The 72,089-nt window shown below is 37.2% G+C and overlaps 3 protein-coding genes, 2 long non-coding RNA genes and 1 pseudogene across 6 annotated transcripts; 4 read left to right on the plus strand and 2 right to left on the minus strand.

Annotated features, from left to right (window-relative positions):
• Window positions 1–1,910: 1,910 nt before the first annotated feature.
• Window positions 1,911–2,659, plus strand: LOC125469812. Its single transcript, XR_007252082.1, has 3 exons — window positions 1,911–2,129; window positions 2,225–2,521; window positions 2,622–2,659. It is a non-coding gene; the product is annotated as an uncharacterized LOC125469812 (long non-coding RNA).
• Window positions 2,660–8,176: 5,517 nt separating this feature from the next.
• LOC125469864 lies at window positions 8,177–9,438 on the plus strand. Its single transcript, XR_007252167.1, has 3 exons — window positions 8,177–8,908; window positions 9,004–9,300; window positions 9,401–9,438. It is a non-coding gene; the product is annotated as an uncharacterized LOC125469864 (long non-coding RNA).
• Window positions 9,439–21,897: 12,459 nt separating this feature from the next.
• On the plus strand, window positions 21,898–26,227 carry LOC103937040 (mitochondrial outer membrane import complex protein METAXIN). Its single transcript, XM_009346948.3, has 6 exons — window positions 21,898–22,187; window positions 23,008–23,342; window positions 23,457–23,533; window positions 23,705–23,765; window positions 24,996–25,158; window positions 25,784–26,227. Exons 1-6 carry the CDS (start codon window positions 22,046–22,048, stop codon window positions 25,957–25,959), a joined length of 954 nt encoding a protein of 317 aa, XP_009345223.2. The 5' UTR covers window positions 21,898–22,045; the 3' UTR covers window positions 25,960–26,227.
• A 67-nt stretch (window positions 26,228–26,294) lies between these two features.
• Window positions 26,295–39,661, minus strand: LOC103937050 (annotated as a pseudogene).
• A 2,736-nt stretch (window positions 39,662–42,397) lies between these two features.
• On the minus strand, window positions 42,398–42,817 carry LOC125469841. The gene has a single exon (XM_048567792.1). The coding sequence runs from the start codon at window positions 42,815–42,817 to the stop codon at window positions 42,398–42,400; it is 420 nt and encodes a 139-aa protein (XP_048423749.1).
• A 16,712-nt stretch (window positions 42,818–59,529) lies between these two features.
• On the plus strand, window positions 59,530–69,411 carry LOC103937048 (villin-4). 2 transcript variants are annotated; one of them, XR_007252106.1, is made up of 24 exons: window positions 59,530–59,782; window positions 60,111–60,248; window positions 60,454–60,553; window positions 60,866–60,934; window positions 61,022–61,258; window positions 61,389–61,566; window positions 61,647–61,779; window positions 62,125–62,287; window positions 62,386–62,533; window positions 62,660–62,760; window positions 63,314–63,469; window positions 64,188–64,256; window positions 64,348–64,416; window positions 64,556–64,693; window positions 64,841–64,969; window positions 65,323–65,470; window positions 65,591–65,601; window positions 66,263–66,403; window positions 66,822–66,947; window positions 67,031–67,096; window positions 67,957–68,284; window positions 68,377–68,579; window positions 68,676–68,866; window positions 68,964–69,411. XR_007252106.1 is itself a non-coding variant. In XM_048567800.1 (23 exons), exons 2-23 carry the CDS (start codon window positions 60,193–60,195, stop codon window positions 68,787–68,789), a joined length of 2,883 nt encoding a protein of 960 aa, XP_048423757.1. In that variant the 5' UTR covers window positions 59,530–59,782; window positions 60,111–60,192; the 3' UTR covers window positions 68,790–69,411. The 2 variants fall into 2 exon arrangements, 1 of the variants encoding a protein (XP_048423757.1); XM_048567800.1 differs by having other exon boundaries at window positions 68,676–69,411.
• The last annotated feature ends 2,678 nt before the right edge of the window (window positions 69,412–72,089 follow it).

Genomic DNA, 72,089 nt, shown 5'->3' on the forward strand with positions numbered 1-72,089 from the left:
CTGTCAATAACAGTTTTTAAACGCCATAGAACGTTGCATGTACCCGTGACTGCATCAATCACTAATTTGGAGTATCCACCCTTACAAACCCTCTTAAATACTCAATTGAAGAAATATTTAAGGGTTTTTTTTATTGGCATGAAAAATTTATCAAACAAGAGTGGTGGGGCTTTAGATTTTTAATGAAAAATTTAGTATTAAGATGCATATATCATAGGAACACAACTTGTTTACGAGCTTTAAGTTCATAACTCAACTATTACCATGAGATTTTCCTTTCAACATAATTGAATCTTCCTCTAAATTACACAGACTTTGTGTTATATGAACTGAACAAAACAGAAATTAGGTTTTATATGGTAAAACAGAAGACTAATTATAAGGTTGGGTGAACTGCCAATTTAGTCCCTAAATTATCAACTAAGTGAAAATTAGGTCCTTAAACTATTTTTCAGAAAAATCAGTCACTGAATTATAAAAATCTACCAATTACATCCCTGATACTATATTCAAAGCTACTATATTCAAATTTCCGTCAATTTAAGTCACGTTAGTTGCATGTGATACACATTAGAGGGTATATTGATAATTTTACATAAAGAATAGTGTATGGAGTTAGCTTTGGAGGGTAAATGAAACGTTAGATTCGCAACCTATATGAACTGTTAAGGGTTGTAGGCGAGAAAAGAACCGTATTACACTTTAAAGTATGTCAAGTCACTCAAGTTGACGAAAAAGTGGATAAAATAGCATTGAACATAATAATAAGGATGAAATTAGCATTTTTTTAATGAATTTAGGGACTTATTTTACCAAAAAAATAATTCAAAGACCTAATTTTCGCTGAAGTGATAGTTTAGGGACTAAATAGCACTTCACCCTATAAGGTTTATAGACCTTGTTTGATATAAACAGAACAAAAAAAGAATTAATTTTTGTATGGTAAAATAGAAGGCTTAGTAAAATTTCAGGATAGGCCTAGGCCTAACCTGGCCTCCATGTGGCTCCGCCACTGCTTTTAGCCATCCAAAATGTAACTCTCAAAGCTACTCCTTTAGCCATAAAAATTGTATTCCCCCCAAGCACCGAGCACCAACAACAATTGTATTCCCCCCAAGCACCGAACCTTCTTCATCCTTGTCGATAAAGACAACAGTCGTCTTGGAGTTCACAAAAAAGCCATCAAAGTTAATCTTGAGGATCCCCATTTCTGGAGGGTTCCATTTAATGTTTCTTTGTAATTTCCCAGATTTCTTGCTAGTATTATTTGCTTTAAGATAATCTTCACCCATGCTTGGAGCTAACATAAACACCTTATTGGGCATTGCTTTTCCATTTGTAAAACTATTTGATTCATTTCTCTCAAAACTTGCCAGCAAACTAGAAGAGCCAAACTCAAATTGGACAAATTATCATTATCAATGCTACCAAGGGTATTAAACCGGTCTAATAGACCAAGGGGATTATTAGCTTCAGTTGGATTTAATCTAGGAATAGTGCTCTAAACCTATTTAGCAAAATTACAATTAATGAAAAGATGATTCTGATTCTCAACATCAACATTACACATGGGGCAATTAGCACAAATAGTATTGATATGTTTATGTAATCTTTCTCCAATTTGTAATTTATTAAGAATAAAAAACCAGCTAAAAACTTTAACCTTGTGCAGAATATTCAATTTCCACATTTTGTTTAATAGCGAAGTCCTTGGGTTACTATTTGTCATACTATTTTGTATCCAAGTTGTTGGCTTAACTATGAAAACCCCATTAACATTAAGACCCTAGCAAATAGAGTTGTTGTCACAACCCGTCCCGGAATTTTAATTCCGAGGACGTGAAGTTATGAAAATGCCCTTAAACGGGACTAAGGGGCGTAAAATATGTTGTAACTTGATGATTTGGGGATTGGGTAGGATCCCACCTCCCTCAAATCTCTCCCCCATTTCTGCATTTTGTCTCTCTCTCTCTCCTCCCTCACAAACCTCTCATTCTCTGAGAGTTCTCTCTCTCTCCTTCGAACTCACACAGACCACCCACAAACCACCCCAAAACTATACCAACGAAGGATCTAAGACCACCATCGTACTCCTGAAGACCACACGAACACGATGGTACCAATTTCAGGTGAGTTTCACTTCGGAAAACTTGGATTTCAATTTCACTGTGCGTGTGCACTGTTCATGCACACGTAAAACTTGATGTTTTCTGGGGTTTTGAAGCTTGTAGGAAGCTTGGTGAGGTCCTAAGGAAGCTCGGAGTGCTTCGTTTGAAGGATTTGGACATCGGGATCACAAACTGTAAGTTCGGCCGAATTTTCGTATTTTTGGAAAAGTTTGATTCCGTTGTTTTTAGGCCCTAAAACTAGTCCAACGTGGTAGATTATGATTAGGGCTTCATTTTGGTATAAATTACGTGAAAAATGGACGTAGGAACACGGAGAACGATAAGTTCAAAGTTTGGCCGGAGCTGTCGGGGCTTTTTCCGGCGAAACCACGGCGAGTTAGGGGTCGAGACAGGTATGGATGTGTTCGTCTCGTCAATACCTTCATTTTGATATATAGTACGTTGAAAATGGTTAAGAAATGAAGAAGTTATGACACTTTGAAATTTACCCAGAAATTCCGGCAAAACACCATCTCCGGCGAAACCAGTCCGGCGACGCGAGGAAGAAGACGCGCGCGTGGGCAGCGCGTGAACAGGGCGCGTGGGGGCGCGTGCAAGCTCCAAATTGAGTTCTGAAAATTGTCACGCGTTCGTGACGTCGTGTAGATCACCGTGGTATATTCATACACCCAAATTGAGTAACGTATGAAAAAGTTATGGACGAATGTTTGGTGTATGCGCGTTAAATAACGTCAATTTGGTTACTTTTTGTATAGGTGAAAATATTACAGAGGAAGAATGTAACCAAGCTAGGGGAGGTTCAGGGACCTATGAGACGTCGATGTGATCAGTGAGTGGGCAGTTATTTTTCAGTATATATATATATATATATATACGTATGCTTGACGTATTTCCCAGAAACGTATTTTAAAAGAAATACGAATTAATTATCCTGTCATATATGCATCATATTTGAATATGTGCATTACTATAATTATGCATACTGTTGCATGGTGCTGAGGAGGCCCAGGTAAGCTACGATTGAAATACTATCATCACATGCATTAGTAGTGGCATACATTTATATATGTGTATTGGTGCTGTGGACGCACAGGTAAGTGCCAGGTAAGTGGTATTCATGTTGTTATGCAGTAGTAGTTTGAGAGGATTAGAGAACTCATAATCTGCACCCCCGGTGTTAGTGCTCCCGTCCAGGGCCAGGGCACAGCCTTCACGTGTATGTTCACCAGCACCGCATGCTCGTCTTGGATCCAAGTTAGGTGCAAGCCTGTCGTGGAGACCACATTAGGTGGTTCCGACTTGTAGGTGACCCGCGATTTATCGCACAGCTTCACGTGATCGTAGCACTAGAGCATACATATATATTACACCCAGCTTGTCGTGCAGACCACGTTAGGTGGTTCCGACTCGTGTGCAGATTCAGTGATTGAGTTGAGCGTGGAGCTCTAGGTGCAGCGGTACATGTCACGTTAGGTGACTCCCGGCTGCCAGATTATATATTGTGATGTGATTACGCTTGAGCATTTACATTTATTATGAGATTCTATTGTGGCATATTCTCAAGCATGAATGGCATATTGTGAGCATGAATGGCATATCATGGAACATGATTGACATATCTATACATACGTATATATGTTTATTTTCTGGGAAATTATACTTGTTTTACGGCGAGGGGTTACAAAGTTTTGAGAAGTGTTTGGAATCGGAAAAGAATTGTTTTACTGACCCACTCAACTTTGTTTTGCGCCCCTCCAGGTTCAAGAATTGCAAAGGTGTGGTGACTACGAGGAAATTCAACGGTGTTCTGACAGAATGGACCAAATAAGGACTCACCTTCGGGTGTTGCATTTTAGAAGTAGTATATTTTTAAAGCTTCCGAACTGTGCAAATGGTTACGTCACTCTCACGTGACGGCCAGCATACCCTCCTTCGGGACGGGGTGTGTCAGTTGGTATCAGAGCCTAGTTTCAATCTTGGACATCTTGAGAAGTTCTAGTGAATTCTGTCAGAACTACACCGCCTCGTAGCAAACCACGTAGTTAGAGGAACTTAGTCTCCCTGATTTAGCTGTTAGGGGGAAACTATTATTTTGGTGATTCAGTATATTATCAAAAAGGGACATTTTAAGATGGGTTATGAGTGGAATTTGAATCACCTTATGGAAAAATGATGGACCTAAGGGAGCAAAGCGATGGCTTAATCATTTGGAAAAAATGTTTTAGATTATGCAAGTCAAAGGAATCTTCCTTTTGACAGAAGGGTTGAGACGATTACCTGGTTTGAGTTATGAACTTGTATCCTGGTGGAAACAAGAGTATAATTCGTTGTCACCGGAGGAAACAGCCGATTGAGAATTGTTTAAGGATTTGTTTAAAGAAAAGAATTATTTCCTTTGGCATCTTATGATGGTAGAAAGCAAGAGTTTGCAAATGTGAGACAAGGAAAGCTGACGATCAATGAGTATTATAGAAAGTTCTCAGACTTGCCTCGTCCCATTTGAATATTGCTGCTATTTTGATTGAAGTGTTATATTGTTTTAGGCTGGGTGGCATAAGGCAGTGGTATTTTGGGTGACCACTATCCATTGTAATTCTTACCAGGAATATACAAGATGTTGTTGAGCCTTGAAGACTCTGAGAACATGTTCAGCGAGAGTAAAGAAAAATGATAAAAGAATGGGAATCAAAAGAGGACGATAAAGTTAATGATTCGTCATATCAAGAATATAGAAAGATTCGGAACTTCAAAAGAAGTGAAGCTAATTCTAGTTCTTTTGGCAAAGGTTTTAATGCCATTGATCAGAGGTGAAGTGATAGATGTATTGGTAATCTCAGATCTCAGAGACAAGGTGATTTTGGTAAGGGAAATGTACATTTGTGCTGTAGGTACAATAATGGACACCTTTGAGAATGTAGGCAAGAAAGCATTGGACGCTTTACAAGTGGATAGATGGGACATAGAACTGCAAATTATGTCCAAAGCCAACAGAGGCCCTAGCAGTCTTCTTTGCCACAACTGGCGCCGATCCAGCAAGTTCCTGGATCTATTAATTGTGGTCAGTTAGGCCGTGGTGTACATGAAAGAAGTATTTACACTAATAGAGGTTGTGGGAGACAACAACAAGCCCAGGGATGTGTTAACTACACATCACTGCAAGATACTCCGAATTATTTGGATTTGATTAGGGGTACGATAATTATTCTTAATGACTTAGCTAGAGTCTATTTGTTAATAATGTAGAAATTTTACGTTATTATTGTTATTGCCTTGAAAGTAGTATTTAAATGCGGTTGAGACATGTGTATGTATTTCCTAATGAGTGGCAAAATAGTAATATTACACCCTCGAGAGTTGTTGCTTACTTATCGAGACAACGATGATTTATCAGTATTGCGGGCTGCAGACCGTAATATTAATAACTTATTCGTGGATTCGTTAAGCAAGTAAACCGATAGGTTATTCTATGTTAGTATCGTACTATTCAGAGTGCTCAGTATTAGTAGAGTATGTATTGTTGCTAGCTACTTTTGTTCCATTAGATTGTGGATTTCGATGTTATTCTAGAGCATATTATGTTATATACAGTGATGAGTTGCAGACCACGCGAGGTGGTACTGAATGTGTGCAAGATATACATGATACGATGAGTTAATTATGAGTTATATATGCAGCCGAGGGCTGAGTTGATTAGAATGAAAGAGTATGAGCTATGTTTATAGCTGAATGTTGACTTGATTATATGTTATTTTCCATCGGTCTGGATGACTAGAGATTACTTTTGTAAGTATGCAAAGTGGAGTGAGGCAGGCCGTTATTTATGCTGTGAGAGCAAAGAGATTATTATCAAAAGGCTGCCAAGGATATTTATATCATGTGGTGCTAAGTGATGTCACTTCTAGTAGTGTGGAAGAAGTGGGAGTAGCCAAACATTTACATGACGTTTTCCTTGAGAATTTACCTGGATTGCCGCCAGTTGAAGATGTAGAGTTCACTATTGATTTATCTCCAGGTACAAACCTTATATTATAGAATGTTGCCTTTTGAACTAAGAGAATTGGAAATTGGTTGATAAAAGTTTTTATTCAACCTAGTACATTACGTTGGGGGAACCCCAGTGTATTGGTGAGAAAGAAAATGGACGTAAAGGCTGTGCTTTGATTATAAGCAGTTGAATCGAGTAACAAGTGAAAACCGTTATCCGTTACCTCACATTGATGGTTGTTTGATCAGCTTTGAGGTGGTTGTATATTTTCTAAGTTTGACTTGAGGTCTGGATATTATTAGTTGAAGATTATCGATGAGGATGCCCTTATGATAACTTTCAGGACTCATTAAGGTCATTTCAAGTTTTGGTGATGCCATTCGGAGTGACGAATGCATCTACTACTTTATGAATTTGATGAATGAAGTATTCCAATGATATCTAGACCGATTTGTTGTTGTTGCTATTGAAAAGATTGATAAGACTAGAGAAAAGTATGCTAAACATCTTAAATTGGTATTGCAAAGATCGAGGGAACATCGATTGTATGCTAAGTTTAGCAAATGCCAATGTTGGATAAATCAAGTAGCATTTTTGAGATATGTTATGTCTGCTTCAGGTATTCAAGTGAATTCATAAAAGGTAGCAGAAATTGAGAATTTAGAACAACCACGAATCGTGATTGGGATTCGGAGTTATCCTAGCTTAACAAGCTATCAGGGACGGTTCGTGAAAGATTTTTCAGTCATTGCTTTGCAATTGACGAGAAAAGAGGTTAAGTTTGAGTGGGATGATATTTATGAGTAAAGAATTCAACAACTGAAGTATTTCCTCACTCATGCACGTATTTTAGTATTCCCAGAGAATAGTGGTAATCATAAATTTTAATGATGTTACTTGAATGGTATTGGATGCATGTTGATGCAAATATTAGGGTGATTACATACGTTTCACGACAAAAGGAACCTCATGAAATGAATTACCCTACTGGTGATTTGGAAGTCATGATTATCATCCTTGCTGTGAAGTTATGAAGACATTATATTTGGTAAGAATGCAAGATTTTTACGAATCCAAAAAGTCTCCAATATCCATTACTTGGAAGGATTTTGATATAAGGCAGGGAAGGTGGATTGAATTGTTTAATGAACATGATTGTACGACCAGGGTGATCGTAAAATTGTTCTAGCTGATGCACTTGGTGAAAAGACTGTGGTAAGAATTAATGTCTGGCACGCTTGCCAAGATTGTCTTCTTGTGGATTGGAAATCAATTGAAGTAAAGTTGAGAATGGAAGTTTGAGAAGAAGTTGTAATTGCTAATTTTCAAGTTAAGTCTTTTTAGTAAGGTCGTACTCAAGACTCAAATGGTTAACGAAGAAAATTAAGAATTAACCAAGGCAAAGAAAGAAGGGAAAAAGAAAGATTGCTGAGTTCAAGAATAGGATGGTTATGATTGAACTTGAGGTGATAGTTGATCAATGTACCAAGTTAGTACATTTACTCCAGTGTTGAGTAACAACCACAGTACAACAGTACTTATAAGTTTTATGGAGAAGAGATTTGGGTTACGGAACTGCTGAGTTTCTTAAGTATGTTGGTTGCACAGTTTCCAAAGTAACGCCATAAGGACCATGAAATGTGTCGATTTTTGTTGATTTGTGGAAGAAATACTTTTGGATAGAGAAGATTCGATCACGAAAGAGTTTTGGTAGGCCCTGAAACTATGGATGAGTCTTCTCAAAGTATTCAGGTGATTAAGTATAACCTGAGAGTAGCCAGGAATGGCAAAAGAGATTAATAGTTGAACATGTCACTAATCGAGTGTTTAACGTAGACGATCTTATAATTTTGAAGTTTTTACTTTAGAAAAGTAAGATTCGGCTGGGAAAGGAAAGCAAATTAAGTCCTAAGTACATCGGACTTTATGTGATCATCGAAGAGTAAGTGAAGTTGCTTGATTTACTTCCAGAGTTATTGTAAGAGCATGATGTGTTTCATGATTTAACATTTTTAGAATTTTCATCACGAAAAGAAATAGTAAGATTTGGAAAGGAGACAAAATAAGTCTTAAACACATCAGACCGTTTTTGACCACTAAAGGAATCGATGAAGTTGCATACAAGTGGTGATGTCTTCAGAATTTGCTAAGGTGCATAATGTATTATATTTCGATGCGTTGTCACTAGGTGGCAGATTCGTCACATGGAGTTCCGGTGCAACTATTGAGAATTAATCCGGATTAAACTGGTTGAGGAACCAAGGACGACTTTGGATTGGAAAAAGAATGTATTGAGAATTAAGACAGTGTAATTGGTAAAGAATTTGTGAAGAAAGCAGTCAGTGGAAGAAATTACGTGGGAGAAGGAGAATCGGATGAGAGAGATTTATCCGAAGCTATTGTATGAGTTTAGATGATTAAGTTGGTTGTTGGAATTTCGGGGACGAAATTCTATAAGGAGGGAAGGTTGTCACAACCCGTCCCGGAATTTTAATTCCGAGGACGTGAAGTTATGAAAATGCCCTTAAACGGGACTAAGGGGCGTAAAATATGTTGTAACTTGATGATTTGGGGATTGGGTAGGATCCCACCTCCCTCAAATCTCTCCCCCATTTCTGCATTTTGTCTCTCTCTCTCTCCTCCCTCACAAACCTCTCATTCTCTGAGAGTTCTCTCTCTCTCCTTCGAACTCACACAGACCACCCACAAACCACCCCAAAACTATACCAACGAAGGATCTAAGACCACCATCGTACTCCTGAAGACCACACGAACACGATGGTACCAATTTCAGGTGAGTTTCACTTCGGAAAACTTGGATTTCAATTTCACTGTGCGTGTGCACTGTTCATGCACACGTAAAACTTGATGTTTTCTGGGGTTTTGAAGCTTGTAGGAAGCTTGGTGAGGTCCTAAGGAAGCTCGGAGTGCTTCGTTTGAAGGATTTGGACATCGGGATCACAAACTGTAAGTTCGGCCGAATTTTCGTATTTTTGGAAAAGTTTGATTCCGTTGTTTTTAGGCCCTAAAACTAGTCCAACGTGGTAGATTATGATTAGGGCTTCATTTTGGTATAAATTACGTGAAAAATGGACGTAGGAACACGGAGAACGATAAGTTCAAAGTTTGGCCGGAGCTGTCGGGGCTTTTTCCGGCGAAACCACGGCGAGTTAGGGGTCGAGACAGGTATGGATGTGTTCGTCTCGTCAATACCTTCATTTTGATATATAGTACGTTGAAAATGGTTAAGAAATGAAGAAGTTATGACACTTTGAAATTTACCCAGAAATTCCGGCAAAACACCATCTCCGGCGAAACCAGTCCGGCGACGCGAGGAAGAAGACGCGCGCGTGGGCAGCGCGTGAACAGGGCGCGTGGGGGCGCGTGCAAGCTCCAAATTGAGTTCTGAAAATTGTCACGCGTTCGTGACGTCGTGTAGATCACCGTGGTATATTCATACACCCAAATTGAGTAACGTATGAAAAAGTTATGGACGAATGTTTGGTGTATGCGCGTTAAATAACGTCAATTTGGTTACTTTTTGTATAGGTGAAAATATTACAGAGGAAGAATGTAACCAAGCTAGGGGAGGTTCAGGGACCTATGAGACGTCGATGTGATCAGTGAGTGGGCAGTTATTTTTCAGTATATATATATATATATATACGTATGCTTGACGTATTTCCCAGAAACGTATTTTAAAAGAAATACGAATTAATTATCCTGTCATATATGCATCATATTTGAATATGTGCATTACTATAATTATGCATACTGTTGCATGGTGCTGAGGAGGCCCAGGTAAGCTACGATTGAAATACTATCATCACATGCATTAGTAGTGGCATACATTTATATATGTGTATTGGTGCTGTGGACGCACAGGTAAGTGCCAGGTAAGTGGTATTCATGTTGTTATGCAGTAGTAGTTTGAGAGGATTAGAGAACTCATAATCTGCACCCCCGGTGTTAGTGCTCCCGTCCAGGGCCAGGGCACAGCCTTCACGTGTATGTTCACCAGCACCGCATGCTCGTCTTGGATCCAAGTTAGGTGCAAGCCTGTCGTGGAGACCACATTAGGTGGTTCCGACTTGTAGGTGACCCGCGATTTATCGCACAGCTTCACGTGATCGTAGCACTAGAGCATACATATATATTACACCCAGCTTGTCGTGCAGACCACGTTAGGTGGTTCCGACTCGTGTGCAGATTCAGTGATTGAGTTGAGCGTGGAGCTCTAGGTGCAGCGGTACATGTCACGTTAGGTGACTCCCGGCTGCCAGATTATATATTGTGATGTGATTACGCTTGAGCATTTACATTTATTATGAGATTCTATTGTGGCATATTCTCAAGCATGAATGGCATATTGTGAGCATGAATGGCATATCATGGAACATGATTGACATATCTATACATACGTATATATGTTTATTTTCTGGGAAATTATACTTGTTTTACGGCGAGGGGTTACAAAGTTTTGAGAAGTGTTTGGAATCGGAAAAGAATTGTTTTACTGACCCACTCAACTTTGTTTTGCGCCCCTCCAGGTTCAAGAATTGCAAAGGTGTGGTGACTACGAGGAAATTCAACGGTGTTCTGACAGAATGGACCAAATAAGGACTCACCTTCGGGTGTTGCATTTTAGAAGTAGTATATTTTTAAAGCTTCCGAACTGTGCAAATGGTTACGTCACTCTCACGTGACGGCCAGCATACCCTCCTTCGGGACGGGGTGTGTCAGTTATCCTTATCAATCATAAGCAGAGGGATACTACAAATTTTGTTAACAATATCCACACTCATAAAATGTAAAAATAAAGTCATGTTCCAACAGTTATTAGAAATAAAATGACTCACTTTCAAATTTCAATCTAAACTATTCAATTGGTCTTCCTATACAAGATGGAAAAGGAAAAAGCCAGTTATGGTCTAGAAAGATATACTTTGACCATTTCCCACCGTCCATCACATACCCTGAATAACCTTTCTCGCATTGTTGAGGACTCATTTCCATGCAGTAGAATGGTTTTGTTTAACTTTTGTTTCCATTGTCTTCAGTATTTTTTTTTCCTTACAATTTGCACCAACCAGCTATGATCATCAGTACGAGCTTTCCAACCAAGTTTGGGCAGACAAGTGTTTTGTTTAATCTTTGTTTCGAAAAAGGTTTCTTGTCTTGAGTATTTTTGCCTTGCAATTTGCACCCACTTGTTATGATCATCAATAAGTTTCCAACCAAGCTTCGTGGGAAAAGCATTATTAAAGTGTTCACTTTTCCTAATACCCAGAACCCAACACTCTTTGGTTGACAAACTTTGTCCCAATCTATTGGACTCAATTTGTTTGTTTTATTTTTATTTTTTTTTTCGAGAGAGGAATAATCTATTTTCTTTATTAATAGTCTTGATAAGGGCGTCGGGGCATTTAAGGTGAGCCATAATGTGATTTAGCATGCCCATGAGGTTGGATTTAATCAAAGTCAATCTATCTGCCTTGGACATAGTATTTGCTTTCCAACTTACTGGCTTCTTTTTCATTTTGAGCATAAGCTCTTTTTCATTTCGAGCATAATCTTTTTTTATTTGCAGGGTCTTTTACATAAAATGATGTTATGAATCCCCATGTATTTTTCAATAGTGGTTTTATGTTGGCTTGTAAGAGATTGACCACATCATTTCTAACTTGATTACTTGTATTATTTGGAAAGTTGAGAAAAGACTTACTGAAATTTACCTTTTGCCTGAAACTAATGCAAAATCATTCTTGTATCTGATTACTCACTAAAAGCACAACAGTTTCCTAATGACATCTCATCAAGCGCGTGCCCACTAGCTGGAAGCAAATGTTAAGTGCTTCATGAAGCCCAATTAGCCGATATTCACATGGGGGTGGAGGCATGGGTGAGAAATCCAAGCCCATAAATAGTGGTAGAATCAAGCCCGTAAAGCGTGATCCCTTGGCGCTTAAGACCCAAAACTTCGAAAATAAAAGACATTCTCAAACCCCAACCCTGCAAAATCTACTTCCATTTGAGAGAAGAGATTATTGGTCGTGTACCTATTTGTGTCCCTACCAATGTTGTTGAGGAGTACCATTCCCGAAATCAACTTGTGAGACTAAATTTGCTCTATCTAACACATTTGGTAGAGAAAAATTTTGACATGGAATGGCCATGATGGCTGAATCTCCCTAGCAAAATTTGGTTAACTCTGTGAATGATTCCTTAAGTTCCCAGATATAAGTATGGTGAATTGTTTTAGTTTTGGATAATGTTATGGATATTGTCCTCAAATATGAGTTGATTGAATCATGTTTTTATATACTTGTGACCGAATTCAATTATCATGTCATTAGGTATAAATATGAGAAAGTTGGTTGTCTAGATGAATGTACTACTACGCACACTAACTTTATACCTAATCACCCTTCTAACAACGAATTCAAGTCTATTCAGCCCAATTAAGGGTATTGACACCGTTCTTTGTTGTATATATGGTACTAAATTACCATTAAAGAGGCCTTATATTCTCCCTATTACGGAAGAACGTCGTTGAGTTTTAAGAATATCTGATAGCACAATGGTCAAGACTGAAGCTACTAGAGTGGAACATCTTTGCATCCCCTCCTAATAAATATGGATCAATACTTATTTTGGAGCCAATGGGCCACACCCTGAATGGATGTGCGCCTTTAAAGGATGGTTTGTCGTCCCTAATAACGCATGACGCACCTGTATGGACAATATGGTACAAAAGACGGCTAGCCAATCATCTGTCTTCGGCTAAAATTGACTAATCAAACAGTTCGTAGGATTCACTTCCCTAATAGAAAAAAAATATGTCACAAATGAATCATTACTCGATCATTGTCTCAACCATTTCATCTTATGAGATTAATCTAGATTATCTTGAGACTTAAAGTTCTTGGTTCAGTAAACTAGTTTGGGTGAGATAAAATTGGAATGAGATTATCATCGATGATATTTCACTTATATGGTTGCTACCAACATAAATGAAAAACAACATTATGGAATTGTGTTCAATTAATAGTGACAAAGTAGTAATGATTGGTCAAAGGACAACTAATGTTGAATTAGATTCCTTATCAAAGTATGTTTGGGACCTATCTTACCTACATCTGCCAAGGAAACCTTCTCGTGTTTGAAGTGAGAAAGGAAGCGTAATGGAATGAATGAAATAGTGCGATGCAATGCACATTTTATGGCGTAAGACTTCTCTCAAACGCTTCATGATTCATTGCAGCTTATGAATGTGGTTATAGCATATCTCTATGGAGATCATGATACAAAGGTTTACATGTAATTTCTCAAAGAATTACATGGACTGATCCAAATAGTTCTAGACCAAAACACCTTCTCAACTTATATGAGTCACTTTACGAATTGAAACAATCTGAGTACATGTTGTATACCCTTCTAAGTGATTACTTGACCAATCAAGGATATGTGAGTAAATTATGCCCTTTGCGTGTTAACTAAGAAGTATTCTGAAATTGCTAGAGTTGCAATGCATGTTGATGACATGAATCTCGGTAAGATTCTCAAAAAAATTGAGAAAATTGCCTAGCACCTGAAGACGAAATATTAGATGATGGATCTTGGGAAAACTCATCCATTTCGTGACCTATCGAGTATTGTTCTGACGGTATTTTGGTCCATTAGTCAAAATACAGCCAAAAAGTGTTGTTTCTGAGTACACCTATAATCATCGATATACTAGATGCAAATGAAACCTTTGTAGAAATTTTGGAACCTGAAGTTCTACTTCTGCATTAGGCAAGATATCTCTATCGATTGATATGTTGGTATTTACTAGCCTTTGCACACCATATGGAGGAAATGGCATTATCGGTGGAAGGATGATTTGGTGATAGTTTATGAAACTTACAGAGGACAAACATCTGTGATGTTGATAGAATTGTGCTCGGTGAGTAATGGTGAGGCTTATGGAAGAAGGAAATCCATGATGACAACACGAGTTCGGTAAGCGTTGATGAGGGTCACAGAGGAAGACATCCACGACGCTTATAGAAACTTTGTAAACATTGACGAAGCTAACACCAAAGTATATCTATGGCATCAAATATGTGTTTGGAAGGTGGTGATGAGACTCGCGGACAAGATGCAGAAAATCAAGAAGCCAAAATCTCTCACTGTCTTTACAAATGCAAGGCAATAGTGGCTACATTAATTGCCATTCAGATGAATAGTATTGCTAGTGCATAAGGAGAATTCACCATAATCTCTCTTTATAAAGGATGCGGAAAAATAATTTGTAATCAACTCAATTATGGGATACTTTTACCCATTTGGCTTGGAGGAAAAGATTGTATAAAATAATTAAGCTGATTGTAAAAAATTCTCTGACCCAATGCAACAAAAACAATTGCTTGCATGTGAAGTGCTACATAATTAAGAAATCAGTTACTAATATGTGCATGGAATATGAAACTCATTTACCATATAAGATTACCAAATTTGTCCAACTTTATGATTTGGTTGACAGATGCATTCACATGTGTGATTATACCATGTGAATATATATGATTGGGAGATAGTCCGGTTGTATCAAAGCCGACATTGTGAAGCTTAATTTGGTGCAAATATTTAAAGAGCACGTGTTCATGTTCCCAACAAAAACAAAAAGTGGGGTCCACTTAAAATCATGCATGAAACAACATGTCAATTAAAGGAAATTTCTTCTGCCAAGGTCAAGTATGTCCAAGAAAATGTCAATTGCAACATGCATGGGCGTAGGACAGCCTATCATAAAAGTGACTTCAAGCCACACCTTTTACTTGTGACACGCACATGTTTATACCCTGCTTTGAAGTGGGAGCATTTGTAGACATCAAAACTTCAACGACCAATAATTCAAAGTTTGACCACCTGACTAGTCGAAAACGACTATGCCAATTCATGGGTCCTACAAAATACATGTGGCACATGACAAATTGAGCAATAAAAAAAGACACATGTCCACATATGAGACTTCCGTCAAACATATGAAATCAAGTCCAAAAAGGACAAATTAACTCTAATTTGATCAAATTATATCAATGAGGGCTTAATTTCCTAAATCCAAGATTATGATTCAATTAAGGACTAAATTAAATCAATTAGTCTAAATTAAATCAAAATTTTAAATCTGATCCCACAAATTACGGGATTGAAATTTGGTCTTCCAAACCAAGCCCAATTCTTTGCCTATAAATACTAGGCACTCATTCATAAGCAGGGACTTTAGACAAACGAAGCAAGTCCAAAGCCCTCCCGAACATCCAGAAATCCCTTAGATGCACAAACATCCAAATACTCGTGTTCTTCTTTAAGCTCGTGGAGGATAATAAGCACAACAAACACATGTTGATCCCTACTACTCGTGAAACTCCTTGTGGTCCCAATTTGTTCAAAATCAAGCCTCGATTACCCTTGATGAAACTTCTAGCCCGATTCAAGATCAAGTGTTCATTGCCTTTGAATCGAATTCTATGACTTGAGTGAAAGAAGCAAGTCCAAACCTTTGAAGAAACTATAAAGTCCTTCACCAATTTTGTTATGAACCACCAAGCACCACCTACACGTGCCGGTTCCTCCCATGTCACAATCCAAATTCTTGCGGCGTTCATTGACCAAGATCAAGTCTCTATGACACTTGGACCAACCACACACAAACCTCATCGGAGATCGAATATAAGGATCGAATTTCAGAGAATGTAGCCCTAAATTTTCATGAATACAAACTTTACTTTGTACAGGTGTTCTTGTAATCATTTGTCATAGGAATTTCCTTGTTTACATGGGTTTTACAGGTTTTATGGAAGATTACACTCTCGTCGCGATAAAGTCTTGTTTCAGCTTGCCCACTACTTCCCCTTCTTGCTTGTCTGTCTTACTTCAAGTTTTCCGATGTTTCCTTACGAGTAGATTTCAATCTCACCTACCTTGACTCTGATATCAAATTTTTCTCCATCTCTGCAAATCTCTAATTTATTTTTATCCATCTATATGAATTTCTTGTAAGGAAAAAAACCATCATGATTAATACAAATAAAGCATTAGACATGAAAAATTACACACTAATTTCTCAAACCCTTATCTCATTCTCTCTAGGCTGGTTTGGGGTTGCTTAAAATTTTTTAAAAGCAAGTTCTTAAAAAATTTGGGCCTTAATTATGTTTGGTAAATGAGAAAAAGTGTTTTTATTTATTTTAAATCATGGGTCCAAAACAAAAGAAAGTAAAAGCAGCTTTGCATATACTTCTTAAAAAAGTCCTTTTTTTCATTGGAGATAGGTGAACAATACCAATTAATAAAACTTTCATATTAACAATCCTATCCCCTATATATATATATATATATATTTTTTTTTTTCTTCCTAAAAGCACTTTTTGCATTATAGTATACCAAACACATCTACAGTTTATTTTCACAACGCAACAAAAACAATTTTAGAAAAAAACCCAGCAACCCCAAACCAGTCGTCTATCTCTCTCAAATAGTTAGTTTTACAACACCAACAATGTTAGCACCAAAGACTCAGCAACCCTTTCTCAACTTGCAAGTTACCAGATAACAATGGAGGAAGAGAAGGGAAGAGACAGAGAGAGAAATGTTTTTGTAATTTTGTATTGAATGTTCCCAAAATATCTATTCTGCTCAACCCCACCAAATTGATTACATATATGATTCCACTAACACCAAATGCCAGCTGGCCATATGACTACCACAACTTGATTACTACTTATTACAGTACTATTAAGCTACTAATTGCAAACAGATAACCACAATCGTAACATTGCCCATTCCTTCAGATAAACTTTGTCCACAAGGTTGTAATCACAGAGGAAAATCTGGGAATTTCTCAGCCAACTCATCATAATCTTCCCATGTAGCATATTCTTCCTTGCTGCCCTTCCAGTGAACAAGCAGTTGCACTCCCGCCCTTTTACCTTTTTTGTAAACTCGCCTTTGCAGAATTGACATTGGTTATAGAGACTTCAACTCATCTTCTGTCACCACTGGTAGAACTGTTAAAGGACTAACCCCTGGGCCCAAATGTTTCTTCAAACAGCTAACATGGAAGACATGATGTATCTTGGAATCTGTAGGAAGCTTAAGTTTGTAAGCTACACTCCCAATCCTCTCCAAAACTTCATAAGGGCCATAAAACCTGGGATGTAACTTATGATAAGCATGTGCAGCCAAGGATTGCAATTGATAGGGTACCAATTTCAAATAAACTAAGTTTATAACTTCAAACACTTTTTCCCTTCTGTGCTTATCAACTTGAGCTTTCATTCTATTTTGAGCCACCAACAGATTAGTCTTGAGCATAGCTAATAGATTATCCCTAGCCAACAATCCTTGCTCCACTATATCTAGCTTGGCAGTGCCCTTTTCATAAGAAGCAATATATAGAGGGGGAAATCCATAAACAACTTCAAAGGGAGAGAACTTGGATGAACTGTGAACTAAAGAATTATAACTCCATTCAGCCCATGGGAGCCAATAGAGCCACTTTTTGGGTTGGCAACTTGTGAAGCACCTAAGATAGGTTTCTAAGCCTCGGTTAACCACCTCAGTCTGTCCATCACTCTGAGGATGGTATCCCGAACTCATACACAGCTTAGACCCACTCTGTTTGAAAAATTCTTTCCAAAAGGTACTGAGGAATACGGTGTCTTTATCACTCACTATAGTTGATGGCATGCCATGCAGCTTGAACACATGTTCTACAAACTCCTGAGCTACCATAGTTGCGGTGTAAGGGTGTCCAAGAGCAATGAAGTGAGCATATTTTGATAACCTATCCACAACCACCAGAATAAGAGACTTGCGTTTGCAGTTGGGTAAGCCACTAATAAAATCCATACTAATGTCCCTCCACACATGTTCAGGTATTGGTAGTGGCTGGAGTAAACCTGGTGGTGACAAGGTCTCATACTTATTCTGTTGGCACACCCTGCATTCAGCTACCCAAGACTTAATGTCTTTTTTCATTCCCACCCAATAAAAACTTCTTTTCAATCTGTGGTAGGTTTTTTTGAACACCTTCATGCCTAGGCATAGGAGTGCAATGATGCTCTTCAAAAATCTTGTGTCTCCAAGTTGAATCAGGACCAATCACAATCCTATTTTTATATTTTAAGAACCCATTATCAATGTGGAACTTTGATAAATGGGTAGTGACAATGTTGCCATGGGTGGCAACCCTCAGTTCTTCCTTCTTTTGCTTTACCCACTCATCTTTTTCCAATTGTCTTCTCAAATCATCCAACCACCCAAAGTAAGGGTATGTGATAGTGACACATTCCACTAACTCTTCACTGTGGGTTGTATGCAATGTAGGGGCACTAGGTACCCTTGATAAAGCATCTACCACCACATTTTCCACACCTTGTTTATATTGGATCTCATAATCATATCCCAATAGCTTTGAAACCCACTTTTGTTGAAATGGAGTAGTAGCTTTTTGATTTAAAAAATATTTCAGATTATTGTGATCTGTTTTGATGATGAAATGTTGCCCCTGGAAGTAATTTTGCCATTTCTTGATAGCATGCACCACAGCTATGAGTTCTCTTTCATAAGTGGACAGAGCCTAGTTCTTAGGGCCCAAAGCTTTGCTGGAGAAAGCAATAGGTTTTCCTTGTTGCTGTAAGACTGCTCCTATCCCATTTGCAGAAGCATCACATTATATAACAAATGGAATCGAGAAATCAGGAAGAGCTAACACCTTGGGAGATGTCATGACCTTTTTTAATTCTTGAAAAGCTGACTCTGCTGCCTCAGACCATATGAACCTATCTTTTTTAGTGAGTTGGTACAGAGGCTGACAAATCTTGCCATAGTTTTGTACAAACTTTCTATAATAACCTGTCAACCCCAAAAAACCCCTCAGGTCCTTCACATTCCTAGGGACTGGCCAATTCAAAATGGCTTGGATCTTAGTGGGATCAGCTGCCACTCCATCACTTGAAACTATGTGACCCAAATATTCAACTTGTGGTTGACCAAAAAAGCATTTAGACTTCTTGACATATAATTGGTGTTGCAACAACAACTCCAAAGTCTGGTGTATATGAGATAGGTGCTCATCTCATGTTTTACTATAGACTAATGTCATCAAAGAATACCAATATAAATTTCCTGAGATAGGGTTTAAAAATGTCATTCATCAAGCTTTGGAAACTTGCTGGGGCATTAGTAAGGCCAAATGGCATCACCAAAAATTCATAGTGTCCTTCATGGGTCCTGAAGGCAGTTTTCTCCACATCCTCTGCATGCATTCTAATCTGATGATAACCTAATCTTAAATCTAGTTTGGAGAAGTACCTAGCCCCAAATAGCTCATCCAACAGGTCATCTATGAGTGGGATAAGATATTTATCTTTGATGGTGATGCCATTCAACTCCCTGTAATCCATACATAATCTCCAAGTGTCTTCCTTCTTCTTAACCAATAAAACGGGAAAGGAAAAAGGACTACGGCTAGGTCTGATAAAACCCGAGTGTAGCAATTCCTGGACTGCTTTTTCAATTTCAGCTTTTTGTAAAGGTCCATAATGATAAGGCCGGATATTGGGGGGTTTTGCTCCTGGAAGCAATGGAATCCTATGGTCGTAGGTCCGTGAGGGAGGTAATGTGGAAGGAATAATAAAACCACCTCAAATTTGTTCAAAACCGTGTGCAGTTCATTGTATTGGGAAGGAGTGAGCTCAAATGTGTCACTTGTTTCAACTTCCAAAGAATATAATAATAATAATCCCAAGTTTGAAGTGGAGCACCCTTTACTGATGTGATGCACCGAAATATCTTGTATGGGAGACTGTGAAGGTGCACAATGAGTCAATTTAAATTGCTGGGATCCAACTTGAAACTCCATAGTCAGATTTTGGAAATCCCACAGGACTAGACTTACTGTGGCTAGCCACTGGACCCCTAGGACAATATCACAACCCCCAAGAGGTAAAACAAACAGATCAATGTAGCAATTATATTGTCCCACTGTCAACTGCACTTGTCTACAACAACCTTGACTTTTCACTCTACCCCCATCAGCAATCATCACCTTGAAGGGCCTTGTTGGATGAACTGGACACCCCAATTGCTTGACTAATCTAGAGTCGATGAAATTATGGGTGCTTCCAGAATCTAACAGTATTTTAACAGTATAATTCTTAACCAACCCTTCCACCTTCATAGTTTGAACCGAAGGTTTGGCACTAGTGCCATAAAAAGCACACTCACTCAATGCCATGATGTGTAAATCCACAGGAAGATCAGGTGGTTCATCATCACCATACTCATTATCAGAAACGATATCCAACATAAGAAGCTACTTATGAGCACATTTGTGTCCCTTATCCCACTTGTCATCACAAAACCAACACTCACCCCTTTCTTTTTTGCGTTGAACCTCCGCAGGTGTTAATTTCTTAAAAGGCAAAGTAGGGACACGGTGCCTTCCCGGGATGGAAGTAGGGAGAGGGTTTGGTTTGGCTAGAGGAAACTGTTTATGGGGCATTGTTTTAAGATCCATGAATTTAGCATCAATTTGCACCGCGAGAGCAATGGCCTCATGCACCGAATTAGGTTTCAGCAACTTAACATCATATTTCAATTCACGTTTTAATCCACCAATAAAACAACTCTTCAACAGAACCGGGCCGACATCAGTAGTTCGATTAGCGAGGCGCCTAAATTCGAGTATGTAATCTTTGAGAGTACCTGTTTGTTTGAGCTTGAACAAGGATTCGGTGCAATCCTCGAATTCATAAGGTCCAAATTCCTGGCACAATGCGGTGGTAAACTCGGTCCAAGTTGGTGTGGAATGGATGCAATCACGCCATCTAAACCATTGCAGTGGCTCATTCTCAAAGTGAAAAGAGACAGTCAGGGCCTTCTGATGATCGGGGGTGTGGTAATAAGCAAAGTACTGCTCAGCCTTGTAGATCCAGGCGAAGGGATCGTCGCCGTCGGTGAATCGGGGGAAATCCAAACGGAGTGGCTACTGAGGGCGCGGAGTGAAACCTCCACTATCGAAAGAGTCTCGACGCGAGAAATGTGGAGTCTCTAAATATTGGAATTCGACATCGGCAGGAGAAGGATGCAGCTGTTCAGGACCCGGAGGAGGTGGAACAGTAGAAGATCCAACGCCGCCTGAAACGCCAGGGTCACGATGGAGATGCTCTAAGAGAAGGCCGAATTTTCTCTTTAAGGAAGTGAATCTGGTGTCTGAAGCTACCTGGAGCTGTTGAGGAAGAGCTTCCAGAACAGTTTCCACGACGGAGAGGCGAGCTTCCAGGGTAGACATGCGAGAATTGTTGGTGTGGCGGGGCATACAAGAAGGAGGCCAAGGATCGAGAGGATGATACCAATGTTAGCACCAAAGACTCAGCAACCCTTTCTCAACCTGCAAGTTACCAGATAACAATGGAGGAAGAGAAGGGAAGAGACAGAGAGAGAGAAATGTTTTTGTAATTTTGTATTGAATGTTCCCAAAATATCTATTCTGCTCAACCCCACCAAATTGATTACATATATGATTCCACTAACACCAAATGCCAGCTGGCCATACGACTACCACAACTTGATTACTACTTATTACAGTACTATTAAGCTACTAATTGCAAACAGATAACCACAATCGTAACAAACAAATATAATCTTAAAAGAAATATTGAATGCCCTAGGCAGGCATTAGGTAATTGGACCTCGACTGGGATACACGGCCCATTCTTGCTCCACGACCCATTTGCCTCCAAAACCCCAGGCAAAACCCTCTCTCTCTCTCTCTCTCTCGCAGTTATTCAGCTACTGCAACACCCGCCATTGAGAAAAACCCTAAATTACTTGTGGATTTCAGTTCGGAAACGCAAAACCCCAATTGGGTTTTACAAGTTTTATGGAAGATTACACTCTCGTCGCGAGGAAGTCTTGTTTCGGCTTGCCCACTGCTTGCCCTTCATGCTTGCCCGTCTACTTCTACCTCAAACTTGCCAACGTTCCCTTCCGATTAGATTTCAACCTCACCTACCCTGACTCTGGTATCAAATCTTTCTCCATCTCTGCATATATTTAATTTTTTTTTCATTTTTTTTTTCAGAATTTTAATTTTGGTTTATGAGGGTTTGGCAGTATAGGAGGTCCGAAATTTCTTTGCTGCTAAATTTTTGGATTGGGTTTTATTTTGGTTTATTTTATATGCATTGAGTTGACTGTTTCATAGAATATTGGTTTTGGATTTGTTACTTGAATGTGTTCTTAATTCCGAACTGCTACTAATTTAGAGTTTATGATACAAATTAGTTTTGTAGTATATTGTCAAGGAAGAAGACCTTACATGGTATGAGTACACTGCCACCGTAACATTCTATGCCCATAATACAATGACATGTGGAGAGAATCTTACACATACATTCTATCATTGGCATGGTTGCTATGGCATCTATGTACCCATGCCATGCAAGTCCCTCTCGAACTGTGGATATATCGTTGGTTCTGTGAATGGTTTCTGTTATGTATAAATTTATAACGGTACAGTTGGGATATGTTACTAAAGACAATTAGGATTTGTGGGTTTGGTATCTGTTTAAATGGTCTTCTTTGTATGGTTAGGTGTATCTAGTTTGACTGGACAATCGTGCCACAGGCTCCGCCTCCGTGTTTGTGCCTTTATTAGCACAGACAACTGTGTGTTTTTTTCATCTGCTAATTATATTTGAATTGATATAATAATGGCTTTAGTTACTATGGTCGCATTTCTGTTGGTCTATTGTTTCACATTTACATTTGAGTAGGCGTGTAAGTGTGTGCATGTATTTGAAGTAGATGAAAATCATGGTATTGTTTGTGGCTTTTGTGTAGATAAAATCCCTTATATTGAATCTGGCGAGTATGTGGCCTATAATAATGAGAAGGGTGGCATTATCGAAAGACTAAAGGAGGACCGTATTGCTGATTTGGACACTGAATTTCACTCAATACCAGGATGGATATCTACAAAGGCAATGATTAGCTCCTGTGTTTCTGATGCTCTTACATATGAACTTTGGGTTGGAACTGATGGTAATTCTGCCAAAGAGATATATTATTCTGATCTCCCATGGCCAATTGGAAAGATTCTATATTATAAGAAATCTTACACTGTAAAGCAGCAACTTGGGATTACTAATGACAATGCTGAGAAAATAGAAGAAGAGGTTCTTCCTTTTTTCTCACTGATCATATTACTTTGTGTTTAGTAACAAGTGCTGTCTTGCTTGACTATTATATAAATTATGTGGTTTTTATTGATATCGAAAGTTGATGGACAGACATACAGGAGAGCCAGCCTTGCATTTGGAGCTCTGTCAAGTCGGTTGGAGGAACATAAATTTTTATTTGAAGACAGGTGATTTTCTATCCTATTCTAGGTACCTATTTACTTTTACATTGAAATCCTGGGGTGCTTGATTTTATTTTAACTTGCTTTCTTTAGTACTAATATTTTGTTACATGCAAAGTGGCAAACTGATACTATCGTGCTGATTGTGTATCTACATGTGTTGTTCCTTTTGTGCAGGCCGTCAAGTTTGGATGCAGTCTTTCTTGGGCAGGCACGTATCATTCTTCAAGCATTACCAGTAAGTCATTCTATTTGTAGGCAGACAGATTAGAAAAGTTTATATTAGCAATTAAACACCATTTACGTTGAATTAGCTCAACTATATAGTTTGAAGCTACTAAGAAGTTGAGATTCCAACTTGAATCTTGATCTTATCTTGTAGACTATTATTCTGCGTGAACTCAGAGAAAATTATTTTCTTGAATGGGAGATGAAAGAGATAGAAGGTGCTTGCCAATTGTATTATGGTACTCCGACCTAGAAAATTAAGACTGCACCATTTTCTTTGCGAGTTTATTAATCACTTTTAGCATTAAAACTTCTCTGAGCTTACAGAACCTTGTGTAAATCCTAATGCTCAACTTATTAGCGTTAATTCTAAGAGCATTATACTTCCATAGAAGTGATTATGCTTCTAACTTCCACCGTCACTTCTTCTATGAACTTCTCTTTTTCGTGGTGGTTTCTGGATTGTAATCTACTGTACAAAGAATAAACATACAGTACAATATGTATAATCCGATAGGAAGCAGAATTCTTCTACTCTCTTCTACTTTTCTTCTTGAAAAAAGAATCCTGTTTTTTATTTGGTGAAATTTTGTTTAGAAGCATGTTTAAAGCTTTTTCAACAAAATATTGCTCTTTTATGGGCCAGTGAGATTAAAATTTTGGTCTGAGCAGCTTGGATTTCAACTTGCGCTCTCAGCAATCAAAATCGGCTTGATACATACCCTTTTGCATCTGGTTTGAACTCTGACTTAATTTGAGCTTAGGAAGAGGTGCTGCAGTTATAAATGACAGTTCCAGTTGCAGAAGACTACTGTTTCCACCAAAGTGATAAATTAAAACAAAAAGAAGCGATACTGATCTGAACTTACACTCAGATGTCAGTGATTTGTGCACAAAACCCAGTTTCAGTTGGCATAAGACTACATTTCCATCAAAGTTAAAAATTTGAACAACTAAAGAAGGATACTTGTTCTGAACTCTCTCACATGCCAGTGTTTGTTGCACAAAATTCGACCCCGTGATTTAACTTTTGAGTTAGTGAAGTATAGGAACCACTTTCGCAGATTTTCTTATTAGCTTCCCATTTTGTACCTTTGTGTTCATCACTCAACTGGAATTATGCTTGATCTCCCCCTTGCCCTTCAGATTTCCTTGTGGCATTATATAGTTTCTTGTATTTTTGGCCAGAAAATGATCTATGCCCCTAGTACAGTAGATTACTGACACTTTGTGCTTTTAGGAAACATCGGTACTGCGGAGCAAGCTTTTAGAACATGAAAACCTTGTTAAGTATGCTGATAGGCTTAAGGTGGAGTTCATGGACGCAGATTCTTCATCTTCAGTCCCAAATTTTCATGCAAACTCTTCATCAGCAGCTCCTAGAAGAGGTCCTTCAAATTCGAGTGAGATACTTTTATACTCAAGACTTGTATATCTGCATCTTATTCTTTTTAGTGCTATAGTTTAATGGGATTCATTGCCTTCATTAAACCAGTTCGGTTTCCTCTATTTTTGGTTCTTTGGTGAAATCTGTTGTTATCCTTAAAACTCGAGAGTAGATTTGGCTTGCACACATGCAGTTTCTGACACCTTATTTTGCTTTAGAAAACATAGTATTTTACTTGAGTGTTTTAACTGTTAGAATATGTGCAATTTGTATGTTAGGCCTGTGTTGAAGTGGAAGCTGCATTTTGCAGCTCGTAATTTGAGATCAAGTGATACTTCATGCTTTCTGACATAACTAACACAAGAGCTGACTAATAGGGACATGGGTGATATAAATCATCGTAAAGAGTAGTTTGTAGTCTTTTTCAAGAGTTCTTTGCATGTGAAGTTCAACGTGTAAGTTTTCCAGTTGTATGAGGTAAAGGTTAAGTTATATATGTTGACCATTTTGTATATACGACATTTATGCGAATGAAATTTTATTTAATCATTTTGGTTCTATCTATGATGTTTATATCAGGGTCACCTAGCTTGCAATGCTCCTCGAATGCAATATTTCTTATGCTTTTATTTTGTTATCAGGTTCTAAGCCCAAGAGCAAACCCAAAAGGGAAAAGACAGAGGCGGAGAAAAGTTTTAAGAGCAGGGCCAGATATTTTATAATAGCACAGCTAGTTTCAGTTGTACTTTTCGTCACTCTTCTAAGCCGAGTTGATGAGGCTGATGCCGAGGTTGATGATGATGATGGCTATGAATAGTTGTGTTCTTAAGACCAGCATTTTTTACACAAAAACCAGCCAGGATTAGCAGCCTGACGACGAAGAGATATTTTCTGTAATCCCGTTCTTTCGATTTTGTAGTATGATGTGGAGAAATTTGGAAAAATAAGCACCTTTATAAATACATGATATAATTTGTTGGAAAGTTCAAGTTAGAAACCTAGAATTTTGATTTTTGAAGCATTGTTGAGAATTTTGTAAATTTCATTGAATGTGAATTGGTGAGAAGGGTTTAACTGTGATGCAATTTCATACTTACAGGTTTTTCGCCCTCGTGCGCTTCGTTTTTATTCTGTGGAAGTTACATACACTGGATTCTGGAACCCGTATTTTGACACCGGCCATTGCGCTGCTAGGATGCATTTGTTTGACTTCTAGCCGGTGTTCGAGCAACCGTATTAGGGTTTTAAACTTTTGGTGCCTCGTTGGGCCCTAGCAACGGGCGACCGAGTCTGAGTAGGTTGGACAGCCTTTGTTGATTTACCGGCGTATGATTATTTTCTTTTTATGATTGATTTATAGTAGAGGGAAGAATCGAAGATAAGACCTCGTATTGTTTTTTGGCGACAAAATATTATAGATTATTTCTTATAATTATATTGACACCGGTCACTAAACTACCCCATAAATATGAACATCACAAAGTCATAATATTGCAGCAGCTCCAGGCTTCGCCTTGTCCCTGTCCCATTGATTCACAAGCTCAGCATATCCCTCAGCCAACGCGAAAGCAAACTCTGTCAGTGAGCTCATTGTAACTGACATTCCCGCACAAAGTACCCTTACCGCGACCTCTGCCATCTTGTCTGCAGTCATTACTTGTTCAACTTCACCGGCCTCCACAATTTCCATATCCCCGCTGAACTCCTTTGCTGTTCCACCTCTGAATCTCCTTGAACCTACCCTAACTCGGCGCGAATCCTCTCTAAGCTGTTAAGTGTAGAGGGACCCCATACCAGCTGCAAAAAAATCTAGTCCATCTAGCACTGGTGTCCCACTGGAGCAAGACAATGGAAAATTTGATGTGTCGGGATCGACCCTCATGCAACGGAGGAGCCAACCTGTTATTTCTTGCACATAGTATCGTTGAGAAGTGATCCATGACTGGAACAAGGCTCTCCAGTTCCTCAGATCTTTCTCAAGATTGGCTGCTGAACGTGCTAGCTGGTTTGGATCAGCGGCTGAGATGGAAGACTGTCGTTTAGCTTCCAATTTTGACGGCGTGCCTGCTAGTAAAAGCTTGGCTTCATCTAGGCTTCATTTCTGCGACCGATGACACTGTGCCATTACCTTCCAAATCCTTGCTAACCTGGTTTAGTTAATCAATTGATTAATACAGAAGGATAATTACATGAAACATGGGGTACATATTTGAGCAAACTATTTATAAAAGCTCCATGGCATACCCTTGTACCAATTCCGAGAGTTGAGGTTGCAATTCTTCATCCCTCAAGGTTTCAATCCTCTTCGAAATAACTTCAACCGTGTGTATTGAAACCTTCATCCAAGTATGCATATCTCTAATTGCTACCCTTGTTTTTTCTACAGCGGAATGATCATCGCCTTTTACATCTTGGTTCCGTAGTTGCATCAGTTTCTTTTCATATGCAATCCGTACCATGCGCATATCAGTTCTTCATGATTTTTTGTTTATTAGTCTCTTCGACGGATAAAGTATTTTTGAGTAGAAGTAGGTGCTATTTAGAAGTAATACCTTGACTTCCTCGTAGAGTTTCTTCTCCCAAGCATATAATCTGTGCAATGTTGATTGGTGGCTACCACAAAACATGCAGGGATCCTCTGAGACATCACTACTGCTTCCATAACCTTCATCTTTAGCGTGTGAAGAATTCATTAAAAATCTGGACAATGCTGAACGAGAAGAAGCTGAGCGAAATAATGCTACTGGGTTCAACATTTTCATGGCTGCAACAAAAAATTACTTGCTATATAATAACCTGAAAGTTTAAAGAAAATACGAAAACCAAAATATTTTCTACTGCTTAACAAGCATTCATAAACCAAGTAAGCAAATCTGAGAGTTCATTGGAGAATGACAAGTACTGCTCTCTGCTAGCCTCTAACAACGCTGATACCTCATTGGCGGCATTGCAAACAATTGTGAACTGAGTATCTAATTCCTTGATAACCTCTGCCACACTCATTGGCCTTGTGTTCATGTATACAGTAAAGCCTGGTGTTTCTTCCTTAGCTTCCCGGACCTCAACAGCTCTTTCTTGGCTATTAGTTTTAACTTGTCGAGCAGTCTGAGATTGTGAAACCTCTATACTCACACTACTATGTGATGGAATTTGTGCTTCGTGGTCAATCTCAATTCCGCTATCTGTCTCCTCCTCATCAACATCTTCAACATTAACTTTTTCTCTGTGCAGTTTACATCAACTTTATCCCTTTCTTGTGGTACATTTTTCTCATGATCACATTCCTCCTGTTCGGTTTCAACTTCTTCCAAGTCAGGGATCCCTTCTTCTTCTCTGACCTGCCCTAGTCCTCTAACTTCATCATCTATGGTTCTCTGATCAAGACTATTTTGAGTGGGATAACCGTAGTATTTCTGGCCATTCATAAGGATATTCCGAAGCTGATCAACGACAGTGAAGTTCGATAACCTCACTCCAACATGAGGAACTATCACATGTGAATCTGCAGAGAAATTAAATTGTTCTACAGAATAAAAAAACACTTGGAAAACAAGGTCTGAATGCTTTTCTTTATGTTCAAGAATTGTTCTACTAAGTTTTCTCAAACACGAAACAAATTATATTAAAAAAAAAAAGAGGGAACAAAGCATATAACCTTCGGCGAAAGAACCTCCTTCTCCTACCATAACATGGAAAGAAAGATTTTATCTTTTACAATTCTTGCAAAATATTAATGGGATAAAAAGGACAAATAAAAACAGGAAAAATCATCCTCTCTTTTTCTCATTTTTCTTTTGTTTTCTTCTAAATAAAAATGTCAATGTTATTATGCAGATATGATAAACAGAGATTTTGTTGGCTCAATAAAAGAACAAACAGAAATTTCAAATTTTCAAAATAGAAAATTAAATAGCTAATACTTGCATAAACCGGAGAAACGCAATCACTCTTTTTTCTGCTTCAAGTAAAGTGAATAAATAAATTAAATACTCACCTAAATCTCATATGGACTGAAAACCAGAGCACCCTTTTCAATAACTGGAAAACTGAAAAGTTCACATTTTTTATTTGTACAAGATGAAGATTCAAGGCGAATTGAGCATACAAATGCAAAATGAAAAACCCATTACATATTATATATATATATATATATATATATATTTAAATCTAGTGCTGAAAAAAAAAAAAAAAAAGAGCTTCCCATATCAAAGAAGAAATTAAACTCAGGAAAAAAACCAGATAAATTGGGCTGATTTTTAAGAAATAATCTGCAATAAACAGAAATAAAGTAAATAATAAAACATTAAGCAGTAGATTGGATTGCAGTGGAAATGCCTTACCTGGGTATTGAATAAGAGCAGGAGGTTTGATCACTGATGAGGGAGAGAGACAGAGACGTTGGAGAAAAAGTAACGGTCAAAACTCAAGTGAGAAGAAAATACAAAACTCTAAGTTTGAGGGAAAAGAAAAAGGCGGGAACAGGCCCATGGGTAGAGAGAAATGTTTAGTTGTGACGGGAATACGGATAGTACACCACATGTTTTTATGCAAGTGGTGGAAAATTTTAATTTTTAAGTTATTAACCTTTTAACACACATAACCCACAATTTATATAGAGATATGTGGTGTACCATCTCGTGTGAAGATCATACTAGAAAATCTCTCCATGGGTAGAGAGAGAATATGACATGACTATGGGCTGGTTTGGTATTGCTGTGCTTTGAAAAAAAATTGCTTCTGCTGTGCTATGAGAATAAGCTCATTTTTACTGCTTCCCGTTTTTAGACCTGGTTTGGTACTGAGGTGATTCTGAAAAAAGCTGGTATCAAAAAAAGGTGGGAGCTGTTTTTGTGTTTGGTAAACATTCAGCTTCAGCTTTTTTCCAGAGTTTTGGGTGAAAAAAAGCCAAAAATAAGAAGCTGCAAAACCCAGCTTTGAAAAATCGGCTTTTTTTCACATCTGTTTTACATTAAAGTTTACCACACACTATAATACTGTTTTTTTTTTTCAAAAGCACTTTTACAAAAAAGTTTACCAAACACTCTGCTACTTTATTTCACAGCCGTTTATTCTCACAGCACAGCAGAATCAGCTTTTTTTCAAAGCACAACAATACCAAACCAGCCCAGTTTTTTTTCACCCAAAACTGTGAATACAAGCTTGTTTTAAGTGTTTACCAAACATTTTTTAAGCTTAGCTTTTCTTTATACCCACTTTTTATAAAAGCACCTCAGTACCAAACCAGTGCTATATCTTTGCCCTCCATGTTGCTTAAATTTCTATATATGCCATTTCGAGAACTAACAAGTCGCCAAAGCCACTTCTTGTATTTTGAAATCGGGTGATGCTGTTCACATATTCTCTCAATTTTCAATCATCGGATTGAATAAATTGACTATAATCAATAGATAAAAATTAACAAAAAATGTGTGAAGGTTCATGCTATCTTTTATAGAACTACATCCGTGGTTTCATTCTCCTTCCTAGAGATATGTAGACAATCCTTTCCAAATTCAACCATACCTCCCATCAACCCCATTCACCCCTCATCGGAGATCATGGGCAAGTCTGACTGGATTTCGCCTCCGCCCGTGGATGCCACATGAATTTGGTTCCAACAATTAGTGTTTTCATTGAGAGTGAATTCATGTTTCCCTAGTTAAATCACTCGATCAACATGCGATTCTACTTTGGCCAAACAGTGATCAACCGAAGGAATTTTGGAGTCATTTCAATTGGAGCGGATTTTTTAGTCTTTCAAGAAAATTTTATCAAAATTATAGAATTTACTTCCAAGCCGTTTGACCGTGGCAAAGAAAAAAAGGCCTAGTGCTTAACTTTTCCAGATTGATTTTTTTGGGGACTTTGAGTATTTTGAAGGTCAAGATGGCATATTTCGAGGAAGATTCCTTCTGAAGATTTGTTAAGTACATCTTAAGCTTTAAAAAGAGATATTTTTGGATGAAATCAGAGTTAATTTGATGGAAAAAATCCTATCAGTGATGATGGATTGAAGAAGCACGAACCCCAACTCTATATGATGTGAAGAAGAGTTTTATTGCAAGGCCTGAATTTTCCCAGAGGAACACAAAAATGGAGGATTTCTAACACCTTTATCTATTTTGTTCTAGTATCTTATTACCTCAAAAAGTTAAATCACTTTACCATGAAACAAAGAGCTCGACCTAACTATTTGTTATCGTTTTTTCGAAGGGGATATATGCTGATTGCACATCCCTTCTTCCTCTCAGATCATGTGGTGTGAGAAAAACTCAGTCTAACATTATTTTGGTGGAGCTAGTAACCCCAACAATGACACAACCTCTCTGACGAGAATGGTAGAGTCTTAAGACGAGGATAAGTACACTTGGGGCAAATCACTCCTAGTCAAGGTGTAAAAAGTTCAACTCTGGAACTAAGTCTCGAGTTCCATCGGAGTTCCAAACTCAAATATGAATCATGACGGGTTGACAACGCAGCATAGAGATCATACTACAACACAAAGAATTACAAAAAAGACTAAGAGAGAAACGTGTCTATGCAAGGGAGCGAAGGCATGTTTGGCCCTGTGCAGACCAGCACCTCATCGTAAGGTTGACATATAGATCTCTTATCTGAAGTGTATATGCAACTGAGTTTGAGTCCATCAACACTGCGACAGAGGAAAGTGTTTGCGCAAAGCTCTAGGGGCAATGTAATCGTGCCCAAAATTCTTCTGGCACTCGAATGATTTTCAACGAAAAGTTGACGTCCCAGACGAAATTCGATATGAGGAAAGTTGGAGACAAAAGCTAAGGTGCTCAAGATCGTTGTATCAAAGTTTTAGAATTTTCTACAAAGCCAATCTTTCCAATTTTACGTATGAAGTTAGTTTAAGCTGTATTCCCGTCAGAACTTCGCATTTATAGGAAAACAAAGATTTCATGGCCTTCCCGATTTTTTCCCATGACATGCCACCTATTCCTGGAAAGATAAGAAGTCAAGCTACAATAATCTTATTTTTACATAATTTTCTAGAAGAAAGAACATGCTCAATTCTGGCACACAAAGCAGCTGAACAACAAGGCAGCACAAACAACATAAGCAACAACACATACAACTTCCTTGATTAAACTATACTTTCTCAGAGTAGACTGGGTTTCGTTTCATACCATACATTATCGCAAAGTTATGAAAGTCAGCTGTTTGTAGAATTTTGCAGAACTCAGTTTTGAGTAACGTGAAGATGTTATTTTCGTTTTACCACTCATAGCGCATGCTTAAATTTTATGCGGGATTCCTAAAGTTCTTCCTCTGATCTCATATCAAACAACGTACAATGTGCCACAACGACCTACGAGTTCAAGATGCACATAGTCATGATTAAGTCAACGGTTAACCTAAGAGTTTCAACCAATTCAAGTTTGCTTTGATGAGCTAAAACCAATGGTCACCAGCAAAGAATTGCACGATAACTCCACATTTGTCCTCCTCCACTGCTAGCTTGTAATGGAAAAAGATAGGGGGCATACCATATGGAGTAGAAGAAAGATTTCATGAATTTGAACGATTCCTACACCACATGGGAGTTATGAATCCAGATTTCCACACTTGAAGAAGTCTGAATTGTGAATTACTTTGCTTCACTCTGAAACCATTCAGAGTAAGGTGGATCCAAGTAAGAAGTACCTTCACAGTCCGATCATGGACTCAACAAGTACGAGCGGAGAGGACCAAACAGAGCAGCGATGCCACCATCATCCTATTCTGGGGTAGTAGGTGAAGTTCGAGCACCTTCACTAGAATAACTATGCTTGTCCTACAAGACATGGAAACCTAATCCAGCAAGGAATCAACATGTTTCCTATAAGTCTGGGAGTTCCTACAATTTAAGAATTGACATGCGCCGTAAGTAATCACACTTCTAAGAGGACGCAGTATCTATTCCTAGATATCCTCTAGAACTCTCAAGGACATCATCAAAGACAAATGTGGAAAACAACTTGAAGGTCCAATCGACGGGTAAACAACCTTAGTCTAAACCATTGTATCGCTCCAAGAGATAAGTACTTTTTTTATTATATACATGATTAAATGCATGTCCATGATAGAAGACCCAAAACAGGGGATGATCGTTTCAGATCCTCGCATGCCATTGTTTGTTCTGTCTTACACCATTCATTGTGGTACATAAAATACCCTAAATTCAAGAATAATGAAGAACTTTGAAACTTCGCACCATTCATTGCCTAATCCCTAAAATTATGGTCTCACTATTGCCCTTAACTATGCTTTTGAGAATGTGCTCTGCGTTACCAAGGACAACGAGTGAATCATCCTAGAATATATTCTTCGGAATTTTCGTTGGAATGACTTTCGAACATCTTATTGATTCGAAGCCTGCCAAGTCCAGCTAGTCTTGCTCGCTTGTTTTCTAATGGTTTAATCTTTTAAAGTTTCGAACCATATTGTAAACCCTTGGTCAGAGTTCCAGATGCATAGTTGAAACGCTAGATGCAAGGCAGATTGCGCGTATATATTCCTTGAAAGACTTAAATGCCTTAGGAATATTCTTCTAAGTTTTACTCAATTCATTAAACTTGTTAGAGTAAAACACTTGAAACTTTTCATCCTTTGCTTCCTAATCGTGGAATATAATTTAATTTATCAATCTTTCCAAAGTAAGCTAACTTTGAAGTATAGTGTACTAAGGCGAAACACAAGTAAGCTTGTGGGCCAAGGACATAGTTCATCAAAACCATCCTTGGTGAAGTTGATTAGAAAAAAAATCACCTCCTAAACTTGGTGTTTATAAAGATTTTCATCGCGATATCTGGAGTACCACCTTACTCTGGTATCAGTAATTAAATAGTAAACCCATGGAAAACCTTTTGCCCTAAACTTGCGGTAATGCATTGATTAGATTAAGGATGAGAAAGTATCCAAACTTACTCGGAATGGACTCTAGATTTTAATGCCAGTTTGACATATTTGAGTTGTCTTGCTTATTGATTATGTTTGTTCTTTCAGTTTGCCCCAATTCTAGGTCAGAAATCTTTAATAGTGTAACATGTAACCAAGAATGAATTTCCTTCTCAGTTTAAATTGCTGATCCATCCCTTATGAATCTTAAATGAAAGTTTGTTAAGGACTTGGTCATTTGCATTTTGGTCGGAACCACTTTTTGAATCCTTTTGTTAAGCCCTATGTGTCGGACCTGAGCGTTTTTTATCAGACTACACTTAGCTAGCTTGGCTAAGGCATCTCCTCATATCGGAGTTCATTTGGAATAAAATTACTCTTGAGGATTTCCTAGTCTGGGTGCCTAATTCGGACCTGTTTAACACATGGTGTTGCATAATGTACTTGGCTTAGTAAGCTGGTATGGGGTAGAAGTAGTTGTACTCAAGGTCAGAGTTCAGAGCCACCCTCAGATGTTTTCTACATTGCCTTTTCGACTATTCCCTCGAATGACATAGAGCCCAGGTTTGAATGTTATAACTCACAATTGTATAATCTTTTCGGAGGCCGGATAGTGCACTGAACTTCCAGGTCAAGGCACCATATGTGTGTGCCTATAGCTTGCATTGTACTGCGCTTATTATAGCTTGAAGCTCTCAAGCTACTGACCACTTTGAATTTTTAGACTTGACTTTGTAAAACTGGAAATATTTGCTTTGTAGAAAATTCTGAAACTTTGACACAACAATCTCAGGCACCTTAGCTTTTGTCTCTAATTAGCCTTGTGTCAAATTTCATCTGAGAAGTCAATTTTTCGTTGAAAATTATTCAAGTATGTAGAATGAGTTTTAGGCACAATTACATTACCCCCCATAACTTTTGTGAGAGCACTTGCCCCAATCAGAGTGTTGATAGACTTGAATTGAGTTGTCTTTAGACTTTAGATGAAGGATCTATGAGTCGAACTTATGATGAGGTGTTAGTTCACACGGGGCCAAACTTACCTTCGCTTCCTTGCGTTGACATGCTTTTCTCTAAGTCATTTTTGTAATTCTTTGTGTTGTAGCATGATCGCTATGTTGCGTTGTAGGGGTGACTTACCCCCGGTGTACTTCTCCTCGTGTTGAGATTATGCTATATTTGAAAGGTTGTGTCGTTGGAATTACTAACTCCACTGGAATAGTGTTGGACTGAGTTAGTCCAACGCCATAAGATCTGAAAGGAAGAAGGGATGTGCAATCAGCACATATCCCCTTCGAAATAACGATAACAAATAGTTAGGTTGAGCTATCTGTTTTATGGTAAAGCAATTTAAACTTTTTAAAGTAATAAGATATGAGAGTAAAATAAATAAAGGTATTAGAAACCCTTTTTTTTTTTTGTTCCTCTACGAAAATTCGAGCCTTGCGATAAAACTCTTCTTCACATTATATGGAGTTGGTGTTCGTGATTCTTCAATCCGTCATGAAGTAATTGTCACTGCTATCATTGGTTTTATTGTCACTCATGAATATGACTTTTACCATCAAATCAACTTCGATTTGGTCAAAAAATGTCTCTTTTTAAATATTGATCTCCAAAATACCCTAAACGCCAATAAACGTCAATTTGGAAAAGTTGCGCGCTGGCCTTCTTTTCTTTGTCATGATCAAACGGCTTGGTATTAAATTCTGGAATTTTAACACAATCTTGAAGGACTCACAAATCCACTCAAATTAAAATTGCTCCAAAATTCCTTCGTTTGATCACTTTTTGTTCGAAGTAGATTCGTATGTCGATAAAGTGATTTGGATGGGGGAATATGAATTCACTCTTAATGAAAGCACCAATTGTTTGAACAAAATTCCCACACATCCGCGGATGGAGGCAAAATCCAGTCGGACTAGCCCATGATCTCGGATGAAGTGAGAATGGGGTACATTGGAGGGTGTGGTTGAATCTGGGAAGGACTGCTTGCATATCTCCGGGAAGGAGAATCAAACCATGGGTGTAGTTCTATGAAAGAATGGTGTGAACTGTCCTTGACGAATAGCCTATAGAGGGGTGTTAGGAGATAAGTTCTCCATGGAAATTGGCCAACAATTTGACAAAAAACTTGTCCAACCTGGAAATCGGTACGAAAAATAGAAACAAAGACCTTAAATTTCTTGTCCCAGCAATTGCAAGATGAGGATAAATATATTGAAAACAAACTCACCTTAAACTTCTTGTCCCAGCGATTACAAGATGAGAATAAAATGTTGAACACGAACTCTATAAATTTGGACCAAATGTTTTCGTCAGTTTCGACAAAACGTTCACAAATTCTGAACGAAGACTGAAAATAGAGAGCTGGATCCAAATCCCTCAACAAACCAAATCCCAATTTAATCACAACTATTATGTAACCAAAACAACAAAGGATTTGACAGGACGACAACAAAATGAAAAGAAAGAGACCACAAATTCACGATGAAGAAAACAAAGTTGAAAGGTAAAAGTGAAGGAGACGAAATCGAACCATCCAGATAAATGATGGCCAGCACGTGGCATTGATGGACAAAACGGACAAATAACTGTAGAAAACAAACAAACAAACAAACAAACAAACAAACAGTGGAGCTAACAAAGCAGAGCCGAAGGCATTTTTGCCCTTTCACTATTAATGAACAGTGCTGAAAAACTGAGTTTTAGTATATGTATGATTTATGTTATCCATTTATAGTTTATATTCAAGTGACCCAAGTAGTAAATAAGTAAAGCTAGTGATATGGACTATTTAGTAATTTACATTCAAGTGATCCAAGTAGTAAATAAGTAAAGATAGTGATATTTATTATTTACTATCACAATCAAATAATAGAAGGTCATTCTTTATAAGTCTTCGATTTCATGTTATGACAAAAAGAATGCTACTTTATTTGTTTTGTTGTGAATTTATTTTATGTTTTTAATTTGCATTGAATTGAGAGTGTAAAGGTTTTTGAAAGAGTTATAAATATTTGAAGTTTAATGAAGTTCTATGGAGTTTCATAGACTCCATGGGAATTCATTCAAAATCTTAGGAGGAGAGGCTTGATTTCTTAAAGCCTAAAATACACTATAATATTGTTCTAAATCCATCAAAATTCTTAATTTTTTTTTGAAAAACTTTAAAATCAATTCCTAATTGAATACACATAAAGTTTTATGCACTACTATAAAATCCTGATTGAATCCATCTAAATTTCTTTAGAGTTTTATGAACTCCTAGATGGATTCGTTTAAAATCTTGATTTAATACCCTTGAATTTATAAACTTATTTAAAATCTTTTAAACTCCTAATTGAATACAATGAATTGCGATAGTTTCTTTCAACGCTCTTCTATATGCAGCATAATAAGCAAACCAAACCAACAGAAGTCGTATGTATTAAGTAGATGTTTAATATTTATTCAAATATTTTTTTTTTGAACAAACTCATTCAAATGTTATTGGATCTAAAACTTGTATGCTTTTTTACGAGCATCACAAATAGTTTGAGAACATAGTGCGAGAACTGAAGTATTTTGTGTTGTAAAATTGACATTTGTTTAAAAGAGCATTAGTTATGGTGTTTCCTTGTCTACTTGTGAGGGTGTAGAGAAGTCTTGAGCAATGTGTTAAACCTAACACATTCATGTATAATAAAACACCATTGAACTCCTTGAGAAGACATCTTCCTAGCATAACAAGGACTGCAATTGCAGCAAGCTCTCCTCAAACACTTTGGACTTCGAAGGTTGGTCTTCTGCACACTCACCACCACTGTATTACTCAAACCTATGGGGAGTTCTCCAAGTATATGTATCGGTGGTGTATGCAGGGACTTTCCCTTGGTATTTATACTATTACAACCGTAACATACATTCCCATAATCATACACTAGGATTCCTTATTGTACAAGTATATAATCTACCAAATATGAATCCAAATAGGATAGTATCAAGAGCCTTTATTCTCCAATTATAACCAGGTTATATTCCTTAACTTGGAGTCCAAGTTATAGCTTATAACTAAACCCTAATCACACTTACATTCCACATCAATCCTTATTAACTATATTGACCTATTAGCCATTGAATTAGAATCTAACATCCAACATTCTCCCACTAGGTCAATTAGTTAATTCAAAAAAGACCTTTAATGAATTTGTAAGTATGATTCTTTATTGGCCAATGGATTCAGTTAAGCTAATAAGCTTCTTGCATACTTTAGTCAAGTAAAGATTACTTATTCAGAACTATCAGAGACTATGAACTTACATAAGTGTTCATGTGCTCTTATAATCACTGAATAAGACCCTCACTTACATGAAGTAATCAATCATAGACTTGGTACAGAAGTGAGCCATATAACCATGAGTCGAAAGCACCAACTCCGTCACTTCCAGGTCCACTTAATCAACCTTATTTATGACTGCTTAATGTTTCCTATGAAGCTTTCAAGCTATGAGAATAGCTCACATAGATTTTCATGAAAAACTCAGTACATATGCTAATCAATCTCCCGACACTACTAATTGCAGCTAATAACCTTTTGCTGCTACATTGTCTCGCTGTAATACATATCAGTTGCTTATGATCTTTTAACAGCCTTTATTTCCAACAGAAAATAAGAACTAGAACTATATTTAAACAATGTATGAATTGCTAAAGCAGCATCATTTTATTAAACATTCAATTCAACCAAAAGCAGCAACTAGCTAAACACAAAACCAAACTTACTACTCATAGTCACAATAATAAGTAGCATGCATAATTATACTACATACTATCACTACTCCTACTAGTTCAACAAATCTAGGGTTGCAGTCACTCCCATATTGACTGCATGCTTATGAAAAAACCGCATTTGATAATACCTTAATGAGTAGATCAGTAAGCATTGCATGAGTGCTAATGTAATCAACCTTGATCTCTTCAGATTTTACTTTCTTCCTTGTCAACGCATATTTGGTGTTCAAGTGCTTAGTTCCAAGAGACCCTTTATTATTCTTAGAATATAAGACATCAGCCTTGTTATCACACCAAATTTGAACAGGCTTTGCTATGGAATTCATGATCTTGAGGCTACTGATGAAGTTTCTCAGCCATATAGCTTGTGATGTAGCTTCATAACAAGCTACAAACTCAGCTTGCATGGTAGAAGTGGCAACAGTATCTTGTTTCACACTCTTCCATGACACTGCCCTATTTGCCAACATGAATATATAACCTGAAGTTAACTTAAGTGAATCAAGGCAACTTACAAAGTCTAAGTCACTATAGCCTACTAGTTCAAGTTTTGAATCCTTCTTAGACACTAGTTGGTACTCCTTTGTTCTCTGTAAGTACCTCAAAACTTTCTTGGCAACTAACCAGTGTACATTACCATGATTAGACTGAAACCTTCCTAATATGCTAATAGCATATGCAATATTAGGTCTAGTACATACCTATGCATACATGAGACTCTCAACGAGGGAAGCATAAGGCTTGCTAGCCATTTCTTTCTTCTCAAAATTTGTCTTGGGGCACTGATCCTTACTGAGCTTTTCTCCCTTTGTCATGGGAACATCACAGCCATTCGAGTCTTCCATATTGAACCTCTTAAGTACATTTTCAATATATGCTCTCTGTGATAAACCAAGCAGTCATCCACTTCAATCTCTTGTGATCTGAATACTAAGAACAAAAGTTGCCTCTCCCATATCCTTCATCTCAAAACGCTTGGACATAAATGTCATGGTGTCACTTAGCAATGATACATTATTGCATGCTAGTAATATGTCATCTACGTAGAGAATGAGAAAAATAAAACAGTTGCCATTTATTTTCATGTAAACACACTCATCACTAGGGCTATCTTCGAAACCATGTGATGAAACAATCTCATCAAACTTCAAATACCACTGTCTCGAGGCCTGTTTCAATCCATAAATAGACTTGTTAAGTTTACAAACCAAATTCTCTCTCCCTTCTTGAATGAAGCTCTCTGGTTGCTTCATGTAGTCCATTTGATGTAGGAGCAGATCAAAATGAGCCACTATGCCATGATCACTCTAAAAGAGTCTTTTGTAGAGACTAGAGAAAATGTTTCATTGTAATCAACTCCTTCTTGCTGAGTGTATCCCTTAGCTACAAGCCTAGCTTTGTATCTTTTGATATCACCATTGGAGTCTCTCTTAGTCTTGTAAACCCACTTGCAGTCTATTGGTTTGATTCTTTGTGGTAGCTCAACCAACTCCCACACTTTGTTCTTATTCATGGAATCCAGTTCTGATTGCATAGCTTCTTGCCAATATGCATTACTGAGACTCTCAACTGCCTTCTTGAAGCTTAATAGATTTTCTTCTTGGTTACTGAACTCAATTTCTTGCAAATACACAAGGAAATCATTTTAGATTGCAGGCTTTCTTGTGCGGATAGATCTTTTGGTTTTCATGCTCACATGCTCAAGGTTCTCTTTTTAAATAGCTGGTATGGTGTTTAACTGCACAAGTTCTTCTACAATCACTTCATCTTGTTGAACAACTTTTGTTGGTTCTATAACTTGATCACTTTGCACTGGAATTGGTACAACAACTTCATCTGTCACAACATCACCTAGATTTTCTTCTTTCATTGTTATGGTCTCTTCATTCCAGTCAAGATTTTTCCTCCCACTCATCATCATTAGCTTCTTCAATGAACTTGGCTCTCCCAGTTTCAATGAATCTTGAAGTATGATTGGGGCAATAAAGCATGTAACCCTTGGTTCTTTCTGGATATCCTACAAAGAAGCATGTGATTGTTCTAGGGTCTGGTTTCTTCTCCACTAGATTGTATGTTCTTGCTTTTGCAGCGCATCCCCAAATTCTCAAATGACTTAGCATTGGTTTTCTGTTAGTCCACAACTCGAATGGTGTCTTGGGGACATACTTGCTAGAGACTCTATTTAGCAAGTAGTTTGTAGTTTTGATTGCTTCACCCCAAAGAAAGGTAAGCAGTTTCGAATTACTCATCATGCTTCTCACCATCTCGATCAAGGTTCTATTTCTTCTTTCACTAACTCCATTTTGCTCAGGGGTGCATGGATTGGTGTATTGAGCAACAATTCCATGCTTTTGCACAAACAATGCAAAAGGACCAGGCTGTTTTCCAGATTCACTGAACTTTCCATAATACTCTCCACCCCTATCAGACCTTACTACCTTGACTTTGCAGTCTAATTGATTCTATACTTCTGCCTTATAAATTTTGAAGCAGCAAAGGCACTAGACTTCTCTGTCAACGAGTATACATACCCAAACCTAGAAAAGTCATCTGTGAATGTAATAAAATACTTGTAGCCATTGTGTGTTTGTGTTGGAAAAGGTCCACAAATGTCTTTGTGGATTAGTTCTAACAGCTTTGTACTTCTAGTTGAACCCTTTTTCTTCTTGTTTGTCAATTTTCCCTTAATGAAGTTGGCACAAATTTTGAAATCACCATAGTTCAGTGATGGTAGAATTTGTTCTCTAGTTAATCTTTGCATTCTCCCTTTTGAAATATGCCCTAATCTTTTGTGCCATAACTTGGATGAGGTGTCGTTTGTCAGTGTTCATTTATGCCCTATTGTGTTCACCACACTTATTGGTATATTGCAGTTAAGTTTGAACATGTCACCAGTCAATACTCCATCACCAATTAGGTTGGAAGTTCGAAATATTGAAAAACCAATCTCATTAAGATCAAACTTAAACTTTGATTTAACAAGCCTACTAACTGAGACTAAGTTCATTCTCATGGAAGGTATATAAGCAACATCAACCAAATCTAGCAAAAAACCAGAAATAATTCAAGCCTAACTACTCCAATGAACTGCAATGCAACTCTAGCTCCATTGCCCATGAACACTGACACCTTATCCTTGTTTGGCACCCTCTTACTAATGTACCCTTGCAATAAGTTTGTTACATGAATTGTAGCACCAGTATCAAGCCACCAGGTATCATAAGATATCTATACCAAATTCGATTCAAAACAAACTAAAATTTTATGCACCATACCTTTGTTTTTCTTACTTTCTTTGTTTTCCTTCCAACGTTTATACCTAGTGCACTCCTTTTTCTGATGTCCTACCTTCTTGCAGAAGAAACATTTCATTCCAATACCCTTATGAATTCTCAGATGGTTATTGCCCTTATTAACCCTTCCAGCAGCCCTTTTGTTGTTTCTTTGTGGAGGGTTGTCTTTCTCATTGGGAGAATTGACATTCTCCACTGCATTAACTTGTTTCTTCCCTTTATCTTGTCGAATATTTTGCTCTTCATGCACATAAACTCGTTTAGGTCCCATTTTTCTTTCTTAACTATTTAAGTACTCTTCAACTGAGAGTAATCAGGAGGTAAGGAATTGAGGGCGAGATGAACTAGAAAAGGGTCATCTATTTTGATGTTAAGTGCATCGAGCTTTGCAGCTGCATCAACCATCGAGAGAATGTGTTCTCTCACATCACCACCAAGGTATTTAGTGGCTATAAGAGTGTTCATGAGAGTTCTAGTTTCTGCCTTCTTAGACTCTTTGAACTTTGCTTCTATGGAATCAAGGTATGCCTTAGCATTGTCTGATTCAGTGATAGCCTCTTGAACCAGATCAGACATTGATCTTTTGATTACTAGCAATGCCATCTTGTTAGCCTTAACCCATTTTTCACATTCATTCTTCTTTTCTGCAGTTGTACCTTCAGTAGGCTTGGTGGGTTCATTCTCTCTTAGAGCTAAATCGAAATCCATGAGTCCTAGAGTTATTTCAATATCTTGCCTCCACTTCTTATAGTTGGTTCCATTAAGTGTTTGAATTGAATTCAGGGAGCTAATTACTGAAAGATTTTCAAACGAAAATAAACGTTCAAGACTCTATATTCTGTATAACTGAAACAACTCAACCTTTGTTTGGTTTTTCAAGTTTAATCAGTATCAATGCAAAACATATAGGTTGCATAAGTAATGATATGACATGAAAGCCATCCACCTTTGTTTGGCAATTAACCTTCACAGCTCATGCATCTTATATGTCCTCACTAAGCTATCAGTAACCTAACCAATGTCGATTAGTCACACCTTTATTTGGGGATATAACCTCATTGTTATGGCTACTGATACAAGCTGATCAATTTAAACCTTGAATTTTTAGCAGTTCTTGAATGATTGGAACAAATTTGTTGTGTTTCAATCATACAATTACATCTCAAAAAACATTGATCATAACATAACTTTCAGCATGTTATGAACCTTAAAACCTTTGATTAGCAGACATGCTAAACAATCAGGACTTCTAAAGCAAACAATTTCTTAGTTTTAATAGGCCAAAAAACAGTTCTTTACATTAGTTATGCATGGTAGGCAGTTTAGGGTTTCTGTGAATGCAATCATAGCACAACATTCATGGCACTTGTTTGCAGTTCTCTTATGCATATTACTTAGTTCTATACTTAGTCGAGATGCAATGAAAGTATCTCAAAACTTCATACAAGCAAGTATTAATCATAGCAGCGAAAAAGAAAACCAGAATTGAAATTTTAAAGAAACATCAGTTCATTCATATTGCATGCATGATCTTATGTACGTTAGTTCTTTATGGGTTTTAATCACACAAACTAGGCTCTGATACCAACTGTTAAACCTAACACGTTCATGTATAATAAACACCATTGATCTAACCTTGAGAAGACATCTTTCTAGCACCACAAGGACTGCAATTGTAGCAAGCTCTCCTCAAACACCTTAAACTTCGAAGGTTGGTCTTCAGCACACTCACCACCCCTGTATTACTCAAACCTATGGGGAGTTTTCCAAGTATGTGTATTGGTGGTGTATCTAGGGACCTTCCCTTGGTATTTATACTACTACAACCTTAGCATACAGTTCCATAATCATACACTAGGATTCCTTATTGTACAAGGATATAATCTACCAAATCTCAATCCAAATAGGGTCCAATTATAACCAGGTTATATTCCTTTACTTGGAGTCCAAGTTATAGCTTATAACTAACCCTAATCACACTTACATTCCACATCAATCCTTATTAACTATATTGACCTATTAGCCGTTGGATTAAAGTCTAACATCCAACCTAATGAACTTTAGTACTCCTTCCAGTGGGCACTTACACATAGTGTTGATGCATGAGCATTTGGCTAGGTTAGGACATTCATTAGATGCTTTGCAAGGAAACCTCACTATTGGACCCCTTGCTTCTACTCCAAATTGCAGACCTGCAATATCATTTTTCCTTAAGTAATATTAAAATTGCACTTTTCTACTTAGCTACTAATTCTTGAGGTTTTTTTTCCCCTGATCAACACAACCTGAGAGTTAGAAAGCAAAAATACATAAACATGTATAATCCCTCTCTATGTAGGCATCCTTATATGTTAAAAAGTATTGGTGAGAAGTATTTTACCACATGTGGCAATCAATACCACAAGGTAGAAAGCTAACTTGAGTCAACCTTTCTTCATATCTCTCTCGATTTATTGATAGATAGAGGCAAAATTATGATGATTTGGAGTTGCACTTTGCTATTAAACTTAAGTTTATGAGTTACAAGTGTCTCCAAAGCTACAATTATACGTATGTCTCGATAAAAAATAAAATAAAATAAAATTCTTTAACCAATTGGTTGCTGCATAAATTTATAAAGAAATCTATTCACCTAAACATTATGGTAAAAATGTTGACAAAATCAGATTGCAAATGAGTCAGATTCGCATTGAAGCTATATGATTCTTAAGTTACTAGTACTCTTAAAACTAAAGATTTTATATAGCTACATGGATTAATTTCTTTAAATGTGCCTCGATATAGTTGGATCCCATTTTGGATTATGTTCTACTTCGACAAATTAATTAAACTAGAATGGTAACTAAATTGTCATGATCATAATGCAAACTATATGAATTATTCCATGCAATTGCCACAGGCGTGTGACAAGAAGCTAGTAGTAAAATAAAAGAGGGGACTACGAATCGGTAATACAATTGGTAGATTGGATATAGGTTGGGTTAGGTAGGATGGGTTTTGTGGATTAGGGTGGGATTCGAATTTGGGATTTGATTTTAGAACTTGGGGCTAGGCAGGGAACCCAGGTTTTTAGGTTTGGCTTCTAAATGGACTGAAGTGACCAACTTGCTAACTTTTTCAAACAAATGTCATAATATAGTTGCTGAGACCAATATCTTATTGTCCCATATTGCTCACACCAAAATTTTCTCGCCTTTATAACTTTTTTTCCTTCTTACCAAATGATTGGAAAGATGGACTATGAAAAACAAATTTGGACTTGGACCTTGGGTTTGGGTTTTGGGGATTGGGCTTGGACTTTAGTATTATATCCAATAATTAATTTTTATTTATTAAATTAATCTTTTTATTTTCTAATAGACACATTTTTCCGAATGAAGTCTAAGAATGTTTAAGGACATCTAAAAAAGTTTGAGGAAAAGATGAAGCCACACACCCTTTATGTTAAACAGTCTCCTCCCAAAATCATATTTGTTGCAAACAGGTATATGACTACTATAAAGACACGCATCTACATATCATTCATATCACCGAAAATCATTCTTCCTTCCAATACTAAGCATATTGAGAGAACCACAAAGAAATTCGTCATAAACTAAGTTTTTCGATGCTGGAATCCTGGTGAAAGCAAATGCGTACAAAACTATAAGCACAGAGTATGAGCGAATTTTTGTTTCAAGAACATTGTGGTGTGCAAGTCTCGATCTTCATTTTATTTGTTTAACATTAATTTCAGTTTAAAATTAATTTGGTTTATTCATACTACTTAGGTTCAATTTACTTTTATTGTTTAATTAGCATATTTAAATTCATTTATGTGCGTGTGTGTGTGTGTATATATATATTTTGTTTATTTTTTTCATTAATTGTTGACAAATATCCAACATGTCTCAAATGTCTCAATTACCATCTTGATCCCTATATAGCTATTGCTAAACAATAAACATGGATTCAAAAACATCAAGATTTTGAGATTGTAATTAGAAAATGATGGAGAAAAATATACTAGATGAGGAGAAAGTAAGAAAATTAAACTGGCTTTACTCGCAAGTTTAGAATAGTTTGTGCAAGTGCGAGGCTAATCTCATAAAATTTAACGACAACTTAATTCCAATCAATTAATTTAGCTTTATTAACAAGACAACGCTAGAATCAACACATAGAAAAGATCAAACTAAATTAACAAAGTAAGAAAAACTACCACCAACCTTAATTTTCTCGTGTTTTGTATGCAAGTTCATCTAATTTTAGATTTCACAATGAAGACTCCACACAAATTCATGGTCAGACACACATACCATAAGTTTTCAAAGTCTGAAACCTCTTCATTGTCAGACATAGGTTTAGGTACTCCTAACATGCAAACAACCTTTGGTCAAGATTGACTTAATAAGTAGAAATAATAAGGGACAATCATCTTTTGATCCAACGAGGAATTAGTCTTTAAGAGAAGCAATTACAGTTCTAGATCTTCTAGTGAGGGTTCTAACTAAACAGCTAGTAAATAGTTCTTTTTCTCAGTCTGTTAGTTTTGATCTGGTCTTAGCTTTCCATTCCAATTTATCCAGATCAATACAACGTCCTCATCGGCCTTCGATTCCGGAGTACTGTTTTCATGCAGGTCAAGATCTAGGTCAAATTCTTTGCAGCTCGTCAACTGACTCCCTCGACTATGATTGCTATGCTGATTCATTAATGGGAGCGCTAGAACTTCGTTTTCCCTTCAGGATCATCTTCATGCTTTCAATAGTAGCGCGCCACCATTTGGTCTCCTTTTATTTTTTTTACCTCGTATGTAGAGGTAGTGGAGTTGATTCTATCAAGAAAACCTATCTTTTCTACAACATCTTTGAAAATGACATTCACTTCTGATCCATTGTCTACCAAGACCCAATTGACCATGGTGTTGGAGATTTGCATTTTGACGACAAGAGCATCATCGTGGTGAGTGGACGTTTCAAGGTCTCAGTTGAGGAACATCAAAATGTTGGAGTTGATGGCCAGCGATTTGTTGATTGAAGCTTCTTGCAAGCTGTTTTCCTTTCCTTCCTGGTGTTCCCCATAATTTCTTGTTCGTTGTATATGCAATTTACTCTGGAAGGTACCTATTTCCCTAAATATTAAATAGGATGGAAATCTTGAAGTCTTCTTAAATTTCTACGACACCTCTCAAGGGTAGATCATTGAGGCAGCACTTCAGGGATCAGATCAATAATCTATACAGGGAATTGGGTCGGCGTTGCTCGGGTCGATGCCTCTTTAAAGCGAGAAACAACTTCTTCCAAATCTTTCACTCATACTTTCATGTCCGCTAGTCTTGCGAGTTCTTTCCCTAGTAAGCTTCGTCGAACATCCTACAAGGATAGACAGATTTCCATAACCTTCTCCCATAACTCATCTATGGCGGTAGCCTTGTCGATCTCTTGGTTGGTACCATGTGTAGGAACATTGGGTTCATAATACAATTATTTGGGGGAAACCTCCATAGAGGCTAAGTGATTTGGTCAAGAGGAATATGAATTCTCCCAATGAAAACACCAAATATTGGAACCAAATTTGTGCACCACTGCAGATGGTGGAGGTAGAAATCTGAGTAACTTGCAAAACATAAAACAACTGTGACCAAGCCTAAGAACGGTGGGGTATGTCGACCAAAGGTCATCCAACAGTCAAATTAGTAAGCAGTGTTAGACCCAAGCAGTGGTCAAGAGAATTAGAGTGTCGAGATGGCGTTACCAGAGACAAGCCCTAAATCAGTGTATTTAAACCAATCGGGAGAATACCATTTTAAGATAGAATCCTTGTTCTAAGATGGGAGAATCCTAGAGAATATCTAGAAGTAAATGCTACACCCTCTTAGAAGTTGTCATTACTTACGGTGCACGCCAGTTCCTAGATTTTAGGAACTCCAAGACTTATTTGGAATCTGATTGTGTCTATATCCAAATAAGATCTCATGTTTTGCGGAGTAAGCATGGTTATACCATCAGAGCCACTTAGACTTCGCATATTGCCCATGAACAAGGTGATGGTGGCAACCTCTGTTTCGTATGGTCCAACTCTGCTTGGAGTTGTTGAGTCCATGACCGAACTTCTGAGGTAATGATTTTCTAATTAACCTTACTTTGGCCCTAGAAAATTATGATCCCATAGCATGTAATATGTTGCTCAATGAACTTAGCATATTCAAAAGTTTTCCTTTAGGTGTAGCATTTACTTATGTGCTTCTCAACAATCGAAGCCACAAGAGATGAATTATCCTACACACAATTTGGAGCCAGCAGCTACTGTTTTTACTCTTAATATCTGGCGGCACTGTCTCTATATGGAAAAGTGTGGTATCATCATATCATGCCCCGACCTGGGATAATAAATTTTGTTTTTCTTGAGTTAAGGCATGAATCACATCCCAAATATAGAATTAGGAACTTCTATAATCAAGATGCGATAAAAGAAAGTAAAAATGAAATCAGAGCATTTCTTGATCATTAAAATTCTGAAGCGGAAGTCTAGTGATACTAATAATTTACATAAGGATTTACATCTCACAAACTAAACAACAAAGGTTCCTTATTCTTTTGTCTAAAACTTGAGTGTTACATATGAAAACTCTAATGATAACTTCTAGTTTCTAGATGTTGTATAAAGACCTTAGGTTTCTAGTTCAATACCTGCAAGATCTATAAAGAGGTGAGCGAAACCATATCTCAGTAGACGTATCTCAGTATATTATGGGTCAAATTTGGTTGAGAAATGAATGAGTTATACTAATTCAAAGATTGCCTAGAAATTCGGCCATTTATACAGATTTCGACGAAGTTCCCAGTGGCTAACGGCAGCTCCGGTGACTGAAATATTCCTTGCATCGACTTTTACAAAATTTGCTTGAGAGCCCTCTTAGGCTAATTTCGATGCCTCAAGTTCGTTTTCTACATCCGTTTAGTGAAATTCTGAAGTTTTAACGTAGTTGACCGGCTCGGTGCCTTGGTTGACTTTTCGGATCAATTGTTGACTTTTTACGAATTTTACTCAGGATCCCTTTTAGGGTAATTCGACGCCCTGATTTCAAATCCGCACTCCATTTTTCTAAATTCAATCGTTTTAGTAGGCTTTTATTAATTGTTCCTTTTATGTACTTAGGTGCGTTTGTTAGTGGTAACCCGATCCTCTCTTGTTGAATGGCTTTTGGGCGATGGAGTATCTATGAGTGGACCCCTTCTCAAATTGCACATTTTTATAACATATTAGGCTTGCATGCATTTCATATTTCATGAATTGAGCATGTTTTATATTATGTTTTATGGATTTCTATATTTATGGTTTATAGAAAATTTATGATTTATTTAAATTGCTTTTATGAAATATTTATGGTTTATCTATTTACGGCTTATAAAATGGCATATTTAGAGAAATCACGTTTATGAAAATTCTTATGATTTTGGATGATGAGATTTTGAATTCTAAGCTTGGTATAAGTTTTTGAGATGTGTTTTATGTGCTTATCTAGTGGGTTATCATACAACACATACACACAACCTGAGTATGTATATGTCTATGGCCATAGGACACAGTCGAGGAGCAATGAAATATTATTACATACTCCCAACTTCACTGGCAAAACCAGTGTCGGACAGCTTCACTAGCCATGGCTAGTGTCTGTGTATTATGTTTTGTTTCTTCTCTGGCGTAACCCAGAGTCGTACAGCCTCATCTTCGGGTGATGGGGCCTACCATATTTCTTCACTGGCGTAACCCAATGTCGTACAGCTTCACCCTCGAATGATGGATATGCTTTCGGGTGACTATGATACCCATAGATAAGTACATCATCGTGTTGATTTTTGAGACTCGTTGGTTTTGCCTTCAGGCGTATCACTACCACCTTTTATAGATGATTTTATTGTATGAACGTCTTTATAGCATGTAGAGTTTTTAGAACAACCTATATGTAGTATTATATGGGTTTTCAAAACAGGGGGTTAGTATGTTTAGAAAGAAAATGGTTTTCTTATTATTAGTATTATTATTATAAACTTTGGTCCACTTACGATCCTGGCATCAGGACACTTTCGCATAGGTATTTTTAAGTCTTCTCAGTGTAGGATCCATTCCTTTATTCGCACCTTTTATAGTAATTCTTTCACATTATTCTTTATTAGTTGTATGCTCTGAACACGTCCATGCATTCTCATATTTCATTATATATAATTTACTTATTTTATTTACGTTTTCTCTTTCTTCATAACTTGCATGCATGTTAAAATGGCTTCGTCACCGTCGGGTGTTGGCCAGCACGTGCCCATCCTAGTAACTGAGGGATATCGGGATCGAGGCATGTCACTAGGTGGCTACGACCAGACGACGTATCAGTGAGTGGGCTTTGTTTCAAGCGTATATTATATATATATAGTTTCAATAACTGCTTTGATGAAGTGTTTTCACCTCATGTCATTTTTCATATGCTTCAATGATCCGATCAAGGAGTTTTTTATGCCTCTCGACACTTTCCTTGTATAGGCACCAAATTTCATCCTGCCTGTGATCTTGATATATCATGTGAACTTCGTAGTTTTAGCACTGGGTCCCACTGGATGTGCCAAAATGTTGACCCTAAAAACTATCAAGCCTAAGTGGTGCGCAGGCCAAGTAATTAATAAGTTAACTACGTCATTCAGTTGATGTAGGGCATGCCAACTCGTCGGCCAAGCTCGACCGAGGAGTAAAATGTGCTGATGTTACATTAAGTGCGCTACTAACTTCTTGATCTTGCAACTGTGGCCAAGGAAGGAACACGTCTCGGCATTCGTGTTCCAGAGCCTTAAGACAAGGTTGCTAGTCTTGCGAAGTTCACGGATCGTCGAAGCCGGGTTCGGTCACGGTGATTATATTCATAAAAGTATAAGCACGCCGAACCGGTATCAAACTATATGGACACAAGTACTCAAAAAAGATGTATGTCTTGATGGTAAACGTGGTTCAGCCGTCAGAATGCCGAACTCTAAAACTTACTTATGAGTATCCAATCATAAAATAACTCGGCGTTCAATGTGCCGAGCCCACTAATCTGTAACACCTCACTTCGCCAAGAGGCTAATGAGATGACATCTACTAACAATAACTCAAAGATCCTTCTTGGCCGAGACTTAGATAGATAACTAGTCGACCTTGACGCAATGCTGTTTATCCAAACTGAATGTGCTCCAGGGTCGGCTAATTCTACGGCAATAGTTTTGTTTATCCAAACTGAAAATGCCACCGGTTGCCTTCACAATGTTGTTTCTCCAAAATGAAGATGTGTTGGCATAAAAAGAAAATAAAAGTCTCAAGGTTGTTGAGAGATTTCGCATAGAGCGAGAGTTTGCGCATGGCAGTTTGTGTGTTGAATGGGAGGGACCCTTTTTCAATTGCCACTACCTCTGTATTTATAACGCTGCTCTCGCTGATAGTCCAAGCCATAAATTTATGAATCTCCTGCTGTGTCACGACTATTAGAAAATAATCTCTTAGTCTTCTGATGTATCACAACTACCAATGAGTAATCCATGAGTCTCCTTACACCACAAATCCTTAATATTTAAATACACCACATCTGACCAAATAATAATGGCTTTTATCCCATTATCACATGATCAATGGTCAAAAAATTACCACACCATTATCTTCTGCTAATTTGTCCATCACATCATATCCATAGGCTGAAACCTACTCCCTTTTTTATCTATATTATCATCCCAATCACATCACATCACCATCTCAAAATTTCACCTTCATCTCCTGCATTGATTAATTGCATGAAATTAATCCACTAGTAAATGCACTGCCGTATGCCGAATATCTCCAATTAATTTGAATTGTAGGTTAGAGATATTATTTGCATCACGTTTATATGGTTTAAAAAGAAGCCAAGATAATTCACATTAAAAGATAATTATTTTGATAAAAACCATAATATTATCCTTTAACAATAACAAAATTATCTTCACTTTTCTATCCGACGGTTGGAAGGTATGCTCATTCAACGGCCTTGATTGCACCGGCCGATGGTGTAAATTTGGGTCCAAACAGTAGTACTCTAGCATAGATTATTACACCCAACCTATTCATGTAGCTACTTTTGACATGGACTTGTGTATCTGCATGTTTATTAGCACATTGTGTTACAATTGTTGAGATATTTGTGTTTTGCCTGTATCCTTAGCATAACTGTTGTTATACTATTCGCTTGGTTTTTCATACTTATATGTAGTATGATTTTGAAAACTATATGAGTTTTACAACGAGAATTACTATGTTACAAAAAGGAAAGTTTTAGTAAATCCTAATTTTTGCGCGCTTATACTTTTTATTTTGTGTCGTTCCAAAATTAGTAGCTAGACTCTATTGCAAGCAAGGGTTCATTGGCAGATTCTAACATCCACTTCAGATAATATAGGAATTTTATTCCTGTTAGTATGTGTAATATCCATCCTAGGCATGATGAGAATATTTTTACCTTTACCCACTTTTATCTATACTCTGACACTGCATGCATATGTAATAAGGGTTCATCACACACTGTGCACTCTCACTCTTAGTCTAATTTAACTCTAGACTTTGCTTTTAATTTATCCATACTTTTACACAACACTTGCATGGTATGACTTCGTCACATTTTAGGTATCAGCCAGCATGCCTTGATTTTGATGTCCATTAGGCTGGGTCAGTGACGGAGTCAATATGGGGTCATTGGCTACTTATGATCCCAATAGCTTCATAACCCTAATGCATATTTGTTTGTACATTTGTATATGATCTATATACATAAATGTGAAAAATTAAAAGAGTGAGACAAAAATACTTAATTACAAACTGTTGCTTCTTTTCTACAACCCCATGTATAGTCACCTGTAAATCTTGTTTCTTTCCTTTCTGTTTCTTCTCTTATTTCTTGTCTGCGACCTTATGGTGCACAACAAGTGTTCGATGAAATTCTCACTCAATAGTCATCAGCAAAAATCGATAGAATGCGACATAATTCGATATATACCCACCACTGCTCTAAAAATCCCCGCCTAGTGCCGCCTAAGACTAGGCAGCTGTCCATTGGCCCGATTAGTCCCTAGCCTTTTGAAAATTAAGAAAGTGTCCCTATACCCACTTAGGCACCCGCCTAGCTCGTGACTCTCACTTAAACATAAAATCAATAATTCTCATTTTGTATTTTATCTTTTCAATAAAATGTAAGAGACTTGTTGAATACTTGGATGAACACTCATTATATGCTTGTTTCCCATGTTTTCAAAATGTTCTAATAATTTATAATATTTATGTCATTTTATTTTGCAAATTTGTATCCCAATACAATTATGTATTTTTTTAAGTATAAATAAGCACTTATTTGTACAATATATAATAAATTTACTTAAGTCCGCCTAGTTTGCCTAAGCTCCTGCCAAGACACCTAGGCCCTAGGCCCCAGCCCGCCGTTTAACTAGCGCCCAGCGTTTTTTAGAACATTAGTACCCACCAGAAACTCGACAAAATGATCCAATGAAGTTTTTTATAGCAAAATTTAACCCATTGTTATAAAATTTTGTCTCCAAAACTCAATCGGATATGCTATGAAGCCCATGTTCTCCTATTAGACGAGGTTAGTTTATGTCTCTATAAATGAGATTACTAATATCGCGTAAAAAGACTAGCAATTTGGTAAGGACCTTCCCTTCGATGGGAATTTTGAGAAAGTGTCTCCTATTCGAAAAGTTATCCAACAACTTTCATACTCATAGTGAAATGCGGCTTCATGTATATCCATAACAATAGGTTGACGAAATGGAAGTGCTATTAAGGCACTTCCTACGATTAGGGATGAGCAAAATACCCATAAGTTTGGATAACCACCGTCCATTTAAAATTCATAGTTACGGTTATGGGTAACTGTTTAGACGAATAAACGGTTATGGATGTAACCGTTTAGACGAATAAGTGGTTATAGATATTAATCGTGATTATAAACGGGTACCTATTTAACCGTTTATTTTAATATATGTAGAATTAGAAAGAAAGAAAAAAGCTAAAACCCTAAATTAATAAATATTTAGGTCGGAAAGATCTTGCTAATTTTGAGTTCAAGTTTATTAATCATGCATTGCATACTGTTGGTTGGAACTTGGAAGGGATGCAGGGCCTCTCGGTCTATTAATTTCAGAGTGACGATCTCAAGTTTAGTGGTGTCTGATTAGTATTTTCTTCGTCTTGCTAATTGCGGTTATAAATCAATGTTCCATGATTATGTGTATGGATGGTGCTCTTAATTAATTTTCAAATTTTTATTGCGGTTATAAATTAATGTTTGATGTTCAGGCGCATGGTTACTAAAGAGAAATTTCATCGATTCGTTGTCAAATATGGCAATGTTTAAGGGTCAGAAAACAAAATTATGACAAATTTCTTTTTTAATTTTTAAGTTGTTAAAAAAGCATGTAAATGTGTAAAAAACATGGTAAATGGATAAAAAAGGGTAAACGGGTATATGTGGTTACGGTTAAACGAATACGCGGTTACGGATATGGTTAACTATTTATAAATAGTTATGGGTATAAGTATAACCGTTTATGCAATTACCCAATAAGTAAACGGTTATGCGGGTAAAACATTAAACGGTTATGGGTAAATAACCGCGGTTACCCGTCCGTCATAACCATTGCCCATATCTATCTACAATCAGCGCTAAGATGATTTTTTTTTTTTTTGAGATAATAAGGTATAAGTCCATGTACCCATACAATTATTAAGTATAATCCTGGAGATTTTACTTATCAATTGAGGCACATTGACTTCTAATCCAACTAAATATTTCTAACCTTGTACTTTGTAATGTTTTTCGAATGCGTTTTATACCCTTAGGTTATTGTGGGCATCTAATCTATTTATTAATGGGATGAATGTTTAATTTATTTTTCTTTTGCCAATTTTATTTTGGGCAATATTAATATATAAGAATTTCAAACCTTTACTCACTTTTCACTAGGGCAACATCTTATTGAAAATATACAAAGGGTGAGGAATTCGTGCTAAACCACAGGATGAATTAACTATAATAATTTGATATTGCACTTATCTATTCTGTACAAAAGTTGAACCTAATAGCTCCTAGGAAATCAGTTTAATTTTGAACAATCATCTTTTAAGATTGTACATTTCCTTTAGGATATGTCATACCAGTATGTTTATTTGTATTTATTTTAGAAAACTATTGTCTGACACACCCCGACCTAGATCGGAGCGTGCTGGCCGTCACACAAAGGTGACGTAGCCAAGTGCACGTGCGGAAGCCAATAGAGTAATAATATGAAAGTACGAATAATTAAAAACTAGCTTACAAAGTACTACGACAAGTGCTAGCACAAATGAAAAATAATTTCAGAGCAGGTCTATAGCAGCCCAAACGAAAACGACAATAATAGTACATCCGAAGGTGACCCTACAATGGTGAGTGTCTGTCAGAAACGCCGGAAAGCCCTCTGGGGAAACCACCACAACTGCTAAGCAACTAGAACCTGGAGGGGCGCAAAACAAAAGCGTGAGTGGGCAAAAACAAAGCTCTTTGAAAACCATTTAGCAAAAATACATTCTAACCCCTCGCCGTAAAACCTGTATACTTCCCAGAAAAATAAACATATGTACGTATGTATAAATATGCCAAACATGCTCAAAGGTATGTCAATCATGCTCGATAATATGCCATGCCGAAATCTCATCATAATATGCAAGTGCCCAGGTATAAACATGTCAATATCATATAATCTGGCAGCCGGAGTCACCTAGCGTGACCTGTACGGCTGCATCTAGAGCTCAAATCTCAATCTCAATATCTGAACCTGCCCACGAGTCGGAACCACCTAAAGTGGTCTGTACGACAGGCCTGGGTGTAACATATATATACGCTCTAGTGCTACGATCACGTGAAGGCTGTGCGAATAATCGCGGGTCACCTACGAGTCGGAACCACCTAAAGTGGTCTGTACGACAGGACTGTGCACCTAACTTGGATCCAAGCTGAGTGTGTGGTGCGGAAGGTGAACATCATGTGAAGGACTGTGCCCTACTCTGGGCGGGAGCACTAACACCGGGGGTGCAGGTTATGAACTCTCTAAGCATCTCAAACTATTGCTGAATGTAAATATGAATACCACTTACCTGGCACTTACCTGTGCGTCCACAGCACCCAATATGCATATGTATAAATATATGCAACTACTAATATAACCATCAATGCACGAATAATGATGAAGTAATGCATGACATAAACTAATAAACATTTATTCAATTTCTGGGAAAATATAGTATATAGGTATATACGGAAAACAAAAGCCCACTCACTGGTACGTGGAAGGGTCGTAGCCCCCCTGCCTCGAGTGCGAACGCTCGTCCTCGGGGTACGTGTCACCTATATGCGAAATAACTATAAAAACGTTAACTTTAAAGCACATAACCAACTTCTCGTAATAACTTCTCATACATTGCTCAAATTGGACAAATGAATATACCAACGTGCTATACACAACCTCAGGATCACAACCATATTTTTAGAAAAATTTTCCTCCGCCGCACGCGCCCCCACGCGCCGGCCACGCGCAGGCACGTGTGGCACACACTGACGGCGTCAACTGACGCCGTTAGGAATATTCCGTCAGTTTTGACAGATTCCGTTAACGGCGTCAGGAATATTCCGTCAGAATTGACGGAATATTCCGTCTCCTTCTCCGGCGAGACTCCGGCGACGTCGCCGGCGCCGGAAAACTGGAAAAACTTCAAACCTTGTTTTCTCGTTCATTTCTCAATCATTTTTCATGATTCTTGAACCAAATTAAAGCCCTAGACTAGCAGAATCACGTTAAACCACTTTTAAAAGCTAAAAACCACGCGATCATACCTGTCTCAAAACTCAAAACTCGGCCAACTTCGAACCAGGCCTTCCCGACGTCCAAAATCGTCCAACGAGCTACTCCGACGCTCCTTAGGACCTCACTAAGACACCTACGAGCTCAGAAATCCCAAAAACTCAATGTATAAATTTTGCATGAACAGTACTCGAATCGGCCATTGTCGAATCGACGTGAAAACGAAGGATTTCTCACCTGAAAATGGTATGGCTGTGCTCGCCTCGACCTCACGAGTTCAATGGTGTGGTTGGTTCCCTCGATCTGTGATGGTTTGGGTGGTTTTGGTGTTTGTCCGTACGTCGAAGGAAGAAGAAGAAGAAGGAAGGGAGAGAGAGACACGGGACAGGGACAGAGGGAGAGGGAGAGTGTGACAGTGTGTGTGTGTGTGTGGTCCAACACATGCCACACCACACAAAACAACAAAAAACGTGACAAAAACGAACTAGGGGCAATAATGTAATTTCACACGTGCGTTCTAATAATCCCGGGACGGGATGTCACAATTGTCGGCACTCCAAAATTACAATTAGATTTTTATAGTGGTAACAACAATTATCTATATTTTATTTTTATTTTTCAGCTATCATTAAGATTTATTGCTTTGTGCATACAAGTTTGTCATTGCCTTAAAAATGAGTTTTTGTTGTCAAACGCATTAAAAATGAGTTTGTATGTCATAAAAGTTTGGTGAATAACAGCCCCCTCTATCAATATTTGTTATATAAATATTTTAACTATTAGCATTTAGGGTTTCACCCAACCTCACTAATTTTTTTTTTTTAACAAACGATATTAATTACGCTAAACGGATGGAAAAGTGGGTTTAGCCTTATAATGGACAAACAATAATGTGGTTCAAATTCATCCTTAGCGAGAATCGAACTTAAGACTTTTAACTTATAAATGAAAAAGAAAACTAATAAACCGTAGTACTAAATAACTCCAACCCCACAATTTTTGTTAAAAAGGATTTTGCGAATATTCGCCATTGGACAAGATGATAAAGTGGGTGCAAAATGATAAAAGATGCTGGTGTTTGCCAAATCTGACGATCCATCGTATTCAATATGTGTGCGTACAAATATGAGAATATAAATATAAACAAAAATGCTAACTACATTCCACATTTTATAGTTTTTTGAATGATTTTTATGAAAGGCCACATAGTTGTGATATTTTTTTTGTATTATACTAATAAGGTATTAAAATTGTGTCAATTTGTACTTTCAGTTTAATGGAATTCTTGATTACTCATTAAATCGATAGCATGGTAAAAGCGTGAAATAATAATTGGGTTGGGGCATTTGTACCATGATAACCTTAAAAAGTCATTAATTTAACAAAAGATTAGACGTTCAAATCAACTTATAGAATAAAATGATGTTTACTTTATGTAATGTGATAAAATGGAACCTTATGACTTGAAAAGCATCTCAGTATTTCTTTCAATTTTCAATATTTTTATGCAACGATATTGTAAGGGAGATATTTGGAGGCTGTCCGCATCATCGGCTAGTCTTTAACTAAGTATCAAATTTAACACAAATATAATAATCTCTGTCATTTATTCAAAATCTAACATGAGATTTCTAAATTATAAGTGAAGAAGAATAAGAGGAGAGAGCTGGCTTAGCCTCACAATGAGTTAGCAGTATATGGTTCAAATTCTCTTTTTGCTAGAATCGATCCTTTTATTTATAAATGGAGAGAATTATCATTACACTGTAGTTCTAAATGATAAATCATGTTAAACCTGTGACGTGTAAAATGTAAATGCCTAGATAGAGGAGAGAGAGAGGAGTCCCTAACATGACGCCCCACCTTAGGCTTTATGGGCAAATCACGAATGATGGCCGGTGACCGACTTTTTCCCTTTCCCGGTTTTTCTCTCTTTTACCCTCGCAAAGCGGAAGTCAGCCCTCTCCACCACCAACCATAAAGTGTTTCTCCCACCACCCTTTTCTTTCCTTTTTTACCCTTTTTCTTCCAGTTCTTTCTTAAATTTATTTTACAATTATTGAATTTACAAAAAGACAACAAAAAATAAAAACAAATGAAAATTGTGATTCAGACCAGAAAAGTATTTGAGAAACTGCTGCAGAAGCTCCAACAACAACAATAATCGCTTCATGTTCGACTGATTGATCCCAAAACTTAATAGGTCGCGTTTCTTTCTATTTTTTTTTTTTTTTTTTCATTTCAGCTTTTCCCTTTTGTTTTTTACTTGTGATGATTTTTACCATGGGCCAAAAATTGCAGTAATTCCCTCCAAATAAATTCTGAAAAGAAAGCATAAAAAAGGCAGAAAACACAATAATTTAATTGCTATAAATGTTAATAAAAAATCAATATCTAATTGAATAAGGGGAATTTACAGTTCATCCGTGCTTTGTGGGGGAGAGAGAGAGAGTGTAGCCTCTTTTTGTTGCCGTTAGTGATAAGCACGCCTGGCAGCTCATTATTCCCTCCAACCAACCTCCCTCTCTCTCTCCCATCACCTTTCTCTCTCTCTCTCTCTCTCTCTCTCTCTACAATTTCCATTTTTCTTCTTCTTCTTCTTCTTTCTGCAGCCCCCACACCCCACTTTCTTTCCTCTCAGCTTTTGTGTTTTTTCATTTTTCTTCATCCCTCTCTCACTTTATCAATTTTCCAGAAAATGAATATGGATTTAATTTTTTCTGTAATTTATCTGCGTTAGATTGGATCTGGGTCTCCTGCAATTGGGATTTTCGTCGCCAAAAACCACCAGGTATGCTCAAAATTCAAGCTTTCGATCATGGGTTTTTTTACCATTTTGTTTATTTTTCAATGTTTTGCTCATTGGGTTTGTGAATTACTGTTTTATTTTCTGAATTCAATGCGATAAACCCATGTAACATGCTTTTCTAATCGTACAATTGTTAGAAAATTTTGGTTTTGTGCATTTTGCTATGTTCTGATGTGGGTCTATTTTCATTAATGTTTCACTAAACAAATAGCTGACACTTATTTCTGAACTGTGGATTGTACCATTCTACCTAGTTGTTTCTGAATTTATTGGTAATCAATCCTTTTAACATTTGTATGCTCTTTTGTAGTGCCAAATTGTTTGAGGCAGCTTGACGCCAATCTTCTTGCCAAAGTTGTGGATAACTTAATAGATACAGCTGCAAAAACAAAATGGCTGTTTCCATGAGAGACTTGGATCCAGCTTTCCAGGGAGCTGGACAAAAGGAGTATCCTTTATCTCATGAAATATTCATCTTCTTTACAGTTTTTGACATTTGTCTTTCAGACGTACTTTTCTAATCAATGCACTAGTATGCAACTTATGAGGGAAACAGAACATAAAGACGGCAACTGTTAACATAGTGTTGCTATTTCTGTTCTTTTAAGTTTGGATTTGTATGGTTTTTATGTTATCTCCTTGACAATCTATAGTGGACTTGAAATATGGCGCATTGAAAACTTTCGCCCTGCTCCTATCCCAAAGTCCTCTTATGGCAAATTTTTTACAGGGGACTCTTATGTGATCCTGAAAGTAAGTGAATAGATGTAATCAAACTCATTTCTCACATAGCAATATATTTTGATTACTCTTAGTAGCACACTGCACAACGTCCAGAAGCTTTCTTTGTGATTGCTGGTTTCCCTAAACAAACACTTCAAACCATACCTTGCCTTTATCGTGATCTGAGCCACATCCACGTGACAAGTTTATTAATGAAATATGAGTTAATCTAAATACTCTTTAGTATTCTGGATATTAAATCTCTTATATTTTGCGTTACGCCCTGTTTTATGAATTTTCAATACTTTGACTAACTTCTGAGTTGATTAACTTCCTATTCAGACTACAGCCTCAAAAAGTGGGGCTTTGCGGCATGAGATTCATTATTGGCTTGGAAAGGATACGTCTCAGGTAAACTCTACAATTTACGCTGTTGAAGTTATTATCTGATTTTGAATTCTCGGCATATCTTTCTGACATGGGGATCTGTTAAAACAGGATGAAGCTGGAGCTGCTGCCATCAAGACAGTTGAGTTAGATGCAACCCTTGGAGGACGTGCTGTCCAGTATCGTGAAGTACAGGGTCACGAAACTGCCAAGTTCCTATCTTATTTCAAACCATGTATCATACCTCAAGAAGGTGGAGTTGCATCTGGGTTCAAACATGCTGAGGCAGAAGAACACAAAACACGATTGTTTGTGTGCCAAGGAAAACATGTTGTCCATGTCAAAGAGGCAAGTCTATGTGCATAGGTTCTCTGCTGATGATGGATAAAACTTGTTGATCTACATAACATATGCATGGTCACACACATACACACATATGTGCAAGTTGTTTGCATATTTAACGCATACATATGTACAGGTTGCTTTTGCTCGATCTTCACTCAGCCATGATGACATTTTTATTTTGGATACCAAGTCTAAAATTTTTCAATTTAATGGTTCAAACTCATCTATTCAAGAAAGAGCTAAGGCGTTAGAAGTTGTCCAGTACATTAAAGACGCATATCATGATGGGAAATGTGACATAGCTTCCATTGGTAAGTCAAATTACAAAGTGGAAAGTTCAAATGATATTAACTGTCATTTTCGCTCTCTCTGAGTCAATCTACTTTTGTAGAGGATGGAAAGTTGATGGCTGATGCAGAAAGTGGAGAATTTTGGGGTTTATTTGGTGGTTTTGCTCCACTTCCAAGGAAAACAGCCACCAATGAGGACAAAAGTTTTGATTCTTATCCTACTAAGCTTCTTTGGTAACTTTCCATCTAATTTAACCCTTTTCTATTATATATAGTCTTACAATGATCTCTGCCATATTAACTGCACCTCATTGTTTTTAGAAGGCATAATATGTTACTTCATACACATTCATAAGTGTACTTGTGTTAGTCATCCATTCCTTTTCTTTCCAACTCTTTGATCCATTTAAGAAATCTATTCATTTTCCCTTCTTTTCAACAAAAACAGAAGTCAGATACTTGCAGCATTGCCTATAATAATGGATAACTTTGTTTATTTAAGTGAAGTTTCATTTGTGATTATGAGTTTTGAAATCCAATGATATTGTAGTTCTGAAAGAAAGATATTTTCCTTTGAAGTGTTGAGAAGGGACAGGCAGAACCAGTTGAGGGTGATGCTTTGACGAGGGATTTGCTAGACACAAATAAGTGCTATCTTCTAGATTGTGGGTTGGAAGTGTTTGTTTGGATGGGGAGAAATACATCTCTTGACCAAAGAAGGAGTGCAAGTGGAGCTGCAGAAGTATTAGTCATTGCCCTTGCTTTTTCCACCTATCATCAATTTTGCATCGTGTTGTATGTTCTCATTAACCCTTGTTTTCTGTCAATCTCACCATATAGGAACTAGTCCGTCCTCCTGATCGATCGAAATCCCACATAATTCGTGTAATTGAGGGCTTTGAGACAGTTATGTTTAGGTCCAAATTTGATTCGTGGCCCCAAACAGCTGATGTAGCTGTGTCAGAAGATGGTAGGGGCAAGGTTGCAGGTCTGTCTGGACTGTTTTGCTTCTGATTTTTCTTCTTCTTTTTCTTTTTCTTTTTCTTTTCCTTGCTTGCAACATATTTTGTCCTTATGTTCATATCACTTCTGTTGCTTCTCATTCTTTCTGCAGCACTCTTAAAGCGTCAAGGGGTTAATGTGAAGGGTCTGTTGAAAGCTGATCCTGTAAAAGAAGAACCTCAACCATACATTGATTGCACTGGAAACTTGCAGGTGCTTTATATCTATATTTATTGCACTTTTTTTTGTTTCTCATGTTTTTCTGGTTCCTTTTGTAACCATTCTTGCGTAGAAATGCTAGTACTTGTTTGTTAGTTCAATTCTTTATGGAAAAGCTTCCCTTGAACCAAGAACCTCTTTTGTTAACACAAACTCCACAAAGCTAGTTGACCGCACTCTTTTTGTCTTTTCTTTTCAAAATAGTTAAAAAGGAAGATATTTGTCTATGTCATATGACGAAGATATAAAAGAGGAAGGCTTCAGAATCAATTCGCGAACTGTATGGAAATTCCACGAACTTGGTTAGAAAGCCTCATATTTAGTTTTGAATACTAACCATAAAACTAAGGGGTTGTAACATTCTACAAGAATCATCTCTGACTCATCATAAATGAGGTCTTAGGGAAACATGAACAATCATTTGGAATGCTATATTTTGGTTTTGCTTTAGTTTCATATTACTGTTGCTAAGATATGTGAATATAAACCTCATGTCGACTTTTGGTTACGTGATCTTGCTAATGGTAGCTTTATCATGTTTTGGCAGGTTTGGCGTGTGAATGGCCAGGAAAAGATTAACCTTCAATCTTCTGATCAATCAAAATTTTACAGTGGAGATTGCTATATTTTTCATTATGCATATCCAGGAGAGGATAAAGAGGAACACCTTATAGGAACATGGTTTGGAAAGCAGAGCGTTGAGGTAATAATTTACCAAGCATCTTATCAATCTTGACACAATGCTCAGAATATCATAAACTATTCCAAGGCTTTACAGCAATTCCCTATAAAAACCAGGAAATTATACAAATAGGTTTCTAGTTAAAATAAGTGCACATATAATATTCTACGCATGAATAAAGTTTTGATTGAGGAGTACCATAGAAAAGTCAGAATTTTTTTTTTGAAATGGTAAAGTCCAACTTTTTAACCATGATATGTTCATAGAATTCTCTAATTACCTGGGTTTGTCCACCGGAATCCTTTGTCAGTATTTAGCCCTCTCTAGAAACAAAGGATCTATCTAAGCTCCTGGATTATGTGCTAATTTCTTATGCCTATTCATGTCTATGTGAAAATGGTAGAAACTAAAATGTATGGAAACAAAGATCAGGCATTTTCAACCTAAATCAGATTGCTTTTAAATCTTGAGCATTTTCTGGCAATGTAATTGGTCAGTCATGCACTTGGAATGTGACTGTAAATTTCAGCAGTTAGGCTTGAAGTGTTGCCTTGATGCACATCGTTCTAAGGACATCAACTCAACTAAAATAATTTTCTTCGAGTTAATTGAGTCATATGTTCCTTCTCTCTTTCCAAGCTACATGTGGCATATTTATGAGATTAGAGACATGTATGTTTGTTCATAGATTTAGCCCCAAGTGGAAGGCTTACTAAATATGAATTTCTACCCCAAACAGGATGAAAGGGTATCAGCTATATCACTAGCAAGCAAGATGGTTGAGTCAATGAAATTTCTTGCTGCCCAGGTAGTTTTCCTTCAACTAAAATGCTATTGTTACCCTGATGCAATTAATTTACTTATTTCTTTGTTGCTTACTGATGATATTTTATTTCTAGGCTCGTATCTATGAAGGAAATGAACCAATTCAGTTCCATTCAATCTTCCAAAGCATAATTGTTTTGAAGGTTTGTATAATCTATGATGCCATAGAGAAAAGTAATATTGAAATAAAAGGACAAAAGAAAGAAAGTTCTTGAAATCATCGTTAGAACGTAGTAGCATATTTTCAATTTACCACAAAATGGACTATGTGATATTTATCAGGGTGGTCTCAGTGATGGATACAAAAATTATGTTGCGGAGAAAGAAGTTCCAGATGAGACATATCAAGAAGATGGTGTTGCATTATTTCGTGTCCAGGGATCTGGACCTGATAATATGCAAGCAATACAAGTTGATGCAGTAAGTCCTTTCTTTCTTCCGTTCCTTTTTCTTCTGGTTTTGCTCACAGAACGATACCCATAGTAAATAGACTTGTATATTTCTGTCCTGTATATGGATGTTAACAATCATCCCTTCTTTCTTTTTTCTCTTAATCCCTGCCATCAGGTTGCATCATCTTTGAATTCCTCCTACTGTTATATATTACATAGTGGCTCAACTGTCTTTACCTGGTCTGGAGGCCTCACAACCTCGGATGATCATGAACTTGTTGAGAGGCAGCTCGATTTAATAAAGGTCTGTTGTGCTCTATGTTTCTTATAGTTATAGAAAGTGCTATAGAAGATAGACCTTTCTATGTGAGATATATATTTGTTCATATCTGTAATGATGGAAAGGCTAGTAATTCTTGTGACATGCATTTTTGCATCTAGGTCGTTTGTATAAATATTGTCATCCTACTCGCAGGTGAACTACAGTAGAGTCGATTTGGTTGGTTCAACTTACTAATATTTTATTTTATGAGGGTGCTTTCGGTTCTATTAGTAATCATCTGTTTTGTGTATGAATTGGTTTTTATAATGTATGCTATTTTTTTACAGTTGATCTGCTTATTAATCTACTTCTTATATGCTTTGAATTATCTACAGCCGGATCTCCAGTCGAAAATGCAAAAGGAAAATTCCGAGTCTGAACAGTTTTGGGAGTTGTTAGGAGGAAAGACCGAGTATCCCAGCCAAAAGATTGTAAGATCTGGTGAAAGCGACCCCCGCCTATTTTCTTGCACCTTCTCAAATGGTATGAAACTTGTCTGAGCTAGATGATGAAATTTTCAATTTGGTTTAACCACAAAGTTTTTGACCTTTTTCTCCCCTTTCTGTTGTTCTGATTATAACTACACTGGACATCAATCTTCAGGAAATTTGAAGGTACATATTTTGGTTTATCATTTCTAATCCACCACAACAGTAATGTTAGACTATGCTAAATGCAGGATCTTTTCAGTTATATGTATTATAAACAGTACAGGTATTATTTGAACTTTTTGTTTATACTATTGTTTCACGTGACATATTTTTTGTATTATGTCATAACCTTACGAGTTGAGACACTGCTTCAACAAAAAGCAACCTTCTCTGAAAACCTAAGGACGCGAGATTCTTGTGACCCTGTTTCAGACATTCATTTGGATACCAATACTTCAAAAATGTTTGTTTCAGTTAGGGAAAAGTTATAAAGGGTTGACAAAACACAAGAAAAGTTATAAACGGTTATGTTTTGCATTTCTGACATGATAAATCAACATGGTTGATTTTTTGATATTTCATGCTAGCATACTATCGAACTTACTATATTGCACAAGTTAGGTTTCAAAAACCAGAAAAATAGATATCCGCTCATCCCTGTGTCTAAGTTTCTGGGAAACATGTCTGACACCTGTCTTTATCAACACATGATAGTTAAGAATGAGGTGATTAAAATCATTAAACTTACAGGGCTGAGGCTTTCTTGCATCAACTGATCAAATTTGTGCAATATTACTATGGATTTATTTTTGCACACAGCTTTAAACTGAAGTCATTGTTGCAGGTAGTAGAGATATACAACTTCACCCAGGATGATTTGATGACTGAAGATATATTCATCTTGGATTGTCATGTAGACATCTTTGTTTGGGTTGGCCAACAGGTCAACTTCAAGGATAGGGTGCAGGCTTTAACTATTGGGGAGGTACGACTTTTTAGAGTTTGTCTGAAAGCAATAGCATAGCTGTACTTTTGTTCACAAGCTAGTATTTATACTATCAAAACACAATGTCCTTTTGCCTTTAAGCCTGCTATGCACCATCCGCCGGACCACGGCAAAATAAAAACTCTTAAATCTAAACCTGTTTCTCTATATCTAGAAACTTATAATATTGCTCTACACGATTATTTACCTCAATAACTTTGTAATCTGACATGAGATTGTAATATCGGTACAACTGTATCAACCATCTTTTAAGATACATGTCACTTTCTTTGAAATTTTCTCAACTTTTGGTAGAAGCTTAATCTGAGTTATGTTTTCTCATATTGGTTTACAATTGTGTGAACTATCTTTAAGATTTCTAATGTTACTATGTGTTGGCAATTCTAACTTTTGACAGAAATTTCTTGAGCATGATTTTTTCATGGAACAATTATCTCGTGAAGCTTCAATATATATCATCATGGAAGGAAGTGAGCCACCTTTCTTCACACGGTTCTTCACTTGGGACTCTGCAAAATCTTCTGTGAGTCCTATAATCATTATCAAGTTATCACCAAAATTTGAGATCATTTTGAGAATCTAATTTTCCTTATGTTTTTGGTACAGATGCACGGGAACTCTTTCCAAAGGAAACTTACTATACTGAAAAATGGGGGTAGTCCAACTGTAAATGTAAGCCTCCTTTTGTCTTATTGATTGAATAAGAAGTTGATCATGAGTAGTCTTATGAGTTTGTTATTATCTATGCTTATTTTGAATTCTCTATGGCATACTTGATTAAAATTTTGATTAAATTCTAGTAAGTCTTATGGGATATTGACTACAACCCCATGATTGTCACACAAAACTCAGTGGACAGTTTGTGATATCTTGTAGTGAGAGATTATAGGAAGAATATTATATAAATATATATTGGTTTTTGGTGTTTTGTTTGGTCATAAGTTCTAAGTAAATATTGACTGTCCCATGATTGTCTCACAAATTCAAAGAAGGTGTAGAATTTGGGACTTAAACTCTCTGTGTCCGTAAGTTTTGCGGACTTCACATCTGAATTGATAAAATCCCTTCAAATCTTAGCTGTAGCACCTTTGGAACCAGTGCTAACTGAAAGGCCAAATTAAGTTGACTAGGTACCATATATCTTCCCATATTTTCATAAGATCCATCCCATTCGGTGGTTCTATTTAGGGTGGGTTAGGACGCTCAAATGTATATGCCAGAGTTAAGAGCCACAGTGTTTTTGTGTGTTATAAATTTCTGTTTGTGAAAACGTAAGTCTCAATTTACTTTTTTATAAGTAAGATGAATTTTTATTTAACAGGTGAAATCCAAGTACACAGGAAGTATACAATAAAGAGCTTAGTATTCATAATATTAATCAACCATCAATAGTCACACCGTGTTATGATCTGTGTGATTAATGCAAGTGTGGCCCTCCTACATTTTGACTTTACACAGGCAACTTGTCGCACCTTGTTGCCTGATTAGTGCTTAATATTTATTTCCTAATTCATTATCTAATGCTTGATTAGAAACCAAAACGGAGAGCACCTGTATCCTATGGTGGAAGGTCTAGTGCACCAGAAAAATCACAGCGTTCCAGAAGCATGTCTTTCAGCCCTGATCGAGTTCGTGTGAGGGGTAGATCTCCAGCTTTCAATGCACTGGCTGCTACTTTTGAGAATGCTAATGCCAGAAACCTTTCAACTCCACCTCCAATGGTCACAAAACTGTACCCCAAATCTGTGACTCCAGATTCATCAAAATTGGCTTCAAAATCATCTGCTATAGCAGCACTCACTGCTAGTTTTGATAAAACAGGACCAGCAAGAGAATCTAATATACCAAGATCGCCGAAAAGTAAGTATCTGTTAAGCTCCTTCCACACAAAAATTGTCTCACTCAGTTCCTTCAGAGGTACTAAATTTAAAGCATTTTTTCTACGGCTGCAGTGAGCCCAGGGCCCCCCAAGCCAAAACAACAGGAGACAAATAACAAGGAGAATTCTATGACCAGTAAACTAGAATCCCTCACCATTCAGGAAGATGCGAAGGAGGGTGAAGCAGAAGATGAGAACCTCCCAGTTCACCCATATGGACGCCTTAAAACAACATCAGAAGATCCTGTTACGGATATTGATGTGACGAAGCGAGAGGTAACATACTGGAATTGCATTACAATGGTTATGGAATCATAAGCATACGTATTCAATTTATCCTAAATTCCTAATATATGGGTTTGGCACAAGCAGATTTACTTGTCAGCAGAGGAGTTCAGGGAGCATTTCGGTATGGCAAAGGATGCTTTCCATAAGTTGCCCAAGTGGAAACAGAACAAGCTTAAAATGGCCCTTCTATTGTTCTGAATCTCTTCGTAGTCTTCATTTTCTTCAGCTTGCTGCAGTTTATGTTGCATGCGTCGGAATGCTTGCCCACCAAAGCTGTACATGATCTTTCCTTCTGAAAGTAGAGTTTGATTTTCGTTGACTTTTAACCGACGGAGCATTCTAGTTAACATTTTGCTTTCTTTCTTCCTACAGTGGGGGAACACAATTTCTCAGGAGTGAAAGGGACAGCATCAGTGCATTTTTAGCTGCTTCTGCTCCCGAGAAGCTAGTTTTCATGATTGAACAGAAACAACAAACAATTTTTCTCGTCTTATTTTCTCTTCGGCCTTTTGAGTTGGTTTGGAATCTTGGATGTCTAGGTTTGCATTTTGGTTTAGTTAGCTTCTTGGTATTCTTTCTGGTCACAGGTTTGTCGTGAGCTTGCATTTTTGTCCTTCATCTTTCAAATTTTTATTCAAAATTTGATTTATTTTTCTTCTTCTTTTTATGGGTTTCGGAAATTGATTTCCTGTAGAGAAAATTAGGGGGCTTGCATATGCATACTTAGGTTGTGTTGATATCTGAGGATGAGAAGAGTGTGTACAGCAGAATGTAAAAACCAATTCGCTCCTGTTTTGACAATAAAAGTGTGACTTGTGCCCTTCTCTTTGCCTCCCCTCCCCATTTATGTTTTATCTTTCTCTTGACTTCCATGTCCATTTAAATAATGCAATTAAAATCAAACGATGCAATTTATGTATGGGGCTTGTAACTCAAGTTGTTAAGAGCAGCTTACGCACCCGAAAAGTACCATTTTATAATTGCACATTGTGAAATCCTTGGCATTTATGTTGGTAGTCTGGACTGCATTTCTCTTCATTATTTCATTATTTCACCAAAGGCAATGCGACCCAGGCCCACCAGCATCAAAGCCCAGCTAGGGCCAGCTTGCCCTGGTCGGACTACTTCCATCAGAGCATGAGCTGATCCTTCATGAGCTCTGAAGCATTCATCCCGAGTCGCATCCACGAAAGCGACCAGGCTCCGGGAATCCTGCAACTCATTAAACGCCCAAGGGACACGTCATTCGGCAGGCCGAACGACCTGGCAGCAACATACGAGCGTCGGAAAACACAGGGTTGAGCTAACTAGCACGAAATTCAGTTGTTGTCATGGATCTAAGGTCATCTCCAATCAATCTGGCCAGAAGATTATGGGGTTAAAAATAGTTCAAAATAACATGAAAACCATCTTCAACAAAGGGTTAGGCTGAAGGGTTTGTGGGCTCCACCGGGCCAAAACCATCAAATCAGGCCAGTGGACTGGCTGGAGATTCTTTTTTTTTGCCCAGCCCACTTTTTTTTTTTTTTTTGACGATTTTTTATTTTATTTTTAAAAGTCTAATTTTTTTTCCTACACCATTTCTCATACTTTTCATCATTTCATATTATCTTACCTCATTTTATTTCAATTATTCACATTCTATTCTCTTCCAATAATCTTTCCTTTAATTTTTTCAATAATTTTCAAATGGCCAATTCTTTCAATAATCTTCCTATATGTTCCAAAATCTTATTTTAATATGGTAGTTCAATTTAATTAATTATATTAATTCAATTAAAATAATAAATTATGTTTGGCCTATGGCCCTTTGGCCCTCTCGGTTGGAGATGAATTTTTGTCACAGGGCTATGTTTGGCCCATGGCCCTTTGGCCCCTTCAATTGGAGATGGTATGAAATATAGCCTAACCAACCTAGCCAAAGGGTTATAGGCTAAAAAAATAGCCCGTTTTGATAGGAATATAATCTCCAACCGAAGGCTAGGCCAAAGGGCTTGTGTGCCCCACCTAGCCAAAAATTAGACCCCAGGCCAGCTAACTAGCCATAATCAACCAGCCAACCTGATTCTCCCAACCCAGCCTACTTGCAACGGCTACCTGGCGTCAGCTAGCAACGTTATCGTTGAAATTTTTTAGAAGAAATTTAAAAAAAAATAAAAATTCTAATTTTTTTTTCCTATAAATACCTAAGTTATTCCTACACTATTTCTCATATTCTTTTCACCATCTCATACTATCTTAACTCATTTTACTTCAATTCTTCACATTCTATTCTCTTACCTATTCCAATAATCTTTCCTATAATTTTTTCAATAATTTTCAAATGGCAAAATCTTCAATCAAAGGAAGGGCTTGGACCCGAAAAGAAGATGAAGCATGGGTCTCGGAAGATAGTGTGAAGGGTAGTTCTCAAACAAGTGAAGGCATTTGGACTCGTATGTCCAAAAAGTACTATGAGTTCTACAAAAGCACCACTCCATAGAATCCCCGAAACCAAGAGAGTTGTTCTTCACAATGGAATGGCCTCAAGTCGTGCTAAAGGCCGAAAGTAGACATGAAAGCGACACCAATCTATACGACAAAGTAGGTGTTTTCATAAATTAATTTCCTTTAATTTTTTTAATTATATTACATTTAATTTCGTAAATTAATTTCCTTTAATTTTTGTAATAATATTTTCTAGGAACGCCAAGCAGAGCAATTATATATGGATGCCATGAAAAACCCCTTTACTCATCACAGTTGTTGGGAAATTTATAAAGGGTGGGTGTTATTTCAAGATCCACCTCAAGAAAGATTTGGTCCTATGCCGGTGTTCGGGTCAAATACAATTGGGAATGAACAAGTATCTCCTATCATTGAAGAAACAAGCGTAGAAAATCCGTCTCTGGGTCAATCTTCCATACCTAGGACTATGGGACGAAACAAGGCTTGAAAATTGAAGGAAAATGGGAAGGCAAAGGAGGAGTTAGCCTTTCAAGAGGAAATGGCTTCTTCTTTGCGATTAATGGCGGAGCAAATTGCCATTGCCACGGAAGAAAGGAAGCGTAGACACAAAGAACGGGCAAAACAAATACAGGAAGAGATGGATGATAGGAACATGGAAAGGAACACGAAGGATTATACTCTAATGAGTAAGGCATATTTTGATAGGAAAAAGAGGGAAATTATGACCCAACGTGAGTTGTCTACATCCGACTATACTCCTACAATGGTAGATGAAGATGATGATTATAGTCTTTAAGTTTAAGTTGTAGTCTTAATTTAAGTTGTTGTACTCTTTAACATTCAAGTTGTTGTAGTGTTTAAAATTATTAAGATTACATAAAGATAAGGGCTTGTTTGGTATCCTAGTTGAAAATTTTTATTATTTCTCAAAAACATTTCTTGAAAACAATTTTTTTTTTTAAGACTCAAAAACTTGATTGGTTTGCGATTTAAAAATCTTAAATCTTACAACTTAAACTAGACAAAGAGATCTAAAAAGAGGGGGTCGCA

The sequence above is a fragment of a genome, unplaced genomic scaffold, assembly GCF_019419815.1.
Source record: "Pyrus x bretschneideri cultivar Hongxiangsu unplaced genomic scaffold, Pyrus_bretschneideri_v1 Contig46, whole genome shotgun sequence".
Taxonomy (NCBI): Eukaryota; Viridiplantae; Streptophyta; class Magnoliopsida; order Rosales; family Rosaceae; genus Pyrus; species Pyrus x bretschneideri.

What these genes read in the sequence shown, in the direction of transcription:
- LOC125469841 (XM_048567792.1), bottom strand. Translation starts at nt 42,817, where the DNA reads ATGGATTTCGATTTAGCTCTAAGAGAGAATGAACCCACCAAGCCTACT.
- LOC103937048 (XM_048567800.1), top strand. Translation starts at nt 60,193, where the DNA reads ATGGCTGTTTCCATGAGAGACTTGGATCCAGCTTTCCAGGGAGCTGGA. An exon ending in GTGCAAGTGGAGCTGCAGAA is followed by an intron (nt 62,288 to 62,385) that starts GTATTAGTCATT and finishes CTCACCATATAG; the next exon opens with GAACTAGTCCGTCCTCCTGA. An exon ending in TGGTAGGGGCAAGGTTGCAG is followed by an intron (nt 62,534 to 62,659) that starts GTCTGTCTGGAC and finishes TTCTTTCTGCAG; the next exon opens with CACTCTTAAAGCGTCAAGGG.
- LOC103937040 (XM_009346948.3), top strand. Translation starts at nt 22,046, where the DNA reads ATGGAAGATTACACTCTCGTCGCGAGGAAGTCTTGTTTCGGCTTGCCC. An exon ending in CCTCACCTACCCTGACTCTG is followed by an intron (nt 22,188 to 23,007) that starts GTATCAAATCTT and finishes GCTTTTGTGTAG; the next exon opens with ATAAAATCCCTTATATTGAA. An exon ending in AAGAGGTCCTTCAAATTCGA is followed by an intron (nt 25,159 to 25,783) that starts GTGAGATACTTT and finishes TTTTGTTATCAG; the next exon opens with GTTCTAAGCCCAAGAGCAAA.